Source organism: Bos taurus, chromosome 8 (genome assembly GCF_002263795.3).
Source record: "Bos taurus isolate L1 Dominette 01449 registration number 42190680 breed Hereford chromosome 8, ARS-UCD2.0, whole genome shotgun sequence".
In the NCBI taxonomy this organism is placed as follows: domain Eukaryota; kingdom Metazoa; phylum Chordata; class Mammalia; order Artiodactyla; family Bovidae; genus Bos; species Bos taurus.
The window spans coordinates 49,158,902-49,230,990 of NC_037335.1; the positions used below are offsets into that span (position 1 = coordinate 49,158,902).

At 38.5% G+C, this 72,089-nt stretch overlaps 1 long non-coding RNA gene across 1 annotated transcript; it reads left to right on the top strand.

Annotated features, from left to right (window-relative positions):
- Positions 1–7,303: 7,303 nt before the first annotated feature.
- LOC785403 (uncharacterized) lies at positions 7,304–55,211 on the top strand. The gene is made up of 9 exons (XR_009495579.1): positions 7,304–7,813; positions 10,865–11,082; positions 35,358–35,445; positions 39,379–40,265; positions 42,686–42,809; positions 47,673–47,793; positions 51,281–51,367; positions 53,791–53,882; positions 54,802–55,211. It is a non-coding gene; the product is annotated as an uncharacterized lncRNA (long non-coding RNA).
- Positions 55,212–72,089: the final 16,878 nt, after the last annotated feature.

A 72,089-nucleotide genomic window follows, 5' to 3' on the forward strand; every position in this document is an offset into this window, starting at 1 on the left:
TGTCTAGTTCTGGGTGACTAATCACACCATCATAGTAGTCTGGTTCATTAAGATCTTTTTTATACAATTCTTTCATGCATTCTTTCCATCTCTTCTTGATCTCTTCAGCATCTGCTAGGTCTCTAACATTTTTATCCTTTATTGTGCCCATCTTTGGGTGGAATGCTCCCTTGATGTTTCCAATTTTCCTGAAGAGATCTTTAGTCTTTCCCCCTTTGCTGTTTTCTTATATTATTAAGCACTGTTCATTGATGAAGTCCTTCTTGTCTCTTCTAGCTATTTTTTGGAACTCTGTGTTTAATTGGATGTACTTTTCCCTCTCTCCCTTGTTTTTCATTTCTCTTCATTCTTCTGCTATTTGTAAAGTCTCCTCAGATAACCATAGGGCGGGAGAAAACGGGAAGGTGTTGGCGTAAGTTATCCAAACACTGGGAGCAGGATCTGCAGAGCTGAGACCCAGCCTGCTGGGGGAAGAATTCAGCTTGTCGTGTGCTCTTAAGGGGCTGTTCCTGCTACTACCCTGGGAAAAAGACTATTGGTAGGGAAATGATGAAGGAAGAGTAAGGACATAGCATGAGCTTGTCTTTCCTCCATTATGCCTGCCCTTCTCCCTCTAGTGCTTCCTACTGCTCATCTAGAAAGACACAATGAAGTCAAGGGGAAATGCTGATTGCAGTCTCAGCTCTGAGTACAGAGTGAAGTCTGGAGGTGAAAGGAAATAGCTTAATGGACTGGCATAATTTACTCCTGGACTACTCTGCATTATACCCATATGTCTATTCATTTTTCAACTGCCAAAAATCAAACACTGTTCTTTTGCCTAGAAAGACCATCCTTTGCTCTCCTCTCTTTCTGGGAAAAGGGAGACACAAAGTCCTAACAGCAGTAATCATTTCTGGAGTCGGTATCCATTGCTGGGTGATGTTACTACCTTCTAAAATTCTGTTACAGTCTCACCTGGAGACTCATCTGTACTCTAAATTGTAATAGATCTACCACCCAATAAATTTTAAGTAAAATAATAAGAAAAGGTGAAAAGATAAAAATGAATGAATACACAATAATACAAATTAAATACATATAATAAGCAAGGAAGAAAGCATGTCTACTTTCTATAGTCCTTATTTGTAAAACTAATCATTAGATGGTCAATATTTGTAGCTTTCTTTTTTGTGTGTTCCATTAAAACTCAGCTAACTATGTTTCTTTGCTAGGGGACTCATCTCAATTTCTGTTTCTGAAGGATCTGAATCCTCAATAACCTGCCTTTTTATGGTTTCCATAGTTTTCTATTAACTTTTATTATTGGATGTGAAAGTATTAATAGGTGCTCAGAGGATCCAGTCAGTGTGCTCTCCATCCTCATGCCTGTTTAGAAGCAACTCAAGTCTTCTTTGAGAACCGACACTAACTTCCCCAGCCTGTGCAGCCACCTCCTTTTTTTGAGTGTTAGTTCAATCCCATTAGGAGCCTGAAGTGACCAGGAAAATAGTTTTAATTTCCAGTTTAGTGAAACTTTTGGTGTGCATTGAAGTCTAAATTGTGTGAGGGCCACCTGCCTTAGGATCTATCCATGTGTAAACAGCTCAAGCTGTTTTCCTCTGTCATAAGAAAATTCCTTGGATCAGAGAAGAATGGACACCAAAGTAGGATGGGTTTCAAAGAGGGACATTGAAATACAAGGGAAGGCTGCAGCTACCCTGAGCTCTTAAAAACATATCCACTTGATGATTAATTACTTGCCCAAACTCTTGGTTTGGTGGACCATGTAATACCCCATTCATGATGGGTACTACAGGTTGGATGGTCATTTTCGTGTCTTGTGAGTGAAAAAATGTTGCCTGCCATATCAGTGAACAAAGATCATTGCAGCCATCAAGCCATCAGCTGCTACAGCCAACCTCAATGGTGCACCCTAAGGACGCCACTTTAAGGACTCTCAGGACTGAAAAGCACAGGATGCTGCCCTCAGATAGCTGAAGTTCACATCAAGGGAATGATTTCAATGAACCCAGACTTTTGCACCTTCCCATACATAGAAAAGCACCAAATTCATTAACTTGATATGTCTACTTTTCTGATTAATTACAGGTAGGCTTTGGAAGTTCTGACTACCTGGTCTTTGTTGCAAAAACTCCTGTATATCCTGGCTCTCCCCCTATCTCTTCAGAGCAATCTGAGAGGCTGCATCCTGGGATGAAGTCCTGAGTTTGTCTGCCAAATAAAGCTTAACTCTCAGTTTTAAGGTTGTGCTTTTTGTTTTTTTTTTCCTCAGTCAACAGTCCCATGGTCAGGAGTTCAGTCTCTTAAGGATCAAAAGCACTCCAGGAACTGTTTCTCAAAAGAAGAAAAAAATGTATCGAAGAGAGCATCCATTTGCTCCCATATCCTACAGGTCTGCACTGTGGTCCTCCTCTTGGGGTTTTCCAGAGGCTCCCTGCAGCAGCCTTGTTTACCGCAATGCTTAGGATCTTAGAATATGCCACTGTGAGGCTGCAAGTGGCCAGGCAGGACCACTGGACTTGCTGCAGAAACTTCTTTTGCTTTTTTTAAAATTAATCATTTCTATTACTCTTCTTTTTTCTCTCTATATCTTTTTTTCTTGGTCATAGCTCATTCTTAATTTATTTCTAAACTCTTAAAAACCTTCCCACATTACGCAGGTAAATTTCATAGTTCATCAATGCAAAATTTTATTTCTCCTTTGTTTTCCCTTCCCCCTCCTTTACAGTCAATCCAGTCAATCCTAAAGAACAAATCAGTCAATCCTAAAGGAAATCAACCCTGACTATTCATTGGAAGGACTTAGTGCTGAAGTGGAAGCTCCAGTACTTTGGCCACCAGATGCGAAGAGCTGATCCATTGGAAAAGACCCTAATGCTGGGAAAGATTGAAGGCAGGAAGAGAAGGGGGTGACAGTGTATGAAATGGTTGGATAGTATCATAGATTCAATGGACATGAGTTTGAGCAAATTCCAGGAGATAGTAAAGGACAGGGAAGCCTGGTGTGCTGCAACCCATGGGGTCACAGAATTGGACACGACTGAACTACTTCATGGGAAATAGATGGGGAAACAGTGGAAACAGTGTCAGACTTTATTTTTGGGGGCTCCAAAATCACTGCAGATGGTGACTGAAGCCATGAAATTAAAAGACGCGTACTCCTTGGAAGAAAAGTTATGACCAACCTAGATAGTATATTGAAAAGCAGAGACATTACTTTGCCAACAAAAGTCCGTATAGTCAAGGCTATGGTTCTTCCTGTGGTCGTGTATGGATGCTAGAGTTGAACTGTGAAGAAAGCTGAAGAATTGATGCTTTTGAACTGTGGTGTTGGAGAAGACTCTTGAGAGTCCCTTGGACTGCAAGGAGATCCAACCAGTCAATTCTGAAGGAGATCAGCCCTGGGATTTCTTTGGAAGGACTGATGCTAAAGCTGAAACTCCAGTACTTTGGCCACCTCATGCGAAGAGTTGACTCATCGGAAAAGACTCTGATGCTGGAAGGGATTGGGGGCAGGAGGGAAAAGGGACGACAGAGGATGAGATGGCTGGATGGCATCACCGACTCAATGGACGTGAGTTTGAGTGAACTCCAGGAGATGGTGATGGACAAGGAGGCCTGGAGTGCTGCGATTCATGGAGTCTCAAAGAGTTGGACACGACTGAGCGACTGAACTGAACTGACTGACTGAGCTACTAAACAACAACTACTTTACAAGATCTGAAATTTTACTTAGTCCACAGCATTCTTTTCATCATCTGTAATCACTCATATAAAAATGTAAGAGCAATAAAAATCATTAATCTAGCAAATTTATAATAAGTCTATAGCATTCACTTATTTTAGCTGGTTCATATTCCCATGCATACTTTTTTATTTGAGAGTCAACGCATAAAGATTTCGCTAATTGTACAGCATTTTAATTATCACTGTAAGTGTCCCAGGAGCCCTAAGAAGTCTAAAAGTGGCTGCCAGGTCTTGTGCAACTTCCAAGACTGTGTATGGTCTTCATGAAAACAAACAGAATAGTTCAGGGTCACTGTAGCCAGAGGAATGTGAATGTTCTTATTGCTCCCTGATTTCAGTTCTGTTGCATGGGACAGTAGTGATTCCCTCTGGGACATCATGATCTTTTATCTTGCCTGGCCAACACAAAAGGCCAGTGTACTCAGTTATGGAACTCCTGGCCCTGGCCTGTGAATCCCCAGCTGGTAGATTCAGGTGACAAAATCAAGTGAATCTCCTCGATTCAGGTGATAGAATCAAGTCAGAGCTCAAACAGGGTCTGTTCCAACAGGCCATGGGTGAGGTCCCAACCTTTGTCCTCAGTTACTATACATTTCTACTCCTGGACTTGAAGTCTGCTGTATCATAACAGTTTTTAAAGAGAATTGCTGAATAAGATGATTTACTGCCTGCCAATCTGATCGGCCTGCCAGCCACCCTGTACCTCTGCCACCTGCCCCACCATTGGGGTACACACTGCCCACTCAGGATGCAGCCGAGTGTGTGAGCTCAGCATTGATATGTGGAAGGGGAGCCTTCTCTTGCTTTGCTTCCCCTCACACATGATTAGTTTTAGGGGTGACTGAGTTAGGGGGGTTAGTAATTGGGAGAGGACACTGCCCGGTTTATGCTAGTACTACCAAGGAGATCCAACCAGTCCATTCTGAAGATCAGCCCTGGGATTTCTTTGGAAGGAATGATGTTAAAGCTGAAACTCCAGTACTTTGGCCACCTCATGCGAAGAGTTGACTCATTGGAAAAGCCCCTGATGCTGGGAGGGATTGAGGGCAGGAGGAAAAGGGGAAGACAGAGGATGAGATGGCTGGATGGCATCACTGACTCAGTGGATGTGAGTCTGAGTGAACTCCAGGAGTTGGTGATGGACAGGGAGGCCTGGCGTGCTGTGATTCATGGGGTCACAGAGAGTCAGACATGACTGAGCGTCTGAACTGAACTGAACTGAACTGAATCAAGGGGGTGCAGTGAGCCTTGTTCTGGGAGTGCTGACATAAGCTTCCGAGTGAAACAAATCATGATGTGACAGGCCACTGCTGGGATGACACCCACATAAATGAGCAAATAGTCTCTGTAGTGCCCCCATTGGTAGAATCTAACAGGAAACTTGCTGGAAAGGAGGCAGATTATTTGCAAAGTTGAAACCTAGGTATCACAGAGTGGAGCATAGAAGGATGGGTTTGGAGATGATATACATTATGTTAATATTCAGCTCAGCACAGAACTGATCGTTAATTTTGTCTACTGCACAACATGTATAAAAGCAACTTAAATTGGCTTACTTTCCATATTATAAAAGCAGTACATACTCATTGAGTAAAACTTGGTAAAATAATATGTCTCTTATAATCCTACAATTTAAAAAATTGGTATATCTTTTGCCCTTATTACACACACATAAACACACACACAGAGAAGGCAATGGCACCCCACTCCAGTACTCTTGCCTGGAAAATCCCATGGACGGAGGAGCCTGGTAGGCTGCAGTCCATGGGGTCGCTAGAGTCGGACACGACTGAGCGACTTCCCTTTCACTTTTCACTTTCATGCATTGGAGAAGGAAATCGCAACCCACTCCAGTGTTCTCGCCTGGAGAATCCCAGGGACAGGGGAGCCCGGTGGGCTGCCGTCTATGGGGTCGCACAGAGTCAGACACGACGGAAGCAACTTAGCAGCAGCAAACACACACAATTTTTAATGAAGTATAGTTGATCTACAATATTGTGTTATTGGGAGTACAGCAAAGTTATTTGCTTATACATATATATTATTTTTTCGATTCTTCTCAAGATATTAAACATAGTTACCTGTATTATATATAAGTCTTTGTCGTTAATCTATTTTACATATCCGTTGATTCCATACTCATAATTTATCTCTCCCTCACACCTTCCCCTTTGGTAACCATAAGTTTGTTTTCTATGTCCACATACACATTTTATTTTTGCAGAAACTAGAATCATATTCTGCATGAAAGTTTTGAAACCTACTCTTATGCTTAATAATCTAATATACTGTTAGCATCTTTACTTATTGTTAAATAACCCATAATCACAATGTTGTTGTCCACATAGGATATTAGCATATCTCCATAGACAGAAAGTGAAGTCGTTCAGTCGTGTCTGACTCTTTGCGAGCCCATGGACTATAGCCTACCAGGCTCCTCCGTCGATGGGATTTTCCAGGCAAGAGTACTGGAGTGGGCTGCCATTCTCTTTTCCAGGGGATCTTCCCGACCCAGGGATCGAATCCGGTCTCCCACATTGTAGGCAGAGGCGTTTACCATCTGAGCCACCAGGGAAGTCCATAGTGCATAGATATGCTAATATATCATAAATCATCATTCCCTCATTTTTGGATGTGTTAAATAATTTGTATTAAATTATGCTGTGATGAGTATCTGTGTTTCAGAGTCATTACAAACATTTGTTGATATGCTAAATTTTGAAGAAATGTCCATTCTGTTCTTATTACATTGTTTGAATCTTAATGATAATTACTGTGTATATAAGTCCCTTTGAAAATAGTTTGTCACATACAGAAAGGTAATTTCTTGAATGGCAGTTCATATGTAAATTCCTTCTTTTTCCTTCCTTCCTCCTCCCTCCATCCCTCTTTCTTTCTTTTTCTTTTTTCTTTTCCTCTCCATCCCTGGCTCGTCCTCCTCCCACTTCTTTCTCCCTCTTTGTTTCTTCCTCACCTTCTTCATGCTCTCTTTTGCCAATTATGTTTGATGATAGACTGAGGCATTATTTGAATTACTGCACATTCCTTTCTAGAGCAGACAGTATGACTAAAAATGTATAAGGATAGATTTCTTTTTTGGGGACTGTGGATAGTGATGGGAACAGCTGGGATGGAAATTGAAGGAAATGGCAGGGACATTTAAATAGATATAAATGGAGTTGTTTAGCACAAAACTTAGAATTTCTTCTGGTAGGCGAATACATTAGAAGAGAGTATATTTTTTCCTTATAAATATAAAATGCTAAATCTTAAAACCATCTGCGCTCTTTCTGAAAGTTTAAAATTTGAATTTAGGTAAGTCAAAGTGAAAATGTTCATGTGTTGCCAAGCAACATGGCTAAATCTAAGATCTCACAATCAAGTGCCATAAAAAATGTTGACTACAGTAAGTGTGTCCCCAAAGCCAGTGAGTCAGCATGAGCTATTTCAGGAGGAGTTTGCAGGGAGCCCAGAAAAAGACCCCAATGAGGGTAAAATCGTCTTCAAGCCATTTTGCCTTTCTTTTGCAATGCAAATCCTTGTACCTCAACTCACTGTTTCCCAAATCAGATACAGGCAAGGAGATCAAATGTATCCTGTTCCATCCCATGAAGTTGCTCTCAGTGAAGTGAGAGGATCACCTCAATATGCAGACACTAGGAGCCTATACCCTTACTCAGAGGGCAGAAGCCCATGGCTAGAGTCGATGAACTGGAAAGTCGAAGTTCCATCTAGATCTCCACATCAGAATGAAGATCAAGAAGAGGATGAGAATGCATGCCTGTGTTATTATTCCTGGAAATGTTCCATCTAAATTCAGATAGCTCTTTTTTTTTTAACCCACTCATTGATTCTACCTGTGGTTTTTTGTTTGTTGGTTTCTCCCAAAATCCTTTTTTTTTTTTTTTTAATGTGTCTGGCCACATGGAACTTCTGGGAATTCTAAGAAAATGATTTAAAATTGTTAGATGTCTTCCCCATCTCTGAAGATCTACATTTTCTTAAAAGTTGAAGAAATTTAAGCCTTGATTTCCTATGGGGTAAAGAAGGAAGATTGGTGGAAGTAAGTGACCCAGAAGATAGTTTTCTTCTCTGACATAAGACTCAGGCAAGAATGAGAAGCTTAGCATGCATGGGTAATGATATAATAATATTCACATCTACATATCGAGTTATAATCTTTTTTTTTCCAGAATGCATGTACCTTTTCTAGCTGTTTTTGAGTGAAGGTGACAGAATCTGTTGGCCTGAAAATTTGCAATATGATTTTGACCCAGAAGTGAAGTTCTGTTACCTAGCAAAATTTTTAGTGAAAGTGGAAAATACTTTGGGGTTTTAGTCTTGCAGAAGTTAGCTTCTCTAATTTTAATTATTCTTGTTAAAGTATCTGCAATTTTTTTCTAAAGATATCTGTAATTGTTTATGTCAATAAGTTAAGTTATTTGGTCTAAATGTTATTACAAGTCTGTGCATTGTTTACATAGATTAGGTAAATTTTATTAACATGTTATTACTTGTTATTGTTACATCAAATATATAAATGGTGCAATACGTCAGTGATTCATTAGTGTGTCATTTGAGACATCATTTGATACATTTTTGAATTTGATAGAAATATTTCACTAAAGGCTCTGCAACTTTATTATTTATGATACTAAGATGCTAAAATGACTAATGTCATTTTAATGCTAAACTAATTATTAAACTTGAAATTACAAAGGTTACGATTTCTAGATCATACAGGAGTTACATTTCCTATTTTTACCTGTGAATCCTGTCAAATAATTACTTGCCTTTTTTTGTGGCAGAATTTTTTAAGATTTAAAAGTAATACCCAGCTGAGTCTAGAAAATATGGAAACATGGGAAACACTTAAGAAGAGGAAAAATTCTTTCTGCATTTTTAGCATTCAAAAATGTAAATAGTTTATTTCCTTCCAGTTTTTAGCTCTTTCTGCCATGATAAAATGTTCTTTGTTTCTGGTAACAGTTTTTATATTCTATTTTATACTCTATGATTACTATATGTTTCCATGCAGGAGATATATATATATATATATATATATAGCATATTTCTATGCTATACAGAAATTCAAATATATATATATATATACACAATATGTCTTGTATATAAAAACTATAAATATTTATTTCTTTGGATAAGAAACTAATCTTTTCTTAAATTTAAAGACAAAGTGATTCAGGTCCTTGTGTGATTCCAGTGCCTTATTAATACATCTGCTTGTGATGATTCAGTAAGTCTTAAACAATGAAGTACGTATTCTCATAGTTATTAAATATTTTTGTCTCGTGGATGGAAAAAAAGGATCTAAAATAGCTCTTAGTGAGGCATGTACTTATGTGATGCAACGAAAGGTTGCCATTGTAGTTATTACTTTTAAACTCTCATTTAATTTTCTTTGGAAAATATTATTTTTGTTTCATGATACAGTTGTAGTTAAGAATATAGGCAAAGTTTCAAGTTTTGCATTTGAAATTTGCAGTTAATCATCCCTTCTTTTCTTCTGAAATATCAAATTAATACCCTGTAGGAAATAAAACCTATGAATTCTTTACCAGCTGAGCCATGAGGAAAGCCCAGAAAATAAAACAAAAGTATATGGTTTAAAAAATAACATGTCTGAGGAGGAATCATCATAATTTTTGATAAGTAGTCATTCCTGGTTTGGGAAGTTTATTTTCGCAACCATGCTTTAAAAATATTAATGCTTCTTAATTCACAATTGGTATGTCATGTTATCCAATTCCCTTTAACAAGGGTAGGGAAACCAGAGCAACCAGGGTTGCCAGTGAGTGAGAGGAGATGCCAGAAAAGCATAGACGTAGCCCATGGCTGGAAATCAGAAATCCTAGTTTATCAGCCATGCCTGCCACAAAATATTCAGTGTAAATGTCATTACATTTTTAAACTCAATAATGCTTTGTTTTCTTAAACGGCGTAAAGGTTTCCAAAGTAAAAACACAAACCAAAACATACGTGTTTTGGACTAAAGATAAATTATGACTTGAATCTATCAAACCAATGAAATACCTTACTTGAAATTAAAAGTGGTTAAAAAATATTAGAGCATGTTTTTTAGGTTTATCAGTTCTTTGAGAATAAAATATACTGTACTGTTTAATTATAGAGAACTGCTTTGCTAACTAAGATTTTACTAGACAGTAAAGGATGTCACAACACAATTGTTAACTTAGATTTTCTTTAAAGAAGTGTAACTCGAAAGGCAGAACACAGCATGGCAGCTTTATAGATCATGTAAATAAAGCCAACATTGGAGTTCTGGTTTTTCTTGGCAAAATACAACTTTCTACCTCAAAGATAAGAGTGTTGGCAAAAGCTTAATCTTAGAAAAAAGATTTCCTTAAACTTCAGACATCTCTTAACAAAGCAATTTGGATAGTAAATTGTACATTAATCTGATACCCTAAAACTGGATTTCCATTTTGAAAATATATATGACTTGAAAAACGAAGATCTTGAGCTCAATAGTTTAAAGGAAAAAAAAGAGAACATTGCAGATTTGTATTGTATTATACTGTGTTATATTGTATTATGTTATACTGTCTTATTCTATTCTATTTTACTCTGTTCTATTCTATCCTAACCCCCCTGAGGAACAAGGCGTCTCATGGGCTATCAGGATATTAACTTGATTAGACTCACACTGAGAACTCTACTTGTGCTGGGCAGCAGCTCAGGTCTCACTTCTCCTGTCAGTCCACTGCATACATGCACAGTCCAGGGATCACCCAGAGACTTGGGCAACGTTTATATATAGAATTCAGGGTTCTCCTTCTCCTGCTCTGACTGCTTTTATGGCATTTCCCTCTCATGGTACCCATGACACCTTATAACATCAAGTTAGGTTTCAATTCTAACTTTTTCAGAGGATTCTTTCAATACTTCAGTGAAAAAAATACACTGGGTTTCCCAAAAGTTTGACTCACCAGTTTTCTTTGTGACAAAAAGCAGGCTGATGTAAGTCAGTCTAAGAGGGAACCTGTGACTGTCCAATCAATGGAATATAACAGAAGTGATGCTATGTGACATTTAAGGCTAGATCACAAAAGGTTTCCACTTGGCTCTCTCTCAGGATGCTTGCCTTCAGAGCCCAGAAGCCCTATTGTGAAGAAGCCCAGACCACATGGAGAGGCCATACATAAGTGCTCCAGTCCAGAACCTTGGCTTAAGTCTCAGTTTGCAGCCATCATTGACCTCTGCATGAACAAGATCTCAGATGATTCCAGTCCCCAGCCTTTGAGTTTTCCAGACTTTATGGATTCGTTTTCCCTCAGGACCCACATTTCCAAGGTAATCACACATATGCCAATATCTACATCTGTAGATTATTAAATGATAAATAGTGTGATATATCTGTAGATTATTGAATGATAAATAATGCGATACATCTGTAGATTATTGAATGATAAATAATGTGATAATATGAATTTATGATATATGTGTGGTTCATAAAATTTTCAAACTTATTTCAAATTCAACACCACCTCCCCCAGCCAAGAAGTTATATGTCCAACCAATGACTTAGTGTTTTGCTTCTGTTCAGCCTTGATAACTGCTTTCACATAGCCTCAGATATCATCAAAGCTCTTCTCCCAGAAATAAGTACTGAACGGAGACTTCCAGAAACTTTCATAATTTGTATCTCACTGATCTCAAAAGGATTTGGGTGTATCAGGTGTTTTCTACTCTGATCAGCCAATGCAAGCTTATGCAACTCTTATTTCACTGAACAAACTAATTTTAATATGAAACCTCAAACTCTACATTCTAGATGCAGACTGTTCCTTATCACATTCCCCTGGCTGCACCTTACACTTGGCTTCTTTTCATAAATCCTTTTTACATGTCATACCAAGATTCAGTGGCTACAGCCAATAATCAGTGCTAGTGAATTGGTTGTTTTCTAAAATTCAGTTGTCTTCTTAGTTGACATCATATGGAGAGTCTTTGCAAAATTACACAAGAGATTTTTAAAAAATGATGTATTGGGGGAGATTACTGAGGACTGTTGTGCTTTCAAATTCTTATCTGTGATTATAATAGTGAACACAGGCCAAAGGATTCCACACATTTTTCATTAAGTGAGGAATTTTATTTATCTAACTTCATAACTTAATGTGACTCTTCAACTAGGACACAGTGAAAAGTGATAAACAAAAGTATTTACTCTTCAACTTCTACTCCATGCTAGCCAAGGTCAGCCTTCTGGGCAGATTACCAGGCACAGAACAGGGCACAGAGATCCTTGCTGTGTGTGGACACCCTTTGTGTATATTCACTCCTCTCTCAGAGGACTCACTCTGAGAGAAAGATTAGCAGTTTCCAAAAGCTGGGAGCTCCCTGGCACTCTAAAAGTCCTTGTGCTGCTAGGAGCTGGCCTGCCACACTCATAGCTAGGCTATGTCATTCTCCTACTAAACAGAAATAATTTCAGAGAATGCCCAAACCAGGCAAGGCCACACTGACTTTGTTGGATCAAGACAGAGATAAGAACTTCCTGTAGTCATATGTTGTCAGACAAAAACAAGGACATTACCCAAATGGTAGAAAAGACCAGATATTACCCTAATCTAGCTAATGTGAGTAACTACTGCCTTTTGATCAGTTACAGGCTTAGCTGTATGCATTCCTCTTTACCTCCTAGAAAATAATTATTAAGTTGCCCAAAGAATTTAAGGAATTATCCTCAATTTCTGATAGCAGCAATTATTTCAGAGCAAAACTCTGCTTCCTTGAACTCTCCCTAAAATCACCAAATATAGTGTCCAAATCTTCTAAGTTCCTTCTCACACCCTTTCACTGAGATGCCCCTAAGGATTCTCATCGTGCATGTTCTCTCTCATTATAGCAAGTGAATAAAAGCAACTTTGTCATACTACAAATGTGCTCAGGGAGAGTTTTGGCTGCAGAGATTTGACAAATCTGTGGCATGAGCATTTGGGGGCCAAAGAAAAGCTAGAAGAACACTTACCAAAGAAGACAGATCTATGCAAAGGACAGAAAGGTGAAAACAACAGCAATAAAAATTCTTCTAAGCACGAAGAAAAATGGGAAATTGATATGGAAAGAGAGAGAGAAGAACATTGCTAGACACAATTTATGAAGAAAGAACTTGAGAAAATAGACATGGGTCACTGTGGGATGTAGGAGACCCACTGTGGAATGAAGATGAGAGTAGGAATAATTCATCCATGTCTTCATTTACTTGGTCAGCCAACAAGAATTTCCTGAGTGCCAACTATGTGCTTAGCCCCAGGGCCAGGAGATGCAATGAGAGAAAGATACTATCCTTATCTTTCTGGATCTCACACTTGGATGGTAGAGAGTAGAGGTTATCTGAGGTTTAGATAGCAGACATTACTTGGATAATTGCAGAGATAAGAATTGCCCATAACAAGTCTCTGGAGGAAGGATCTAGGTGGCTCTGAGAGACTGTAAAAAGATGGGGAGGCCATAGACGGCTTTGGGTCAAAATCTGAGGAAAAGTAAGAGCTAACCAGGCGAAGAGATGGAAGAACAAACCAGGCAGAGAGAAGGACATTTGTGAGGGCCATGTGGTGGACTAAGTGTAAAAGCATGAAGCAAGTACTGGAATAGCAATGGCAGGAGGATATTCTGCAAGAGAGTCGAGAGATGAATAGGGGTGCCATACGCAGAATATTTTAGGACAGGGATTTGCAAAGTAGAGCATGTCAGTCAAACCCTGTTGTTTGTTTATAATGTGAAGTCTTACTGGAACACAGAGTTCTGTTTCTTTGCATATTGTTTGTGGCTGCTTTTTTATTTTAATAACAGTGTTGGAAAGTTGCAACAGAGACTGTGTGGCTTGGAAAACCTAAAATATTTATTATCTAGTCCCTTAGAGGAATAAATTTGTTAACCCCTATTATAGGTTATCCCTGGAGAAGGGAAAGCCTACCCACTCCAGTATTCTGGACTGGAGAATTCCATGGACTGTATAGTCCATGGGGTTGCAAAGAGTTGAACACGACTGAGCAACTTTCACATTATAGGTTATGCTGAGAGTTCTTTTGTCTTTACTGAAAGCAAAATAGAATGCCATCAACAGCATGGAAAACAATGCCTCAGGCTCTAACTTGGTGAGCTCATGAACAGAGTCCAGGGGATAAGTGGGTAGACCAATTATAAGGCAATGGCAGTAGTTCAGGTGTTCAGTTAGAGACGAAGTTGTTTAAGAGTAAGGAAGAAGAGGTAGTGTGTGTATGCGCTCAGTCGTGTCTGACTCTTTGAGACCCCATGGACCATAGCCTGCCAGGCTCCTCTGTCCATGGAATTTTCCAAGCAAGAATACTGGAGTGGGTTGCCATGTCCTTCTCCAAGTAGAGATGGAGAGAAATGTGATGAATTGGATATGTGAAACATATGAAATGGAGAAGAGAAACCAGGGAAGACTTCTGGCTTGTATAACTAGAGAGAAGATGGCATTTGCTGAGCTATAGGATGCTTAAAAAAAGACCAGCATTTTGTTAATTTATTTTTACATAAAGAAGAAGATTATGAGCTCAGTTTAGCTGTGTCAATTTTGAGGTCAGTTTGAGATGCCCAAGAGAAGATACACTTGGATATACAGTTCTGGACCTCAGAGAATACAGATTGCCTACAAATCTGCCTCAAGGTTTATAAACAATTTGGAACTAACCCAAGGTGATAAGTGGGGGTCAAAGTCCAGAGCAGATTCTGAAAATAGTGGAATTGAATATATTGTAGGACTTCCTCTGCCTGGGATTCTATTTCCTAAATCTAGAGAGTTCAGACTTGCCCTATAGAAAGGTACTAAATGGATACAAAAGAAGTGGAGGAGGAAAGTTTGTGTTACTTGAGAACAGAACATTCCAAGAGGAAAACAACAATAGAGAAGAGATGGGGTCATTCATGGACAAGGCCTCAAAATATCAACTATCGCAGCCAATAGGGAAATGTGGCACAGATGAAATTCAGATTCTCAGTGAACTCGTCACTCTAATAAGCTGCTACTTCATCCAAAAGAGAAATGGCCACGTAGAGAGAAGAACTAGGAGTGTTTGTTCTAACATGCAGTTCTAAGTCAGAGAGTTGAGACTGAGTACCATTTCCTTTATGCAATGTTGAAGAGGGGAGAGGGCTATGGCTACATGTTTCCTTTTAGTAAAAGATTCCAAAATCATATAAAGGCAAGAAACACATAAAAGACTCAAAATTTATGTTATGTTCTAATTTTAGGGAAGGAGAAACCATGGAGCTAAATTTAAATAAAAGAAACTCATGAACATAATAAGCAAAGCTGATAGAGGATTAGTGAACCTCAGGAGACACTAGCCAGAAGTCTATGGAGGGCTACCTGGAAGTAACTCTCCAGGGCTTGGCCATTCTCAAAGGCCAAGCATTAGCGGAGGGTGAAAAACATCTGACTCTGAACTTTGAGCAATAATAAAGCCTAGATGTCTTTACTGCTTCAAGATATTCACTGTGGTGCATAGTAGACTTAATGTAGCTGATGTTCTAGGAAGTAACCCGTAAGAATTTTTTAATCACTCCTGCAAAACAAGTCCATTCTTTGTTAGTTGTAACTCAGTATGGAGTCGCCATTAAGACTGAATTTTGAGCTCTTATTATTACGCTGGCTAATCACTGACTATGTTTCCAGTGAGAAAATAAAGGAAGTCTTTGTTTTTTGGGTTTTTTTAAAATCAAATTCAATGGCCTTTCATAAAAGTGACATTTTCTTCTTATAATAATGTGGTGTTTCTTTTTATACTTTTAATTTTTGCCTTTTAAGTGCTCATAAACTCAGAAGTTATGCATGTTTGTTGCAGAATCTCTAATTTTATGGAAATAAATGCAGTGCAAAATGAAAGCCTCCCGGAAAGGCATTTACCTGCTCTCTTCTCTCTTTCTCCCTAGAGTAAGTGTCAAGGTTAACAATTTTGACTGTATACACTTACAGAACTTTACTGATGCATATACTGATACATATATAGTTTTATCTATATAAATAGAAATCATACTATATAATATTATTTTGCTATAATTTCTACTGTTGTTATTATTTATCATGCTTCTTTCACTCAATCAGAGCCTCAAGCCAGTACAAATAGATCTACTTGAATAATTTTAACAACTGCAAGGTAACATTTGGACTATGCATGTATGTAAGGTATTTTGTAGTATTCAGAACCGAAAGCAACATTTTTATAATGATCCTTAGCATAATATTGTTGGATTTGTAAAAGAACTATTTCTTTCCTCTGTTTAAACTATAGGTCAGATTTAATGTAAAATCATACTATATAATATTATCATAGATATAATTTCTTTGTTATTATTTATCATATTTCTTTCAGTCAATCTGAGCCTCAAGCCGGTACAAAAGAGAGACAATAGAGCTTCATGGGAAAAGTCTTGGACCTGAATGAGCCCTTGAACTAGTTCAGCTCATTATCTGATTTTCCTGTGATTCAAAGTCCTTATTTATAATGGGATTTGGGTCCAGATTATTTCTAATATTCCTGCTAACTCTAGAACTGCATATATGTAGAGTGCTGAAATATCCAGTTTTAAGATGTTTTAAGAGCTTTTCCTATTTGGCAAGTACTAAGTACCTATTTACACTCCCTACTTTAGGTAAACTGAGGAACAAAAATATATGCTACTTGTTGTCCACATTGGATAGCAATTGAAAGATAATTTCTCATTTGCCCTTGAATTGTTCCCAACAATAATTATTTTCCAGAAGTGTTGAAGAGTTCAATAACAATAAGGAATTAAGAATCTGAATGGAAATTAAACTATTAATGCCTAGAGAAATGGAATCTTAATTAAATTTTTTAAGGTGAAGAAGTTTCCTTTCACCTGTGGAAAATGCATGCAGGAGAAAAAGCAAAAACAGAAAAATTTATGGGACCACGTGTGGGGAAGAGCAGAATGTTGGGGTGGAAACTGTAGAAGAATGAAAAGTGTGGAGTCATTCTGGTTCCTGAAAAAGAACTGCTGCTCCCCCTTGTGGCAAGTGTAGAACGCTAACACCCTGATGAAGCAAAGCATTTCACCCTAGAACAAAATGATGTAAGCTCTATATGGATTACAGTGACATACTGCTTTTAAGGGGAAAATAAAAGGCATATTCAAATGGAAAATTCAAGTGATGATTCTGTCTCAGATATAGGCTTAGTGTCACCAAGAGAAAAGAGCAGATGATGCAAGAGTGTGCCACTTGGAGCCAAGAGACTGCCTGTGGTCAATTCATGTAGCTGGTTGGTCAACACTTAACAAACATGGATTTGTATGCCAACCACTTTATAAAGTACTAAGAAGAATATAAAGTAATATGAGACAATTATCTTTCAAAAATATGCCATCCACCTGGGAATATAAAATATAACCACAAAGAGACAGGTGGTGGATTACGAGGTGGTGGATTCTATGTCACACTGGGTGACCTAGAGCAGGAAGAAGGAAGGAGAGAGTAAGGGCGCTTCAGAAAGGCTTAAGATAGTAATACGCCAATTAAATAGCAAATTATAAGGCCAGGAAATTAACCAAGGCCAGGAAATTAACCAAGTTTTGTGTTTATACACTAAAGGCAAAAAAGAATACCTGGGCCCAGACTTGGACTCTATTCCACTTGTTTTATGGATGAATATCTGTTAAATGTGTTTCAATAGAGAAGAGACATTATGTGACATGTTTCAGGAAAGTTAATCTGGGAAACTCTATGTAATGTGTCCTTGAATTGCATATGAATTTAAATGTTGAAAGACTTACTATTATTTTTTCAAAAGTCATACCTCTCTAATCCATTATTGTTGTTGTTGTTTAGTAGCTAAGTCGTGTCTGACTCTTCGCAACCCCATAGACTATAGCCCGCCAGTCTCCTCTGTCCATGGGATTTCTGAGGCAAGAATACTGGAGTGGGTTGCCACTTCCTTCTCCAGGGAATTTTCCTAACTCAGAGATCGAATTTGAAATTCTTGCACTGACAGGTGGATTCTTTACCACTGAGCCAACAGGGAAGCCCAATCCATTATTGCCTATCCCCATATAATTTATTTTTTCATATAATTTATTACTATGTGACATTATATGATTATACATGTGTTTGTTTGCTGTATCCCTCACTGGTTACAAATCCATGAAAGCAAGGACTCTGTGTCACTTTTGTTCACTGCTGTATCCCTAATTTCTAAAACAGCAGTGGACACTGGCTAAATATTTGTTGGCATTAGAGATAAACAAACCTAGACAGCATATTAAAAAGTAGAGAAATTACTTTGCCAACAAAGATCTGTATAGTAACAGCTATGGTTTTTCCAGTAGTCATGTATGGATGTGAGAGTTGGACCATAAAGAAGGCTGAACACTGTGGTGTTGGAGAAGACTCTTGCAAGTCCCTTGGACTGCAAGGGATCTCAAACCAGTCAATCCTAAAGGAAATCAGTCCTGAATATTTATTGGAAGGACTGAGGCTGAAGCTCTAATACTTTGGCCCCTGATGCAAAGAGCTGACTCATTAGGAAAGACCCTGATGTTGGGAAAGGTTGAAGGCAGGGGGAGAAGGGGACAACAGAGGATAAGATGGTTGGATGGCATCACCAACCAAGCTGCAGGAGATGGTGATGGGCAGGGAAGCCTGGAGTGCTGCAATCCATGGGGTTGCAAAGAGTCAGACATGGCTGAGTCACTGAACAACAACAAAATAGATACATTTATATTGAAAGGCAAAAGGTTTGAGACAAGGAGAGCAATTAAGTGTTTATCAAAAAGTAAAACTCAACCTTGAATAGAGGAAGGAAAAGAGAGGAAAAGAGACATTCACTATTGTAAAGAACGAATAAACTAGACTTGATAACTCACTGAATGAGGCTGGGGAGGGCAGAAGAGGAATCTACAATTGCTGAGGTTTCCAGGTTATGTGCATGGGAAGATAATGGTAACTGTAAAAGAAAATTAGGGTCAAAGGTTAGAAAGTATGTGTTGGCTAGATAACAGAATAAGCTCGTGACATAGTCCAAACTGTTGAGGGGCAGTTAGTGATTTCTGATTAGAACTCAGGAAGCAGGCTTACAGATTTTGCCTTATGGTAGAGAGGATAGCTGAAACATGAACTTAGATAAAATTTCTGTGGGATGAACACTAGAGATAGTGAGGAAGAGAAGAGAGAACTGAACTCAAAGTTATATAAGTTGTCTTCAGAGTTGACCTTCAGCACTGTGACCCATTCATAATTTGTGCCTTCACCCTACATATGTCTGGTAGTCGTGGTGATGGTTTAGTTGGTAAGTCGTGTCTGACTTTTGTGACACCATGGACGCCTCTGTCCATGGGATTTCCCAGGCAAGAATACTAGAGTCAGTTACCATTTCCTTCTCTAGGGGATCTTCCCAACCTAAACACTGAACCCATGTCTCCTGCATTGCAGGCAGATTCTTTATCACTGAAACACCAGGGAAGCCCTATGTCTGTTGAGCTTAACTAAAAAACTCATGATAGGGGGATTCTGGGGGAACTCACAGTCTGGTAAGGGAGACAAACCAGAAGAAAAGATTTATACTCAAGACTCATTGAAATGAATTAGCTACCCCAGGTCCAGCCAAACATAGACCTGGTGTTGCCAAGTCTTATCATCTTTCAAGACAAGCTGAGTTTTTATGTGAGATATTTCTAATACCTAAATATAGGACATTAATTAAAATGTGTGGGCCAAACAAAACATTTTTGCTGGCTGTATTTAAAAAAATTACTTTATTGAAGTATACTTGATTTACAATGTTGTGTTAATTTCTGCTGTAGAACAAAGTGATTCAGTTATACATATATATATATTATTCTTTTCCATTATAGTTTATCACAGCAAACTGAATTTAGTTCCCTGGGCTGTACAGTAAGAGCTTGTTAATCTATACTATATATATACTTTTAATTTTAAAAGAAAAAACAAAACTTTTAATTTCATATTGGAGTATTTGTTGTTAGTGGTTGGTCACTAAGTTGTGTCTGACTCTTGCTACCCCCAGGAACTATAGCTTGCCAGGCTCCTCTGTCTGTGGGACTTCCCAGGTTAAGAATATTAGAGCAGGTTGCCATTTCCTTCTCCAGGGGATCTTCCCAACCCAGGGATCAAACCCATGGGCCGGGGTCCAGCCCTGGTGGATCCAGGGAATTCGAAGGGGAGATGGCATCGGCGATCAGGAAACAACAGCTTATTTAAATGTTAATTAAAGATATAAAGAGTGGTTAAATAAGGATAGCTCAGTGAGAAAATTTAGTGGAGAAAAGAGGCTGAATAATTCAGCCAGAAGGTGAAAGAAAGAACGACATGGGGAGACCAAGCTTCGGTGAACAAGGCCCGAACTTTATTTTCCAAAGTAGTTTTTATACCTTAAGTTATGCATAGAGGATAATGGGGGAAGGGGTAGAGTCATGCAGTAAGCCAGGCTTTCTTTCTGCAAACTTATCATATGCAAAAGTTTAGGTGATTTGCATCATCTTCTGGCCCGGAGGCCTGTTAACATTTTAAGACCCTTTCTTCAGAAAACTTATTTTTCTCTAAAGGTGATTAGTCAGGCGCCACCCTCCAAAAGCATTAGATAAAGGTGCATTCCTACAGGGCAAAGGTGTGGTGGGCTATAACAAGAAAAAGAATTAACTCAAGGGTCCAAGGCTACAAACATTAAAGCTACTACTTACACCAATTATATTCATCAATACACTGCTAGGGACACAGCAGGTAAGGGATATGGAGACTTAGCAGCAAACATTGGCCCAACAAGTGAAAAACCCTTCACCAATACAATTTCTAATCAATCTTTTAACTGCTCAAAGGAATCTGTATTTAGACAGTTTAGAACACCTCCTGCCTCTCACGGTTGGGAGGCTCTGAGCAATCACATGTGGCCGAAAAAACCTATTCAGGCAGGCTAGAGGACTTCCAAAGGAGTTTGTAGGTTGAAACACTGTCACACCCAGGAATTATTAACTGGAGCTGTAAGTTAACTCTTCTTTCAGAGAGAGGTAGTGGGGGACAGCCCCTGTAAAGTCAGAGGTGTAGGTGAGAGCACAAAGCAGAGAGTAGGCAGACTCTGGTTTGGGGGTAGATGCTCGAGAATTTCCAGGGGGACTCCTGAGGCTCAATCCCGCCTTTGCGTGTGCCGAGCCTCCTTCCTCATGACCTTTGCCACGGGCGGAGCTCCTGCTCCCGGCACCCACGTCTCCTGCTTTGACAGGCAGATTCTTTACCACTGAACCACCAGGCAAACCCCTATATGGAAGTATAGTGGATTAGCAATGCTGTGATAGTTTCAGGTGGATAGCAAAGGAACTCAGCCATACATATACATGTATCCATTCTCCCCCAAACTCCCCTCCCATCCAGGTTGTCACATAACATTAAGCAGAGTTCCCTTGTTGTTTATCCATTCTATATGCATTTACATCTGCTAATTCCAAAATCCCAAACTGGTTGGATTTAATTTGCAGCCAGTCCTATTGTAATCTCAATAAAGAAGTGTCCTCTTTCCCCCTTACCCCTTAAATTGTGCAATCTCAGGGAAAAATGCTTTAGTCCCATAAGAATCAAATTAAACAGTTTGGTATGGAGGAGTGTTTTAGAAAGGTCATTGTGTACTGGTAGACAGGATCTCCTTTGTACATAGGTTGTACATCATGAGAAACCCTGGGCTGGAAGAAGCACAAGCTGGAATCAAGATTGCCGGGAGAAATATCAATAACCTCAGATATGCAGATGACACCACCCTTATGGCAGAAAGTGAAGAATTAAAGAGCCCCTTGATGAAAGTGAAAGAGGAGAGTGAAAAGCTTGGCTTAAAGCTCAACATTCAGAAAATGAAGATCATGGCATCTAGTCCCATCACTTCATGGGAAGTAGATGGGGAAACAGTGGAAACAGTGTCAGACTATTTTGGGGGGCTCCAAAATCACTGCAGATGGTGATTGCAGCCATGAAATTAAAAGACGCTTATTCCTTGGAAGGAAAGTTATGACCAACCTAGACAGCATATTCAAAAGCAGAGACATTACTTTGCCAGCAAAGGTCTATCTAGTCAAGGCTATGGTTTTTCCTGTGGTCATGTATGGATGTGAGTGTTGGACTGTGAAGAAAGCTGAGCACCGAAGAATTGATGCTTTTGAACTGTGGTGTTGGAGAAGACTCTTGAGAGTCCCTTGGACTGCAAGGAGATCCAACCAGTCCATTCTAAAGGAGATCCATCCTGGGTGTTCATTGGAAGGACTGATGCTAAAGCTGAAACTCCAGTACTTTGGCCACCTCATGGGAAGAGTTGACTCATTGGAAAAGACTCTGATGCTGGGAGGGATTGGGGGCAGGAGGAGAAGGGGACAACAGAGGATGAGATGGCTGGATGGCATCACCAACTCGATGGACATGTAAATTCCGGGAGTTGGTGATGGACAGGGAGGCCTGGTGTGCTGTGATTCATGGGGTCGCAAGGAGTCGGACACAACTGAGCGACTGAACTTTGTACTCATTCAATTATTTATTTAATAAACATGTCCATACAATGGGGTAGGAACTCAAAATACAAGGGTAAGCAAATTAGACAAACTGACATTTTGTTTAGGTAAATTTCATCAGGTAAGAAGAGACTAAAGATTATTACCAACAGGAAGAAGAGAACTCTTACAGCTACAATAAATATCTATCTGATGTGCTGGCTGAAACTGCTTTAATTTTACAAGAAAGCTAGAGTAGAAGAGAAGGAATTATTTCTAGATGACAAGTTTATCTCTGTGAATTTTTGAGGAAGGGTGAGGAGTGGCTGTGAAAGGTCCCTAGAAATGTCTAGTGTAGGCAGGAGAAAAGAAAATTAATAAACAAATGTCCCATTTGTTACCCATAGGCAGAAATGGAAAAGAATGAGTTTGATTTGAATTTGATTAAAGCAGTGACTTTCAAGCCTTCTTTGATTGTGTCACAGTAAATAAACTATTTCTCCTTTCCACACATTATACAAAAGACACACACATGCATGCATACTAAAACAAAAGTTTCACATATTAATATTTATATTTACTATATGACACCTTGAGATGTTTTCTATTGTTATTTCCAGAACCAAATACACCATGTTTATTTAAAGAGACTTTTCAGTTTAACTGGAAATCTGGTTAATCATGATTTTGAAAGTCTACAAACTGAAATTTTAAAATAAAGGCTATCCAGGAAATTTTTATTTGTAGAACTTAAGTTTGCTCTTAAAGATATTCATGATTAAAACATTAGTGATAATTGAGAATTAATTGAGTATTGCTTAAAAGTACAACATAGTAATGACATTAGAAAAAATACCCCAAGATGTTGAAGTTTCAGAAATATGGAAGTTTATTTATTAATATTGACTCATGCTACTATTTTGTCCATTGACTTTGCTAATTTGATGGATATTGAAATTAAAAGAGCAGAATATTACACAGAAATCACTATATGTGTATAAAGTTTCTAGAAGTTGAAATTCTGGATGGGGTGTAGTTTAATTATAATGCTTATATTATGTTCTTCAGAAAATGACTAGTATAAAATGAAGTGCTATAGAATTACACTGAAACTTTTCTATCAGGTAACACATTTTAGGGCAAGAAAAGAAGACAGATGCCAAATAAGAAAGAAAAGTACATGCATGTGTGTGCTAAGTTGCTTCAATTGTATCCAACTCTTTGAAACCATATGGACTGTAGCCCGCCACCCTCCCCTGTCCATGGGCTTTTCCGGGCAAGAATACTGGAGTGTGCTGCCATTTCCTCTTCCAGGGGATCTTATCAATCCAAGGATCAAACCCTAGTCTTCTGAGACTCCGGCATTGCAGGCAGATTCTTAACCACTGAGTCACTGGGGAAGCCCTAAGTAAATAAAGTAAGGAAACAGAGAAGTGATAAACCAAGACACACCAATACAATAAAGTTTTACATTAATCCAAATTTTTGGACTACATTTCCCAAGTAATACATAATAAACATGTATTAATACAGGAATTGTATCAGATCAATTCCATGATACCATTTGATTTTCCTGCCTTCACATTTTATAATGTGGCAGATGCAAAAGGAAATCTTTGTGATATTCACAGAAGTCATTATCCTTTTTTGAGAGATTATATGAGAAATTCTGTAATTATTCATGATGTAATGAATGGAGGTTGATAATGTAGTTTTTGGATTCTCAATCAGATTCAAATCCTGGCCTCAAATTTAATTAGCTGTGTAACTATAATTGTGCTACAACGACCATTGGACCCTTCAGGCAAAAATGCATAATTTGAACATAATCATAAAGAAACATGAGACAAACTTACATTTAACAATATTCTAGCAAAGACCTATGCTGTACTCTTTTAAAGTGTTAAAGTCATGAAAGACAAAGGAAAACTGTGGAGTGATTCTATACTGAAGGAGCCTGTAACAACATGGCAACTACAGGCAATATGTTTTCTTCTGCTATAAAGAACATTATCAGGCAATTTGAATTTTATACTATTAGTGTACCAATGCTAATTTCCTGGTTTGAGTCATACTGTAGTTATTATAAGCAGAGACAAAGAGAATGATAAAGGTAATGTGATAAACGTTATCATTTCGGGAGATTGTTTGAAGAGGATATGGGAATTTTTTAAACTATTCTTGAAAAAAATACCATTGAACCACAGTTAAATGCGCACAATTATACCAAACTCAAAAAGCTCTTATTAAGAAAGGCAATGCCAAAGAATGCTCAAACTACTGCACAATTGCACTCATCTCACACGCTAGTAAAGTAATGCTCAAAATTCTCCAAGCCAGGCTTCAGCAATATGTGAACCGTGAACTTCCTGATGTTCAAGCTGGTTTTAGAAAAGGCAGAGGAACCAGAGATCAAATTGCCAACATCCGCGGGATCATCGAAAAATTAAGAGAGTTGCAGAAAAACATCTATTTCTGCTTTATTGACTATGCCAAAGCCTTTGACTGTGTGGATCACAATAAACTGTGGAAAATTCTGAAAGAGATGGGAATACCAGACCACCTGATCTGCCTCTTGAGAAATTTGTATGCAGGTCAGGAAGCAACAGTTAAAACTGGACATGGAACAACAGACTGGTTCCAAATAGGAAAAGGAGTACATCAAGGCTGTATATTGTCACCCTGCTTATTTAACTTCTATGCAGAGTACATCATGAGAAACGCTGGACTGGAAGAAACACAAGCTGGAATCAAGATTGCTGGCAGAAATATCAATAACCTCAGATATGCAGATGACACCACCCTTATGGCAGAAAGTGAAGAGGAACTCAAAAGCCTCTTGATGAAAGTGAAAGTGGAGAGTGAAAAAGTTGGCTTAAAGCTCAACATTCAGAAAACAAAGATCATGGCATCCAGTCCCATCACTTCATGGGAAATAGATGGGGAAACAGTGGAAACAGTGTCAGACTTTATTTTTCTGGGCTCCAAAATCACTGCAGATGGTGACTGCAGCCATGAAATTAAAAGACACTTACTCCTCGGAAGGAAAGTTATGACCAACCTAGATAGCATATTCAAAAGCAGAGACATTACTTTGCCAACAAAGATTTGTCTAGTCAAGGCTATGGTTTTTCCTGTGGTCATGTGTGGATGTGAGTGTTGGACTGTGAAGAAGGCTGAGCACCGAAGAATTGATGCTTTTGAACTGTGGTGTTCGAGAAGACTCTTGAGAGTCCCTTGGACTGCAAGGAGATCCAACCAATCCATTCTGAAGGAGATCAGACCTGGGATTTCTTTGGAAGGAATGATGCTAAAGCTGAAACTCCAGTACTTCGGCCACCTCATGGGAAGAGTTGACTCATTGGAAAAGACTCTGATGTTGGGAGGGATTGGGGGCAGGAGGAGAAGGGGACAACAGAGGATGAGATGGCTGGATGGCATCACCAACTCGATGGACATGAGTTTGAGTAAACTCCAGGAGTTGGTGATGGACAGGGAGGCCTGGCGTGCTGCGATTTATGGGGTCGCAAAGAGTCGGACACAACTGAGTGACTGATCTGATCTGATCTGAAGGATTAAATAAGACAATTTGTATAAAACTCCAAATAATCCTCAAAAAATGATAGGAGTTAGATGTTTTTGCTACAACACCATGTATCTGTTCCAGAAATACCTTGATTTCTGCAAAAACGTACCCCGAAAGGACTTATTGGAAAAACAGGGTTTAGAGTGGATAACTCAAAAATTATTCCTATTTGTAACCAGAGCACAAACATAAATAATTAAAATCCTAATAAAATTTCAACAGTTGAATATCCATTGACAGTTCTACCCTTTGCAACTTTAGTCTCAGGTGAGGACTTCTCCCCAGGCAAGTGGATTGAAGAGGGTCTTGATTTTTTAAAGAAATCAGTTTCATCAGAATTTTTTTTAATGGTCTAAGATATAGATTTCTTAATCACTTTTTGGTTTTTAAACCACAAAGAAAATATTTTTGGAGATTCTTTATCTGCACTCTTAGTTTTACCAAATAGCTAAATATGTAGGAATCATAGCCACAAAACCAGCCACTGAGAAGACTCTTTCAGGATTTAAGGTCCCCCAGTTCTGCTTAAGTCTTCAAATATTTATAATGATTCTCTTTAACTGAGAGATAGTTCGCCACTGCTTAAACATTAATATGCTGGGAGAAATCACAAATTAAATAACTGGACTTCCTTTTTGAGTCCCTGGTGGCTCTGACAGTAAAGAATTTGCCAGCAATGTGGGAGACCTGGGTTCAATCCTTGCGTCAGGAAGATCCCCTGGAGAGGGAAATGACAACCCACTTTAGTATACTTGCCTGGAGAATCCCATGGACAGATTGCATAGCGTTGCATAGCGTCAGGCACAACTGAACGACTAACACTTTCACTTTTTCTTCTTCTTTAAAATAACACTATTTTCCTAACAGATATGAGCACATTTCTTTACTAGAAACTTGCATTATAAGAATAGACTTATTATTTCTTAAATAGAAAGAATAAGAGGGAATGAATTTTATAAAAAGCATAAGTATTATTTGATTCAGAAATAGTATTATTCAAAAATTGAATGTGTTGCTGAGTCCCTAAGTTTTGCCCAGCTCATTTGCAACCCCATAGACTGTAGCCCTCCAGGCTTCTCTGTCCACGGGATTCTCTAGGCAAGAATATTGGAGTAGTTTGCCATTTCCTTCTCGATATCTTCTTGACCCAGGGATTGAATCAGGGTCTCTTGCAGCTCCTGCATTGACAGGTGGATTCTTTACCACTGAGCCACCTGGGAAGCCCCAAGAAACAGATTCTTTCTAATAATAGTTATAGAAAAGTGAATAAAATAATAAAGGGCCATTTTCCTGGAGTGGCTGAGTCCTTAGAATTGATGAACTGGTTATCTTCTTGCATGTACTTCCAGCCAAATCCAAACCTATTAATACAATCATAATAATTATTCCTGGAGGTCAAGCTCTCTTTAGAATTATTTTTTTTCAAGAAGGAGTGGCTTTTACATTTAAGAAAATGTCAAATATTCAAACAGTACAATTTTAAAATAAAACTAAAAAAAACTCCAAGCTTATTCAGCTCAAAAATTTTTAGTAGTGATATATGAATAAAGGATTAAACATTAATCACATTGATTAATTAAAATTAATTAAAGTTTTTTAAAAATTTAAAATGCTTGGAGGAAATGCTTGGGAAAAAAGTTTGATCACATGTTCTTTTTTTTTTAAAGTTATACCATGACATTAGCTGAATGAGGAACACATAATAAGTTGGAACAGTATTATAATACTATATTGAGAATTATAGTTTGTTCACTTGAGAATTTCTCATTTTTTTTTGAATTATGGTATATATATGTGTGTGTATGTGTGCTCAGTCACTCAGTCATGTCCAACTCTTTGTGACCCCATGGACTGTGGCCACCAGGTTCCACTGTTATGGAATTTTCCAGGCAAGAATACTGGAGCCAGTTGCTATTTCATTCTCCAGAAGGTCTTCACAAGCCAGAGACAGAAACTGTGCCTCTTGAGTCTCCTTTATTGGTAGGTGGATTCTTTACCACTATACCACCTGGAAAGCCCCTGGTAAATATATATATATATATATTTACAATATAATATATTATATAATGTATTATACAATATAATATATTATATAATGTATTATACAATACAATATATTATATAATGCTAAGTCACTTCAGTCATGTCTGTCTCTTTGCGACCTATGGACTGTAGCCCACTAGTCTCCTCTCTCTATGGAAATCTCCAGGCAAGAATACTGGAGTGGGTTGCCATGCCCTCCTCCAGGGGATCTTATCCACCTAGTGATCGAACTGACATCTCTTAGATCTCCTGCATTGACAGGCGGGTTCTTTACCACTGAGCCACCAGTGAAGCTCAATATATATATATTTATATATATATATATATATATATATTTATCAGTTCAGTTCAGTTCAGTTCAGTTGCTCAGTCATGTCCGACTCTTTGCAACCCCATGGACTGCAGCATGCCAGGCTTCCCTGTCAATCACCAACACCAGGAGCTTGCTCAAATTCATGTCTATCGAGTCAGTGATGCCATACAACCATCTCAACATCTATTGTCCCCCTCTCCTCCCACCTTCAATCTTTCCCAGTATCAGGGTCTTTTCAAAAGAGTCAGTTCTTTGCATCAGGTGGCCAAGTATTGGAGTTTCAGCTTCAACATCAGTCCTTCCAATGAATATTCAGGACTGATTTCCTTTAGGATTGACTGGTTGGATCTCCTTGCAGTCCAAGGGACTCTCAAGAGCCTTTTCCATCACCACAGTTCAAAAGCATCAATTCTTCAGCACTCAGCTTTCTTTATAGTCCAACTCTCACATCCATAAATGACTACTAGAAAAACCATAGCTTTGACTAGATGGACCTTTGCTGGCAAAGTAATGTCTCTGCTTTTTAATATGCTGTCTACGTTGGTCATAGCTTTTCTTCCAAGGAGCAAGTGTCTTTTAATTTCATGGCTGCAGACACCATCTGCAGTGATTTTGGAGCCCCCTCAAAATAAAGTCTCTCACTGTTTCCAGTATTTCCCCATCTATTCCCCATGAAGTGATGGGACCAGATGCCATGATCTTAGTTTTCTGAATGTTGAGCTTTAAGCCAGCTTTTTCACTCTCCTCTTTTACTTTCATCAAGAGGCTCTTTAGTTCTTCTTCACTTTCTGCCATAAGGGTGGTGTCATCTGCATATCTGAGGTTATCGATATTTCTGCCAGCAATCTTGATTCCAGCTTGTGCTTTATACAGCCTAGCGTTTCTCATGATGTACTCCACATATAAGTTAAATAAGCAGGGTGAAAATATACAGCCTTGATGTACTCCTTTTCCTATTTGGAACCAGTCTATTGTTCCATGTCCAGTTCTAACTGTTCCTTCTTTACCTGCATACAGATTTCTGAGGAGGCAGGTAACGTGGTTTGGTATTCCCATCTCTTAAGAATTTTCCACAGTTTATTGTGATCCACACAGTCAAAGGCTTTGGCATAGTCAATAAAGCAGAAGTAGATGTTTTTCTGGAACTCTTGTGCTTTTTTTGATGATCCAATGATGTAGGCAATTTGATCTCTGGTTCCTCTGTCTTTTCTCAATCCAGCTTGAACATCTAGAAGTTCCTGGTTCACATACCATTGAAGTCTGGCTTGGAGGATTTTGAGCATTACTTTACTAGCGTGTGAGATGAGTGCAATTGTGCAGTAGTTTGAACATTCTTTGGCATTGCCTTTGTTTGGGATTGGAATGAAAACTGACCTTTTCCAGTCCTGTGGCCACTGCTGAGTTTTCCAAATTTGCTGGCATATTGAGTGCAGCACTTTCTCAGCATCATCTTTTAGCATTTGAAATAGTTCAACTGGGATTCCATCATCTCCACTAGCCTTGTTCATAGTGATGCTTCCTAAGGCTCACTTGACTTCACATTCCTGGATGTCTGGCTTTAGGTGAGTGGTTATCCATCGTGGTTATCTGGCTCATGAGATCTTCTTTGTATAGTTCTTCCATGTACATGTAATAAAACTTTATCCATTTATAAGCATACAGTTCAGTGGTATTAAGTACATTTACATGGTTATCCAATTGTTACCACAGTCTTGTCCAGAACTCTTTCATTTTCTGCAGCCGGAACTCTGTACCCACTAAGCAATGCCTCCTCCATTCCTTCCTTACCCCAGCCCCTGTCAAACACCAATCATACTTTTAGACTCTGTGAATTTGATTATTCTAAGTGCCTCATATGAATGGAATCACACAATACTTATCCTCTTGTGGCTGGTTTTTTTTTCCCACTTTGCATAATATCTTCAAGGTTTATCCATATTGTAACATGTGTTAGAATTTTTTTTGTGTTTAAGGCTGAATAATGTTTCATTGCATGTACATACCATACTTTGTTTGTTCATTTTTCCATCAGTGGACAACTGAGTACTTCCAAATTTTAGTAATAGTGAATAATGCTGCATTAAACATGAGTGTACAGATATCTATTTGAATTCCCAGTTTTGGTTATTTTTAGTATATACCCAGATGTGAATTTCTGGATCATGATAAAGGAAAAATTATTCTGATACATATTAAGCCAGTGAGGGAGACTTTATTCAGAACTATGGTGATAGTTGTCAAGACCATCACCACAAGGGAGAGAGATTGGGCTCAACTCTGAATACAGTGAAGAAAGCTAGGGATTTGTAACCAATGAGCAGATTGAGGGGATCAGTGGCTGGAAAATAAATATGAGAGAACATCACAAGTCAGGGCATTCATGCTAAACTGACCTAATAGTATTTTTGCTAAAGGCTGGCTGACCAGAGAATCAGCTATTGTGGATGCAGAAGAGGAATTTGAACAAGGGTGACAGATTTCCTCTAAAGTGACCTAGCATGATTCTTGCTACAATTGGACTGCAGACCCCAGGATAATGCCTAGTCAAAAAGAGGACTCAGAGAAGCCTAGTTAAATTTGTTCAAAAATAGAATCTTTTCCAATAATGTGATAATTAAATGTTAATTTTAGAAGAGGGGCACCATACTGTTTTCCACTAGCACTATTTTGTTCCCATCAGAAATGCATAAAGGTTCCAGTTTTCCACAACCTTGATCACACTTGTTATTTCTTGAGGCTTTTTGTTTCACTTCATTTTGTTTCTATAATAGCCATGCTAATCGGTAGGAAGCAGTATCTCATTGTGATCTGACTTTCAATTCCCTGATTATTAGTGTTGTTGAGCATTTTCATGTGTGTGTGTGTTTTTTTTTTTTTTGACCATTGCATATCTTCTTCTTTTTTTTTTTTTACTTTACAATATTGTATTGGTTTTGCTGTACATCAACATGAGTCCACCACAGGTGTACACGTGTTCCCCATCCTGAACCCCCCTCTCTCCTCCCTCCCCGTACCATCCCTCTGGGTCATCCCAGTGCACCAGCCCTGAGCATCCTATATCCTGCATCGAACCTGGACTGGCAATTAGTTTCTTATATGATATTATACATGTTTCAATGCCTTTCTCCCAAATCATCCCACCCTCTCCCTCTCCCACAGAGTCCAAAAGACTGTTCTATACATCTGTGTCTCTTTTGCTGTCTCTCATACAGGGTTATCGTTACCATCTTTCTAAATTCCATATATATGCATTAGTATACTGTATTGGTGTTTTTCTTTCTGGCTTACTTCACTCTGTATAATAGGCTCCAGTTTCATCCACCTCATTAGAACTGATTCAAATGTATTCTTTTTAATGGCTGAGTAGTACTCCATTGTGTATATGTACCACAGCTTTTTTATCCATTCGTCTGCTGATGGACATCTAGGTTGCTTCCATGTCCTAACTATTATAAACAGTGCTGCGATGAACATTGGGGTACACGTGTCTCTTTCAATTCTGGTTTCCTCAGTGTGTATGCCCAGCAGTGGGATTGCTGGATCATAAGGCAGTTCTATTTCCAGTTTTTTTAAGGAATCTCCACACTGTTCTCCATAGTGACTGTACTAGTTTGCATTCCCACCAACAGTGTAAGAAGATTCCCTTTTCTCCACACCCTCTCCAGCATTTATTGCTTGTAGACTTTTGGATCGCAGCCATTCTGACTGGTGTGAAATGGTACCTCATTGTGGTTTTGATTTGCATTTCTCTGATAATGAGTGATGTTGAGCATCTTTTCATGTGTTTGTTAGCCATCTGTATGTTTTTGGAGAAATGTCTATTTAGTTCTTTGGCCCATTTTTTGATTGGGTCGTTTTTTAAGAAATGTCTATTCAAGTCCTTTGTCCATGTTTTTCTCTTCGATTGTCATTGTTGAATTCTAAGAGTTCTTTATATTGTCTAGATGTTAATCCTTTTTCAGATATATGATTTGCAAATATTTTCTCTCATTTTATATATTGCCTTTTCACTATGTTAATGGTGCCCTTTAATGCACAAAAGTTTTAATTTTGATTGAGTACAAATGATCTATTTTGTTGTTGTTTTCCCCACAATGTTTTAGTATCGTGTCCAAAAAATTATTGCAAAATCCAATGTCATGGACGTTTTCCTCAAGTTTTCTTCTGATACATTCATAGTTTTATTATAAAACTAATTTTTACTCTGATATATTTATCATTTTGAGTTAATTTTGTATATGGCATAATGAAAGGGTCCAACTCCATTCTTTTGGATCTGGAAATCCAGTTTTCACACCATTTGCCAAAAAGACTGTCCTTTCATCATTAATGATCTTGGGACTCATAGAAAAATATTTGACCATATATGTAAATATTTTTCTGGGCTTCCCCAGTGGCTCAGATGGTAAAGAATCTGCCTGCAATGCAGGAGCCCCAGGTTCAATTCCTGAGTGGGGAAGATCCCCTGGAGAAGAGAATGGCAACCCATTCCAGTATTCTTGCCTAGAAAATTCTGTGGACAGAGGAGCCTGGTGGGCTACAGTCCATGGGGTCACAATGAGTCGGACACGACTGAGCAACTAACAGATTTCATTTTCATATATGTAAGGATTTATTTCTGGGTTCTTTACTCAATTCCATTTATCAATGTGTCTGTGTTTATGGCAGTACCAAACTCTTTTGATTATTATTGCTTTATAGTAAGTTTTGAAATCAGAAAATATGAGACCTCCAACTTTGCTCTTATTTTTCAATATTGTTTTTGGTGTTTAGAGTCTGTTGAGATTCCATGTGTGAAACTTATCAGAATGAAAAACATTAAACAGTATTTGAAAGAAAATACTTGTGATTTATAAAAATTGAGACTGTATAAGGCTTTAGCACAATGCAGAATATGCCATAGACCAAGTGTGGTCTATTTCACCAACAGGATAGCAGGCCAATGAAATCATTCACTCCTGAGTTCCTGATTCCAGACTTAGACAGAGGACATCTGCATGACTAATATCCAATCACATCTTTCTAAGAGGGCTCCTGATTGAGCCCTAAATTTAATAACAAGTGCCTTAATAAATGTCACACAGAGGAGAGACTGGGAGAACACTGAGACAGAGATTGGAGTGACACATCTACAACCCAGGAACACCTGAAGCCACCAGAACCTGAAAGAGACAAAGCAAAATTACCCCTATAGCCCTTAAGAAAGAGAAGGGTCCTAATAACACCTTGATTTCAGACTTCTGACCTCCAGATTGTAAGTTAATATACTTCTGTTGTTGTAAGCCACCAAGTTTGTGATGATTTGTTACAACATTCCTTGGAAATTAGTATTCCATCCCCGACCATTTGGTACATGGGTAGAAGCCACACCTGACAACCTAATACACCTCCTGTATTATGAAGGCACATCAGTAAGGATTGCTCTTGTAAGCAGCAGCAGTTTCAAAGTTTAAACCCATGAGTTCTCCAGTAGAAGGCAGTGTCATCAGAGGCTAAGAGCACAGCTGTTGTTGTTTAGTCACTCAGTCATGTCTGAATGTGACCCCATGAACAGCAGCACACCAGGCTTCCCTGTCCTTCACTATCTCCTGGAGTTTGCTCAAATCCATGTCCATTGTTAGCCTATTTTCTAATTTCTCTTTGGCTCAAAACTTATCTGCCAAACAGAGAAAAAAATAGCAGTTCTTTTAGAAGTTGGGTATAAGAAATAATTGATATAATATGTAAAGTATTTTCAATGCTTATTCCTTGTAAGCGCACAATAAACATTAGCTGCCACAATTATTATTATGGAAAGGATTTTCCTCTTAATCAATGGGAATGCAGGGCAATTCTCACTATCGTCCGCTAACAAAGCTTTCAAATGACACATTGCCAAGCAATTATTACCAATTGTCTGTAACGTGAGTACTGGAAGGAGGAATTTATATAACTATGTAATGTCTATACATTAATCCAATGTGGGGTTAATTGTACTAAGAAGGTAATACTTAAAGAAAAACTTTAGTACTAAAAAAAAGTGGGTTTTTTTGGTAACTAAGTATGACATGACTAAATGCTGGTTAGGAAAAGTTCTGCCCCTGTGTCAGAAAGTCCCTATGGTTTGTAAGTCCTTGTCAGATTTTTTTTTTTTTTTTTTTGATCGTATTATTTTGAGAATTTCAATATTTAGAGATACATGATGTTTTGTGAATAGGATACCATAGCTCAGGGCCTGAAGGTTACTCTTTGAGGTTTATCCCTCTCTCTGTGGGCTTGCTTTCTTCATCATGTGAGAAAGTACTTGCTATCAATGATCCTTCTTGGACACTCTCATTAAAAGCTGACTTGAAATCGTAAATAATTATGGGACCAAAAATGCCAAAGCTTTAAAGAAAAGTCTATTATGTAATAACTTATAGACATCTTGGCAGGAAAATGTCAACGAGCCACACACCATTTCCCTAATAACACGTAGAAAAACTAGACTGTACATGCTTGAGAGGTAGAAAAATTAATGTTTATCCTGGTCAAACAAAAACTTGATGCGGATAATTTTTTCTTAAATCAAAGCTATGAATGTCATACTCAGAAGTTAACTGTTCTAGTTGTGGAAAAACGAATCTGTCCACTTGATGAAGACTCCGGGGATGCTACCAACATGCCCGCAAAAGGGAACCTGAGTTTCCTAGCTTTTTCGTCTTGTCCACCTTCTTGCTCCTGCGCTTGGTGCGCAGAGCGCTGAGAGCATGCCCCAGGTTTCCTGAAATTCACGGTAAAGCAGTACCTCTGCACCATTGTCTTTTTTCTTCCTGCTCTTTGCTTCCTTGCTACATACCTTTCCACCGCAATTCTGCTTATCAGTGGCAATTAAAAAACAGTTAAGTTTTTCCATCCTCCTTTCCAAAATAAGTTTCCATCCGACACCCTTTTTGAGACGCCTTGCTCCAGGTTGTCCCTCTCCCTCCACTCTGCTGGAATTTCCCAATTTCCAGGATCTAATTCTGGCTGCAGAGACCTCTCCAGTCTTCTGTCTGACTCTCAAATGCCCTAATCCAGCTCCAGACTCCTCCCCACACGGGTCCAGGGTCCACCCCTCACTTTCTAGAACCAGAATGTTCTCTCCCAGCCGTTCCCCAGGCCTTCTGCTTCTGTAACCACACTGTTCCTGTTTCCTAGGATAACCTCAGCTTTCTTCAAAACCTTGTCTGTCGTTCGATCCTTCCGCCAGATTCCTCATGTTTGACTGCAAGATTTCTGGACACAGGTGGGCCTTCCAAGCTTCATTGTAACTTAACTAAATGGATTTGTTGATCTCACAGCCAGTTGTTTTCTCCCCAGAAAGGACAGCAACTTGGAATGCCACTTAGTCGTATTGAGGAACTTTTTAACATGCCTCCGCCCCTAGAGATTTGGATTTAATTAATCCGTTTGGGATCACACCCTGTAATGGTTTCACAGCTTCTGGAGGAGGCCTGATGTGTGTGTGTGTGTGTGTGTGTTTAGTTTTGAGAATCAGTGCAAAAGCCTTCAACTTCCTCGTGCTCTTTTCACCTAGTTCTCTTAAAGGGTTAGAGTTCACCTTAATTCCATGCAAATGGGAAGCAAAAGGGTTAGAGTTCACCTTGAATTTTTGACGATGCAGCAGCCCACCCTTAGTGAGATGAACACCCTCTGTTCTCAGCCCCACTTCACCCCAAAACAACAGGAACAGAATGTGCCTTCAGAGCTTTCCAAGAAAGTTGCTGGGAAAGTTGGCAATGTGCCTGGGTCTGGTAAACTGCCAAGGAGAATTTCTTAAAGACTAGAAGGGCCCAAGTTGAAAAAGAATCCAAGACAGTCACACAGTTACTGACATTTGTTGATGAACCGTTGACTGCTCTGGGAACTCTGGCAATTAACCCTGGACATCACACTCAGGCTTCTGTCCAGCGTTTCCTTCTAACTTTGATTACTGAAGGCTGCAGCTGGCCTTCAAGGTCCTCTAGTCTGAAGGGACCATTTTACAGATGAGAAAACTGAGACCAAAATAGACTATAATTTAACGGAGTTCCCACAGCTAAATAGCGAGCGAGGGAGGCAGGGCAACCCAGTCATCTCTGTGGGAGTCAAATCACACTTAATTCTAACCACACCCATTCTCATCTACTTAGTCCGCTTTGAAAACACCGATAAAAGGACTGTTGTCAATATACAAATTAGTATTGGTGAATGCCTAAGAGAAATGGACTTTTTTGACTTTTGTGAAAAAGCAAGTGCTCCAAGTAATTGGTGATTTGATATTAAGCTTAAAAAACATGGGAAATAGGGACTTCCCTGGTGGTCCAGTGGCTAAGACTCTACAAGGTCCTCAGTTGGGGAACTAGATCCCATATGCCGCAGCTAAGAGTTTGGACTCTTCAACTGAAAACAATAATAGAAAAAAAGATCACCAGGCCACAGTTAAAGGTTTCCCATCACAATTAAGACCTGGCACAGCCAAATAAATAAGTAAATGTATTTTTTAATGGGAAATAAATGAAGAAAATGATTTTTTTTATCTTGTGAAGCCTTTCTGTAACAGGATGATACATTACCTCACAGAGGTATGAGTTTTGAAAGACAGTGTGGATTAGTGCTTAGTTCTGGATCTGGCACCTAGTAAGGGGATAAATGGTCACAGAAGCAGGAGAATTTTCACAAAATCAGCACGCTGCAAAGCCGCAGCATGGTGACATTCTCACTGTTTTCTTCCTGAACTGAGAGAAAAAGAAAGGTTTGCAAATTGCAGCTGTTGCATTGATTAGGGACTCAAGTTTTTCTTGTTAGTTTAACTGCACATTTTTTTTTCCCCATGAAAAGAAGTTGATCTTTAACTTTCAACCCCAAAGTTTATTCCTTAGGAAACAATGCCAACCAAGTGAGTGTAATCAGCCACATTTTATCTGTGAACTTGGGAAGGTGAAACAATCAAATAAGATAGGTAACAAGGTTTTTCTTGCATATTCAGCGTGGGAGAGTTAAGATACACATTTCTTTGGTCCTTGGTGCCTTTTTTTTAAGTGGAATGTAAGTGTAGTGCTTTTTACCACGCTATCATTTTCTTCTGAACTGGAAAACAAATTCATTGCTGCTAGCAAGGATGCCTCTCAGTGTGTATATGTATCTATGTATTACATATATATATACATGAAATCGAGTGCTGGTGTACTCAAAAACCCGAAAAGAACTGAATATTTTCACTGGCCAATGAGTATACTGCCCACCAATGTTATTTGTCTCAAGAACTAATTTGCCAAGTGTGAAATTCAGTTATATTCTTTCAAGGGAGAGAAAGTTTTGTATTCTCTCTGTAGTTACTATAAAACACAATAGCTGGACTTCCCTTGTGGCAGAGTGGATAGAACTCTGCCTGCCAATGCAGAGGACATGGGTTCAATTTGAACCCTTGTCTGGGAAGATTGCGTATGCCGTGAAGGAACAAAGCCCATGACCACAAGTCCTGAAGCACTCACAGCCTAGAGCCACCCACTGCAACCAGCGAGCCTGTGTGCTGCAGCTACCATAGCCCAGGTGTCTAGAGTCGGTGCTCTGCAACAAGAGAAGCCTCCACAATGAGAAGCCTGAGCACTGCAAGGAAGAGTAGCCCCCATTCGCAGCAGCTAGAGAAAGCTGGGTCCTGCAGTGAGGGCCCAGTGCAGGCAGATAAATAGATAAAATCTTAAAAATGCAATAACTAACAAAAATATTCTTCATGTCTATTAAACTATTTTGCAGGGAAGAGAGGTATGACCCTCTTGGTAACAGAAACCAGTTTTAGCTAGTTTAAACGGAAAAGAATTCAGTCTGAGGACAAAATCTCATGAAGATGCTAAAACAGTGAATACAAAGTCATGAGACCACTCTCTATCTTTTATTTCTTTTCCTTTTTACTTCATTTATTTTTCTCACGGTTTCTTAGGTCCTCCTGGCAGGTAAAATGTCCCCAGGTTTTACTTTCCGATTTATGTCTTATAGACCTAGCTGCCCAATGAGAAGATGAACCTTCATAGTCCCAGTTCCATATTCCTAAGGTTCATCTTGGACTGAAGGCTTATCCTTGGATCAACCATCTGTGACTGTACGGACAGGTTTCAAACCAGCAGAATTGCTTCAGAAAGTCACTTTTAGAAGCAGGCTGAGGAGTTTAAGAATAGACTAGGCAGACAGCCAATTAGATTTCTACTAAATGGCTTGTAATTCACCAAGTACTTTTAAAAATAATAATAATTTTATTTGTTTATTTATTTTTGGCCATGCTGGGTCTTTGTTGCTGCATGGGCTTTTCTCTAGCTGCAGGGAGTGAGGGCTACCCTTCCTTGCAGTGCTCTGGCTGCTCACTGTGGTAGCTTCTTTTGTTGCGGAGCATGGACTCTAGGCACCCAGGCTTCAGGAGTTTTGGCATATAGGCTGAGCGTGGCTCCCAGCCTCTAGAGCCCAGGCTCAATAGTTGTAGCATTAGTGTTTAGTTGCTTTGCTGCACGTGGGATCTTCCCAGATCAGAGATCAAACCCATGTCTCCTGCATTGGCCAATAGACTCTTACTCCTGAGCCAGTTGGGAAGCCCTAACCAAGTACTTTTTAATGATGATTGCATTTCATCCTCACACAATGACAGATGACACTATACACAGTTTTTTATAGCACTTATTACTTTGTAATCTCATTTTTGTTCTTCTAGTTTCCTCATTAATCTGTGAACTTTTGTTTTGTATTTTTCAGTGCCTGACATTGGGGTGTTTAATAAATATTTGTTGAGAAAATGTATGACTCATTTTTGTTAAGTAGAACACAGGTGAGACAACTGGGATGCACTTAGATTAAGTGACAGGATGAAGATTCCCCCAGCTAATGAGTATGAAATCAGGTTCTGTAGCCTCAGTCCATTTGCCACCCACCAGGCTACTTCCTACAGTGAGTTATCCTCTTCTTCTGTCTATGATGTCAACAACTGACATGAAAGGATTTAGTCTGATGGTTAGATCACGCAAATAATAGAATTGAGATAGACATACAGTGAATTTTACAAGAATTTAATTTTACCCTGTTGGTGCATTGTTTAATAATAGTTTTCATCTAAATATAAAGAGTCTGTACTTTTCTCCTAAATGTTTACATGGAGAAAGACTACTTAGTCTGTGCTTAGAATAGCAAAAATGATGGTTAAATTTTTCTATTTTAGGTGTTTTATACCTGAAAATGATATTCGGCATGGCAGTCACTTCTGGAGAGGTGACCACTTCTCGCATAATTTTGGTGATGGTTTTTGTTTTTGTAAGAGAACTAGGAAACAAAGGAAGGAAGGAGGTGTTTCCTCCTGGCCCATGGTCCCTCCCCATCGTGGAAAATCTTCTTCAGCTTGGAGACCATCTTTACCTTACATTCATGGAAATGAGGAAGAAATATGGAGATGTCTTTCTCATCAAACTTGGCATGGTGCCTGTCCTCGTGGTGAATGGGATGGAAATGGTGAAAGAAGTGCTACTCAGAAATGGAGAGCATTTTGCAGCCTGACCTAACGTTTAACATTTTCTTTCCTGGCACAATGAAAGAGTCTTACGTTTTCAATTATGGGGAGAATTGGACACTTCATAAGAAAATTGCTTCCAATGCTTTACGAACATTTCCTAAAGCAGAAACAAAATCCTCCACCCGGTCTTGCTTACTTGAGAAACATGTCATCGAGGAAGTCTCTGAGCTGGTAAAAGTTTTACAGAATTGACTTCCAGGAGTGGCAGCTTTGAACCTAGAGGTGCTATTACCTGTGCTATGGCCAATGTTGTCTGTACCCTTTGCTTTGGCAAGAGATATGACCACAGTGATGAGGAGTTTCTTAGAATTGTTAAAACAGATCATGACTTACTCAAAGCCTCCAGTGCTGCAAATCCTGCTGATTTCATACCATATTTCTGATACCTTCCATTGCGAATTATAAATGCTCCCCAGGAGTTTTATCATGCCCGGAATCAGGCATTTATTCTCTACTATTTATTACTATTCTCTCTATTTATTCTCTATCAGGCATGTTTATTGCTCTACATATACGAGATCATCTTACAACATGATAAGGTAAGGGTTTAAATGCATGACGGGACAAGGGATTTGGTGAGGAGAAAAATAAGTGGTGAATGCATTGAGAACTCAGACAGTTGTATGTACTACCCTGGTTCTTTTACTGTTCAGTTCAGTTCAGGTCAGTCACTCAGTCGTGTCCAACCCTTTGTGACCCCGTGAATCGCAGCACGCCAGGCCTCCCTGTCCATCACCAACTCCCGGAGTTCACTCAGACTCTCGTCTATCGAGTCAGTGATGCCATCCAGCCATCTCATCCTCTGTTGTCCCCTTCTCCTCCTACCCCCAATCCCTCCCAGCATCAGAGTCTTTTCCAATGAGCCAACTCTTCGCATGAGGTGGCCAAAATACTGGAGTTTCAGCTTTAGCATCATTCCTTCCAAGGAACACCCAGGACTGATCTCCTTTAGAATGGACTGGTTGGATGTCCTTGCAGTCCAAGGGACTCTCAAGAGTCTTCTCCAACACCACAGTTTAAAAGCATCAATTCCTCGGTGCTCAGCTTTCTTCACAGTCCAACTCTCACATCCATACATAACCACTGGAAAAACCATAGCCTTGACTAGACGGACGTTTGTTGGCAAAGTAATGTCTCTGCTCTTCAATATGCTATCTAGGTTGGTCATAACTTTTCTTCCAAGGAGTAAGCATCTTTTAATTTCATGACTGCAGTCACCATCTGCAGTGATTTTGGAGCCCCCCCAAAAAAGTCTGACACTGTTTCCACTGTTTCCCCATCTAATTCCCATGAAGTGGTGGGACCGGATGCCATGATCTTCGTTTTCTGAATGTTGAGCTTTAAGCCAACTTTTTCACTCTTCACTTTCACTTTCATCAAGAGGCTTTTTAGGTCTTCACTTTGTGCCATAAGGGTGGTGTCATCTGCATATCTGAGGTTATTGATGTTTCTCCCGGCAATCTTGATTCCAGTTTGTGCTTCTTCCAGCCCAGCGTTTCTCATGATGTACTCTGCATAGAAGTTAAATAAGCAGGGTGACAATATACAGCCTTGACGTACTCCTTTTCTTATTTGGAACCAGTCTGTTGTTCCCTGTCCAGTTCTAACTGTTGCTTCCTGACCTGCATACAGGTTTCTTAAGAGGCAGGTCAGGTGGTTTGGTATTCCCATCTCTTTCAGAATTTTCCACAGTTTATTGTGATCCACACAGTCAAAGGTTTTGACATAGTCAATAAAGCAGAAATCGATGTTTTTCTGAAACTCTCTTGCTTTTTCGATGTGATGTAGTTTTTCCATAATGAACCTCACCCAAACCATTAATATATGTGAAGTCCAGTCAGAGAGATTATAGGGCAGTATTACTTAGTTCTCATGTGGGGACCCAAAAAAGAACTTGGAACTTTTTGAAATCTCAGAATTTCCTTACTGTGGAGATAAGGCTCATACTTGAAATATGAATCTGTCCTTGGCTGATGAATGATGATCAACATGTAAGTGGGTTTCCTGAAGAAATGACCCAATAATTTTGTTTCTCTAATTTTATCTCTGAAACTATGAGGTCTTAAAAGTATCAGCATAGCTTTTTCAGAAAGTTCTTTGAATAATTATAAGGAATGTCCTATAGGAAGCTTCCAGTTTAGTCTCATATTCTTCTTGAGTTTCTTTCCGATGGAGAAATGAACTTTGAGATCATAACACATGTAGAAACGTTTTCCAGATGACAGAAGCAAACCTTTTTGTGAGGCCATTGAAATGTTTTGGCCCAATTTGATGGTCCACAAAAAAGAAAATTTCTCTCTCGAATTATGTAAACACTAGAAAAAATCCTAGTTGTTAGGGAACTATTTCCTGAGAGTAAAGCATTGGGGGGAAACATGAAAAAGTAGATAATTGAACAAATGAAGAGAGTGTGGACTTAAGTCCCATCTGATTAAAAGGAATGGGCAGAAAACAATCTGTATCAAGGTACCAGCCTGGAATTCTAGATCAGATACTGTAAATAAAACAGTTTGTGAAATTCATAAAATTTTTTTCCTACTCCCTAACCTATCCCAATACCACCTCCTTCTGCCTGGTAATTATAGTAAAATTCTTACAATAGGTTTGAAAACCTTTATATTTATTGCTTAGCATTTTCTCTATAAGTTAACCTCTAATTTTTCTAAGTGTGCTTCTAGACATAGGCATACTCTTTATTGATTGAAAAAAAAAACTTTTAAGAAGAAAATTGAGTTTGGTAACTTGGTTTTCTTCACTACACTCTTTTATGATTGATCATTACCACTGACAAGCAAAATTAGTTGCAAGATTTAAAATGATCTACTTATATTCTTTACATTCCTAAGTTAATTGGGTTCATTTCAAGTTACATGGTAATATGGCTCTTCCTGCATGAGAGTCGTATGTGCTGTAAAATGTAAGAAGCGATGAATAATCATGTTAAGGTTTGTGTCCTCAGGACCATATCCAAGATATCACTGATGCTCTGATTAATGCATGCCACAACAAATATGCTGTCGCCAAAATAACCATCTTAAATGATGATGAAATTATAAGCACTGTGAGTGACCTCGTTGGAGCTGGTATGTATGACTATTTATCAGTATTTAAGGTGAATGACAGTTAATCACAATTTTCTGTTTTCTGCTATAAAGTATTTCCCTCTTTTGATATTGGCCATTTACTACTCTTACATTAACTACATCCCACTCCCAGTCCCTTTCCCAACCCATTGACATTTATTCTTAATCTGTTTAAGTACTGTTTTTTTGTCTTATGTATTCTTATAAAATGGGCTTGATATTTTCATGTACTAGTGTATCTTCTTATATTTATCATGAACTTTAATATATGTAAATTACATTGTTATTTGCATCTCCTTTCTAACCTTTTTCATGAAACCCTATATTTTTAAGATCCAATCATGGTTGTTAGGTGTATTTCTAATTCGCTGCTTCTAACAACTGCATAGTATGCCATGGTCTGTACCCTCCCCACATTTTACAAGTCAGTGTCTCAGTAATGCAGATATTGAATATCTTGCCAATGCTAAGATGACCATCTTTGTGTATCAATTTTGTCTCCTTTTTCATAGTACTCTTATGTTATGAACAGAATTTCTGGGTCACATAATAAAAGGATTCTTGAGTTTTTCATACAGATTGTCAATATCCTTTTCAGGAAGATAATTTATATCGCTATCACACCACTATCATTCTTAACACTTCAGTTTTTTTTTTTCTTCTTCTTCTTAAACCATTTTTACCTATTGATGAAAGCAATTTTCAGGTATTGAGGTCTGGGGAAGTTATCATGGTGGGCACATGATTTGGCTTCAGCTTTGTGCTCAAATTTGGACAGGGCTTCCCAGGTGACTCAACAGTAAACAAACCACCTTTGAATGCAGGAGACCTAAGAGACGCAGGTTCCATCCCTGGGTTGGGAAGATCCCTTGGGAGGAGGCATAGCGACCCATTCAAGTATTTTTGCCTGGGGAATCCCATGACAAAGGAGCCTGGTGGGCTACATAAAGTCAATAGAGTTGCAAAGATTTAAACATGACTGAAAAGACTTATTCACTTTGAAGATAGGGATAATATATCATCCTCTTCCTATGGTACCAATTCTAGCACTCCTTCGAAGATGAAATTTCCTTCTCAGACACCATGTCATGCTGACTCACTGAAACCTTGAAGGATGTACCCCTCTCATGTTTGATGCTTGTTCTTTGTTCTGACAAAATATAAAACTGTGGTTCAGGAATCTGTAATGGAGCTGGACGGTCATTGTGGACATAGTTTCAGACACCTTTCTGCATCACTGAGAACTTGAATTTTCTGTGATATATCAAACTCAAGGACAACACCAGCCATTTTCAAAACAATATCTGCTAGTAGCTGCCAGCTACAAACTTATGGTTTGAAGGTTTCTCCTTGTAACTAAGCAACTATTTCGGACCTTAGGCAATCCTTGCTTAACAACCACACTTACTTCTTGCCAACTCCAGCCATAATTCTTGACAGACACCTTATGTAACTTTGCAGTTTTTTCCTATACAAACTTTCCCCATTTTAATTCTGGGGAAACACAATTCAAGTGCTTCTTGAATCTGTCTCCTGGGCTACAGTCCTCAGTTTAGCTCAAATGAAACTCTGTTCTAGGGACTTCCCTGGTAGTCCGGTTGTCTGGTTGAAGAACTAAGATCCCACATGCCTTGTGATATAATATTGTAACAAATTCAGTAAAGGCTTTAATATGGTCCACATCAAAAAATCTTTTTTTAAAAAAGCTCTCTTCTATCCCTATTATAGATTGTTTATTATTTGTGCTGACACTATCAAATTTCTTATAGTTCTTGTAAGATACTAGACTGTAGAAAGCAAATTCCCTTAGTATAACAGCAACAACAGCAAAATTCTAAAGATGTTTTAACAGTTTCATTTTAGGTGGAATATTCTTCAGATTTGTATTCTCCTTTCTTCTTTATGCTGTAGTTATTGGCAATTTAATTCACTTTTTTCCTAGGATCTACATATTTGTGTTCCTGAATTTCCTTTGCAAACAGAGGCATTTGTTTGTTTCTATTATTTTTCCTCATGCCAAAATAAATAATAGGTTGCTTAAGCCTTGATATAAAAAAAAAATTTCATGATGATCAAAATCTGAATCCTGATATTTATCCAAATAGTCCTAGGTCTTGGATATAATGTTCATGGCTCTACAGTGTGCAAAATCAGTGTCTTTTATGCAGCATTCATGACTTGTTTTGTTTTCTTTTAATAGCAAATGGAGACAATATATTCTGAATAGAATTCCATGTTCTCGTACCATGCTGTACGATACTATAGACACCATTGTTGGCAAATCCATTTGGGCAATTTATTTTCAGGATAATTCCTTGCACTATGAAGTCATGTTAGAAATTTTATGGCATAAGAACTGTTGAAATCTACTGGCTCACTGCAAGAGATTGCCCTGTTCAAAAGATGTAAAACCAGGTCTTGAGAAAAGATGTTTGGGAAGGAGTTCTCTTTGCTCTGATGCTAAATTTGGGCATATTTCTTGCACATGTTGTGATGCAAGGTTGTTTAGAGAACAAACAAATTCTGAAGTCCCAGTGCAGTGAAACCACAAATTTGAATTAGAGACTCACTTTGTCTCTTGTGTGGTCCTGGTAAAATATTTAACCATCTCTGTGCTGCATGTTTCTCATCTCTAGAGTGAGACTAATTACAGCCCCCATTTCCAATGACAGGACAATCAAGTGATCACTATTTGGAATTATCACTGTTATTGTTGTCATCATCATCATGAAAACCTTAAATGTTATATTAATTTAACCATTCATTTTTGCTACTAGATTTTGTAAGATTTAGTAGAAAATGCAAATAACATTTTTAATGTTGGCAATAGTGTTAGTCACTCAGTCATGTCCAACTTTTTGCGACCCCATGAACTGTAGCCTGCCAGGCCCCTCTGTCCATGGAATTTTCCAGGCGAGAATACTGGAGGAGATAGCCATTTCTTTTCTCCAGGGGATCTTCCCAACCCAGGAATCGAACCCTGGTCTTGTACACTGCAGACTAAGTCTTTGCAATCTGAAACGTTAGGTCATCACTGAATTGAATTTACAATTAGAACAGTCTAGAAAAACTGTTTAATGTGATATTTCTGACTGTAGGTTTTCAAGAAAACTGATCGCATTCTTTGATGTGAAGTCATCCTTGAGAAAAGATGAAGTTTTATATAGACCTTTTAGCTTTAATTTTCATAATAAATGAAAAGCATCTTACCAATGTATAGATGATATCAAAAGTGAAGACACTGTGTTTAAAGAATGAATTTTTAAAATAAAATAACTACACTAAAAGTTAGTATTTCAAAAAATTGAATGTACTCAACCTTCCATTATGCACTTATACAAACTTATGGCCTTGAAGCCGGGTAAGTCCTAGTTTACATCCCACCTGTCTCTTCTGAGCTGAGTCACCTTAAGCAAGGTCCATAAGGTCCTCGAGGCACAGTTCTGTCCTCAGTGAAATGAGCATAGAGCAGAATAAGCATTCAATAGCTATTTATGATTTAAGACATTATTAGTATATCTAGATCATAGCCATTATAACAATGGTTTATTTTGTAGTGAGCTATTTCCAATGTTTTAATTGGCCTTATAGTAATATCTGTACATTAAAAGTTTTAATTTTATCTTTTACTGTGGTTGCAAGCCCCTTAGATGAAATTTACTATCCTAAATATTGTTATGTGTACAATTCAGTAGCGTCATGTACATTCACATTGTTGTGCAACAGATTTGTAGAACTTTTTCATCTTTTAAAACTAAAATTCTATGCCCATTAAACCCCAATTTACCCTCCCCTCTCCTGCCAACCCTAGGCAACTACTTTTCTAATCTGTTTTTATGATTTTGATGACAGTACCTCATATGAAGAATCACACAGTATTTTCCTTTTGTGACTAAGTTGTTTCATTTAGCATAATGTCCTTGAGGTTCATCCGTATCATAGCAAGTGGCACCATCTCCTTCTTTTTAAGGCTGCAAAATGTTCTATTGCATGTATATACCACACTTTATTTATCCATTTGTCTATCAATCGATGTGTGGATTGTTTCCATCTCTTGACTATTGTGAATAATGCTACCATGAACATAGTTTTACAGATCTTTTTAAGTCCATATTTTCAACTGTGTTGAGTGTATTTTGAGAAGTGAGGTTGATCAGTCACATCGTAATTCTTTTTTAAGTATTTTGAGAGCTCTTCATATTGTTTTCCATAGCGATTTCATCATTTTACATTTCTACCATCAATACATTAGAGTTCCATTTTTTCTATATTCTCACCAACATATGCTGTTTTCTGTTTTATTGATAGTGGCTATTTTAATGGGCAAGATATTAAGCCTATATTTTGAAATAAACCTTAATGTATAATAATTGTATTTGCAAATACAACTTATAATTACATTTATAAATACAAATTACAAATACAATTGTATTTGTAAATAATAATTATAGCAAAATCAGATCTTCAATTTACTTTGTATTTGAATACTAAGAATCCAAGGAAAATAATCTACATATGACTGCTCGTTAACAATTATTAATAATTGGCAACTACTAATAATTGTTAATGAGCAGTCATATGTAGATTATTTTCCTTAGATTCTTAGTATTCAAATACAAAGTAAATTGAAGATCTGATTTTGCTAATACCTTTTTCTAAGATACACTTTCTCTTTATTTTCAGGGTTTGAAATAATATCAACATGTATATATTGGAGCTTTCTTTATTTGATATACTATCCGGAAATTCAAGTCAAAATTCAAGAAGAAATTAGTAACATGCTTTCAGATGAAAAATATAATTTTTATGAGTATATTTTCATTTTAAATTAAAATTTTAAAAATCTTTTTTTTTTCCCCTCAGATGGAAACACTGGGATGAAATCACCCAGGTTTGAAAACAGGAAAATTTTACCCTACACAGAAGCTTTTATAAATGAAATATTCAGGCATACCTCCTTTCTCCCTTTTACTATTCCTCATTGGTAAGGATATGCTTCTCCTTTGGGACAACAACTGGTCCCAAAGCGGTGTGGGAGGAGTGTGGAATCTAAAGCATTAGAATGAATGAAGGAAGTTCTTCAAAATCTATATTATGTTAATATTATTTTAATATTTTATTTTATTTTGAAACTCTTTAATGAAATTTAAACTAGAGCAAGGGAAATTATGTGAATGTTTCCCATAACTAAATTATGATGCCATTAACTTTCATCATATATTTACTAATTAAGGGGAGGGAAGAATATTGAAATTTGGAGCAATGGATAATCTAACCATAATTTGTATTTGGCTATTAAGTATTATACAGGCTCACTTAACTTACCCCCATGAGCAGCCTTAGCCACCTGCTAATGTGATATGGCTTCATTTTCAATAGCTAAGAATTTTGCTAGACAATAGATGGAGGAATCTAGTGTTGCCACAAATAGACTGAACAGAGTATACATTTATAGGTATTTGAAAGTTTACTAAACTTTATGCCAGACTCTCCAGCTCCCAAAGGCATGCCAGTATAGGCTAAGTAGATAGGCTTTATTAAATATGTATGTAAACAACTCAAGTTCTAGTAGTTCAAACTGTTTCCATTCCATATAGTTAAGATAAAAAAAATTAAACTCTCAGTGTTTTTTCTCTTCCCATCTTTAAATAGTGAAAGTATGGGAATGTCTCTCACCGCGTGTGGTAATTGGCACAGCAGAATGCAGTGGCCTCAGCCCAGGGACCTCAAAGGGGAAGACCACTAGCTGAGCAGTCAAACCCAGACAGTTAGCCGCTCAGTCCCCTGAATTTTGCCTCTCCAGTTTGCTCTCCATATTTCACGTGATGCTACCTATTCACAGTGATCTCTTTCCTTCAGATCCCCTTTCTGGTTGAAGCAGATTTCATCTTTAACTTAAGTTAATAAAAAAGTGAAGTGTTAGCTACTGAGCCATGTCCGACTCTTTGCGACCCTATGGACTATAGCCCACCAGGCTCCTCTGTTCATGGAATTCTTCAGGCAAGAATATGGGTGTGGGTTGCCATTTCCTTCTCCAGGAGATCTTCCTGACTAAGGGATCAAATCCAAGTCTCCTGCATTACAGGCAGATTCTTTACCATCTGAGCCATCAGGGAAGCCCCTCAAAAAGGTCCTACACTTAAAGATGCAGCTTTTCTGTCTCAAAGGCTTCTGTAGGGTGACTTTGGGTACTACATAAAAGAATACAATCTACAAGCTTTACTAAGGAATAAGGAACAGACAACAAATTTACCGGAGGCATTTGGGGTGAAATGAAAGTGATCATATACTTTGGGATTCTGAAAACACATCTGAGGACCTCACGAATAAGGAGAAACATATTTTAGAAAATAGGTATTCATTATATTATTAAAAGTGAAAAAATGAAGTAATATATAAACCAAAAAGATCAGATGCATTGGCCAATGAGAGTAGTGTGATATGACCCAAGAATTTTAGCACAAACATATTAATAAAAGGCATTTTATATATATCATTTGGGACTAATCCATTCTATACTTGGATATTTACAATTTTCCAACTAAAAGGACAAGAGATCAAAAAGCAGAAAATAAGTTAAAATGAAATAGATTGAAGCAAAACAATCTTAGGTAAAGGGGATGAAATTTTTGCTATTACTTGTACCATATGTACACACACATGAAGGTTAAACAGTACCTTAATAAATATTTATTGGATATACACTCTTTTAAAAGTTGTATAGAAAGGCAGTTTTATATGGGAAGTTTTGGAAACATATATACAGAAAGAGAAACTCTACAATGAATGCATTAATATATTAAGTCCTCCTTTAGAATATATAATCATTCATATTTTCATATTAGTGAAATCAAATTTTACATGCTAGGTTTCCAAAGAGTAGGAACATGTGCTTTTTTATATGGATTAGAATTTGAGCAGCTGAATCCACAGAGGGAGTGACAGGAATGTACTGAGAAAGGCAAGTGGCTACATAGGAACAGGTAATCCTTCCAACAAATAGGTCCATCCCTTTTTTTGGTCTTATCCTTTGTTGGGTTTTGAGGACACCCAATGAGTAATATCCATATTATTTGCCAAAGTTCAATACCAACTACAAGATGAAAGGTCAAAGAGACTTTCAAATATTAACTTTCTAAATTAACAGAACTAGTTTGCACAGTTTGGCTGAGATCTAAACTAAGGAGGCTTAGTCATAGTTTTCACTTGGATTAGACATACTTCTCCACTCATACTCTGGTGAAGTTGGACGACTGCAGTCTTCCTGGGAAGTATGAAACTGGCTCCTCAGCTTAGTCCATTAATAACTATAGATGAGATATACCTTCTCTACAGGTTGGGTAATCAGAAGAGAGAACCCAGATGTGGCTAAGACAATTGTGTCCAGTGACCGTTCTCAAACTTATCACATTGAAATGTCACTGAGAGTGAGGGCCATTTTGGAAGTTAGGAAGTACCATATGGAAATATAACATGACAATCTGAGCCATGCATAATCACAGAAGTATAAAGGAGAAAGGTGTACAGTATGCATAAAGAAGTCTGAGTATGGAACTAGAAAAATAAAATACTTGTTCTAGAAGCAACTTAGATCCTCCAGGTGCAAGTTAGATCCTCCAGGTACAACTAGTATCATTTCACAGCTAGGAAATGAAATCATAGAGTAGATATGAGATTTGCCCAACATCTCACTTAGAAAAATATCTAGAATTCAGATTTCCTAGTTCCAATTGCATTCCAATTCCTAGATACTTCTATCAAGTACTAACTGATGTATATTATTTTAATCTATTAGTAAAAGACAAAAACATGCTGTATACACAGAAAATTCTTTATAATTTCCTTAAAAGTTTCTGGTTGTAATTGCATGTCTACTTATGACCAACTCTGTCATAGAAATACTGTGATGATTTTCTGGAAATTTTAGCTCATAGCAATGCCCTCAGTGTATTAAATGCTCAATATGTCTAACAAATACAAAATAAAGAATATATTAGTAATTTGACAATAGGTAGAAGATACATCAATTAAGGAATGAATGGAGATTTATAGAGATGTCATGTCGTTATTACAGTAAAAAATAACTTTAATGGCTCAGTGGTAAAGAATCCACCTGCAATACTGGAGACACAGGAGACACAAATTCAGTCCCTAGGTTGGGAAGATCCCCTGCGGAAGGAAACGGCAACCCACTCCAGTAATCCTGCCTGGGAAATACCATGGACAGAGGAGCCTGGTGGGCTACAGTCCAAAGGGTCACAAAGAGTCAGACACAATTGAGCGACTAAGCACAGAGCTCAGAAAAAATATATCAATTTATGAATGAATAGAGATTTACAAAGATGTCATATCATTATTACAGTAAAAAATAGCATTAATAAAAATAGTCCATGCAGTGCGGGAGGCAGCTTAGTGATGGGTTATTTGAGTTTGCAGGATGTGTTATAATGCTGTATTTCTCTTTCTTATAGTACTACAGCAGACACTACTCTGAATGGCTATTTCATACCCAGGAAAACATGCACCTTTATTAATATGTATCAAGTAAATCATGATGAGTAAGTCACCATTTGCTTTTGAACTGTGGTGTTGGAGAAGACTCTTGAGAGTCCCTTGGACTGCAAGGAGATCCAACCAGTCCATCCTAAAGGAGATCAGTCCTGGTTGTTCATTAGAAGAACGATGTTGAAGCTGAAACTCCATTACTTTGGCTATCTCATGCGAAGAGCTGACTCATTGGAAAAGACCCTGATGCTGGGAAAGATTGCAGACAGGAGGAGAAGGGGATGAGGACAGAGGATGAGATGGTTGGATAGCATCACTGACTCAAGGGACATGGGTTTGGGTGGACTCTGGGAGTTGGTGATGGACAGGGATGCCTGGTGTGCTGTGGTTCATGGGGTCACAAAGAGTCGGACATGACTGAGCGACTGAACTGAATTGAACTGAAGTCACCATTTATTTCTTGAGATACAATTTGCTTAGTTCTTTGTTTGCTCTTTATTAATTTGGGAAAAGTTTTCATTCTTCTTAACCAAACTTCATCCCCTCTGTTTCCCTTGAAAGAAGTTGGAAAGAAATTCAGTTTTCTTTCCTCACAGATAATGGGAAGGATGAAATCTTAATACAAATTCATTCAGAGTAAATTGAATTTCAAAAGTGGGCTCACAGGGAGAGATGTGAGCCAAGGGCTTCATGGGCTCACCCTCTACATGGGTAAGAACAGCCCATATTTGAAAAGCAGCCTGAAATTCCCCATTGGAGTATAAGCCACTAAGCAGGGGTTTGTTTTTTCTCTTTCTCTGTCTCTCTCTTTGTTTATTTGCTTTTTCCTCAACCTAAGCACCTAGGTCAGTGCCTGGCACATAGTAGGCACTCTAAATATTTGTGAAGAAAATGCAGCTAGAGGCTTGCCTGTATCAATTACAGAAGGGCAGGCTGAGCTGAAAGTACCTCAGGCAGTGAAAAATGAGACTGATGGGTGGTGATGGCCGTGATGGGAATAAGGAAGAGTACAACTAATATTTAGAGACCCCTGCTGTGTTCTGGGGGCTTCCCTAGTGGCTCAGTGGTAACGAATCCCCCTGCCAACCTGGGAGACAGGGGTTTGATCCCCGGGTCTGGAAGATCCCCTGGAGAAAGAAATGGCAGCCATCCCACTCCAGTATTCTTGCCTGAGAACCTCATGGACAGAGGAGCCTGACAGGCTACAGTCCATGGGGTTGCAGGGAATCAGACATGACTTAGCAGCTAAAACAACAACTGTGTACTGGGTACAAAAAGCTCAGACATATCTACTCTGACCTCAAGAGTAATCCTACATAGTGGTGCTATCATAATCCCAGTTTTACTGATGAGGAAACTTTCAGCCCAATCGAGCAAATTACTTAAGATCACATTTTCAGCAGGTAACAGAAGCAGGATTCACATCCAGTGCTAATCCTATTTAATATGCAAATCTGGTTTGATGGAAATTATATGCTCCATGTAGCGAGGGCTTGATGTTTCCAGCAAACTGATAAAGACTGCATTCTTTTCTCTTTTTTTGGTTTCCTTGGCTATACCACATGGCTTGCCAGATCTTAGTTCCCCTACTGAGGGTCCAACCTGGGCCCCAGCAGCAAAAGCACCTAGTCCTAACCATTGGACCAACAGGGAATTCCCAAGACTGCATTCTTATACACTCAGCTAGCCATATGTACAGTACTCTGTATAGCTTCTCCCTCTTTATCCAAGACCTCATCTGACTGATGGCTTAGATGCTAGGCTTTTAGGGAGGGAAATTATTATCCTGTGCTCCTAACAGCACCTTCACGATCTCTGTAACCAGCAAAATGGTGGGATACACTGTATAGTCTGTCCCACTGGAAAGCTTATTGTCAGAGAGATTGATACATCCCTTCTCCACCTAGTGATTACGCTGGATAAACCTAAACATTTTTAAACCTACTGTAAAAAGAAATACAGTCAGTGTAAACTGAATGGTATTTATTTTCTGTTAGTACAACCCTAAGTATCTCAAGTGTTCTAGTATCCTAAGAACTTGTGATTATATTGACTATTGAGTAATGAGCAAACAAGCTCAGTTAACACAGGTGCTAATAAAGAAATACTCTTTGTAAGAAGGCACTTGTTTAAGTTAAATGAGTATGTAATTCAAGACTTGATATTATGGGGAAATTATTCAAAAGGTCACAAGTTCAAGCACGCACTGAACAATGGAAAATATGAAAAGTGATTGTATGTTGAAGCAGTGGGGAGAGGTCATCTGTTGTATCTATCCAACCCAGTAAACTATTGGTGAGCAGGACACTGTCGCAGTGTTATCAGCTCTTTTAGTTATAAACAAAAACTTGGAAATGGAGATTTTCTTGTGGAATCTTCTGATTTTTAAATGTTAGCAGCAATGAATTACTTTTAAAATATTATGAGAGCAAAACGAAGTTTGTTGGAGGACTGAATATCATTTGTAATCCTCCAGGTCTATGACCTCCGGTGCAGAGAAAACAAATTTTTCTCCTAGGAAGAGGGTGACATCTATAGACAAAGAGACCCAGTTCTTCATGAAGTCAGGTGAGTCTCTGATGTATGGCTAAGGATGGAGGTAACACACTCTCAGTTGTGGATGAGCCTGATGCAGTGCTTGTAACAAAAGGTGGAAGGAGGAGAGAGAACCAAATGTGGGCAACCCCCTCAATCAGAGTTGCTTTCAGGAGACCTGGCTCCTCTCTGTGATGATGGGTGAAGGTTATTTCCTAAACACAGTGAAAGAACACCAGGGTGAGGGGTGTGGCCTCAATAGTCTAATCCTTCCTGTCCCTCTTGCTTAAAGCCAAGGAGATTAAAATATTTATTACCTTTTACTTAACCACAATTTTGTAATATTCTATTGAGACTTTTGTGGAATTATTCATTTAAAATAATAAAAAATTAAAATACGTTTCATGTATTTTATTCACTATTTAATGAACCAGAAACCATTTTTGTGAAAAACAGGTATAATTGTACTAAGTTTTATAACTAAATCTGTCAACATATTAAAGGGAATAATGACATATATATCCACAATAATTATCTAATTACATACCTCCATAACTATATACATATACATTTGCATACTCAGTCATGTCTAACTCTTTTCAACCCCTGGACTGTAGCCTGCCAGGTTCTCTGTCCATGGAATTTTCCAGGTAAGAATATTGGAGTGGGCTGCCATTTTCTTTTCCAGGGGGATCTTCCTGACCCAAGGGTTGAATCCACATCTCCTGCACTGGCCGGCAGATTCTTTACTGCTGCACCAGCTGGGAAGCAGCATACCCACGCGTGCACACACACACACACACAGATATGCATATGTAACTTTATATACGTTGTTCTGAACTTGCATGAAAGACTTTATCCAAAGCAAAATTATTATGGAGAAGTTGGCAACAAAAGCAAAAGTGATAAAACAAATTCTTAAAAAATGTTTATTTTTGTCTATTTTATACAGAACTATTTGGGATAATCCCAATTTACTTAGACCTGAGAGATTTCTGAATGAAAACAGGGAACTGAATAAAAATCTTATTGAGAAAATCTTCATTTTTGGAATGGGAATCCAGAAGTGTCTCAGAGAAGAGGTTGCACAAAATGAAGTATTCGTTTTCATCACCACAGTTCTGCAGCAGCTCACACTGAAGAAATGCCCCGTGGTCAAGCTTGACCTGACACCCACGTATGGATTAGTCATGAAGCCAAAACCATACCAACTTCCAGCAGAGCCCCGTTCCATGGGTAGTTCCTGTTCTTAGATTCTCAGACCAGATGGAAGTTTTGTTGTTTAATTTAGAAAAATGTGGGGCTTCAAATTCACTTAGCAAGCAGTTTATTAATAAAATTCATCCCTCTAAGCTCAGTTCAGTTCGTTGTATGTCATCCTAGTGTTGTGGTTTTTTAAGTGTATGGTGTAGCTTGCCTCCTCATATGAGGGCTCTTATCTTATGAGGATATTTTAAGATAATGAAGTGTAATGCGATGCAAGGGTTTTAAACCCATGTCTCATGAGCTGGTGTCCCAAGTGTCACTGTGAGCAATGGAGAAGGGAATGAATGAGCACTGGTAGATGGAGCAAGCAGGCAAGGGGCTTCTGTCTTCCTTCCCTCTGTGCCAGCTTCAATAGACAAATATACTGATATTAGTTTTCAACATCGGGGTCAGAGTAAGAACAAAGTTCTGATGTTGAATATATTTCTTTCCGCTGGACTTGGAACTAGGTACTCAAGAGGTCCAGAGAAGGGAGTTAAAGTTGCCCAGAGCAGTAGAGAACATTTCATGGGATAATAGATGAGCTGTGCTAGATTTGGAGGGACGGGGGAAAGCATGTAAAGAGGGGATGTCTTCAAAATCCATTTTTATATTGGCTCTCTGTTTTCTGGATTATGAATTTAACTTCAGGGCAAATTGGTATTTTTGCAATGTTATCACTTCCTTTTGATAACCTACTAAATATACATGTGTATTAGTTTGCAAGGGCTGCTGCCAAAATAAAATATTAATACCACAGTCTGAATGGCTTTAACAACAGACATTTGTTTTCTCACAGTTCTGGAGGCTGGAGGTCTAAGAACAAGGCGCTGGCAGGATTGGTTCCTCCTGAAGGCTGTTTCTTGAGTCTGTAGATGGGCTGTCCTCATGTTGCTTTGGTCTATGCCCACACATCCCTGTGTCACTGCTTTTCCTTGTTAAGGACAACAGTTATCTTCGATTAAAGCCTCATCCTAATAGCCTCATTTTAGCTTAATTATACCCTTAAAGATCTTAACTCCAAATGCAGTTACATTCTGAGGTACTAGGGGTTGAGACTTCAACATAAGAATTTAGGGAGGAGATACAGTTCAGACCTTAATAAAATGTTAGGAGGAAAAAAAGATAGCAACTAAAACTTTTTCAGTATAGTACCCAGCACTGTGTGCTTCTTTAATTGAATTTGTTAATGAGCTAAGGCATATAAGGGACATAAAATAGACAGTGAAAAGCTACTTTAGACTGAAGGTTTAAGGGGAATTGCATTATAAAGGGCTTGAAATACAAGCAGGAAATGAGAGCATTATCCGGGATCTACTTGAAATGCAGAGAGCACTTAGGGATAACAACCTAAGGCCATCTAGATAATGGCCATCTTGACCAGGATGTCGCAATGGAAATGGAGAAAGTAAACAACTCACAGACCTGGAGGATTAAAATTAGGACTTCATCTTTCTTTTCCAAGTACACATAAATTCAGCATTATTCTTCGAATAAACAAATTGGATGGCCTGTCCTTGTTTGTAAAAGCTTTTTAAATTGTTTGTATTATCCACGTGACAGTGTGTCAAATTGAAACTATTCTTACATTTTTTTCTGTAAGAAACTATCAAATCTTCTGTGTATGCAATAATAGTGGGGATGACAGGAACACAATAGGAATCTTGCTATCTGTTTATCTGGTATTTTCTTTAAGGAATTGTGTTTATCGAGCCTCTTGTTTTGTTGTTTTTTTCAACAGTTAGCAAATGATTCATTTATTTTAACACATTGTATTGTAAAATGCTAATTTCCACTTTGACTCTGCTCCTAAGGCATAATTAGTGTACTATTGCACTTTTGGAAAATTTGTGTTTGCAGTTTATGCAATTTTAGACACATGGATAGGACTAAAATGGGGGAAAGAAAGTTTAAAAGCAAAATGGAAATAGCTTTTCTTTGTCATTTAATATGTAACAATGAGCTATTTTTAACTATATATGTTTATCTGGGAAAAGTCATTTATTTTATAAAAATATAATTAGAAGCAACACTGTACCACAATCTTATATTGAAATAAATTAATTGAATAACTTAAATTTATGCTTTCAAATTTTGGTGCTGGAGAAGGCTCTTGAGAGTCTCTTGGACTTCAAGGAGATCAAACCAGAAATCCTAAAGAAAATCAACCCTGATATTCATTGGAAGGACTGACACTGAAGCTGAAGCTCCAATACTTTGGCTACTTGATGCAAAGAACAGACTCATTGAAAAAGATCCTGATGCTGGGAAATCTGAAGGCAAAAGGAGAAGTGGGTGGCAGAGGATGAGATGGTTAGATAGCATCACTGACTCAATGGACGTGAATTTGAGCAAATTCTGGGAGATAGTGAAGGACAGAGGAGCCTGGAATGCTTCAGTCCATGGGATTGTAAAGTATTGGAAATGACATAGCGACTGAACAGCAACAAAATTAACATAAACCTCTTTAATCATCTGGAAACCTACATGCAGAATTCATTATGAGAGCCAGCAATTGATAACACATGGATATCAGTGGCAATCCAAGATGAGTAAGATCTTTAAAGTCATTATATATGAAGTAAAAAAGAGTAAAGAAATTAGATATCCTGCTACATGCATGTGCATGCTCAGTTACTCACTTGTGCACAACTCTTTGCAACCCCATGGACTGTAGCCTGCCAAGCTCCTCTGGCCATGGAATTTTCCCAGGCAAGAATACCAGAGCGGGTTGCCATCTCCTCCTGGGGACCTTCCCAACCTGGGGATTGAACCTGTGTCTCCTGTATTGGCAGGCAAATTTTTTGCCACTGCACGCAAGTACATATGGATACTTAGAACTCTGTGCCTTTCTTGTATTAATAGCTACAGCACCTTGGGGCTTTTGGTAACACCATGAATATGATCAGGTCAGACTAGAAACCATCCACTGCATGATGTGAGTGAAAGAGAATGTGTGTGGTCCCAAGTGTTTTTCAAGAAAGAAAACTTGCACCAAAATTTATAAAAACATTTATATATTCCTACATTTAAGTTCTCTAATTTCTCCCCAGTTCAGTTCAGTTCAGTCGCTCAGTTGTGTCCAACTCTTTGTGACCCCATGAATCGCAGCATGCCAGGCCTCCCTGTCCATCACCAACTCCTGAAGTTTACACAAACTCATGTCCATCGAGTTGGTGATGCCATCCAGCCATCTCATCCTCTGTCGTCCCCTTCTCCTCCTGCCCCCAATCCCTCCCAGCATCAGAGTCTTTTCCAATGAGCCAACTCTTCGCATGAGGTAGCCAAAGTACTGGAGTTTCAGCTTTAGCATCAGTCCTTCCAATGAACACCCAGGACTGATCTCCTTTAGAATGGACTGGTTGGATGTCCTTGCAGTCCAAGGGACTCTCAAGAGTCTTCTCCAACACCACAGTTCAAAAGCATCAAGTCTTCGGTGCTCAGCCTTCTTCACAGTCCAACTCTCACATCCATACATGACCACTGGAAAAATCATAGCCTTGACTAGATGGACCTTTGCTGACAAAGTAATGCCTCTGCTTTTGAATATGCTGTCTAGGTTGGTCATAACTTTCCTTCTAAGGAGTAAGCGTCTTTTAATTTCATGGCTACAATCACCATCTACAGTGATTTTGGAGCCCAGAAAAATAAAATCTGACACTGTTTCCACTGTTTCCCCATCTATTTCCCATGAAGTGATGGGACCAGATGCCATTATCTTCGTTTTCTGAATGTGGACCTTTAGGCCAACTTTTTCACTCTCCTCTTTCACTTTGATCAAGAGGCTCTTTAGTTTCTCTTCACTTTGTGCCATAAGGGTGGTGTCATCTGCATATCTGAGGTTATTGATATTTCTCCCGGCAATCTTGATTCCAGCTTGTGCTTCTTCCAGCCCAGGGTTTCTCATGATGTACTCTGCATAGAAGTTAAATAAGCAGGGTGACAATATACAGCTTTGACATACTCCTTTTCCTATTTGGAATCAGTCTGTTCCATGTCCAGTTCTAACTGTTGCTTCCTGACCTGCATATAAGTTTCTCAAGAGGCAGGTCAGGTGGTCTGGTATGCCCATCTCCTTTCAGAATTTTCCACAGTTTATTGTGATCCACACAGTCAAAGGCTTTGGCATAGTCAATAAAGCAGAAGTAGATGTTTTTCTGGAACTCTCTTGCTTTTTCTATAATCCAATGGATGTTGGCAATTTGATCTCTGGTTCCTCTGCCTTTTCTAAAACCAGCTTGCACATCTGGAAGTTCACGGTTCACATATTGCTGAAGCCTGGCTTGGAGAATTTTGAGCATTACTTTACTAGTGTGTGAGATGAGTGCAAGTGTGTGGTAGTTTGAGCATTCTTTGGCATTGCCTTTCTTTAGGATTGGAATGAAAACTGACCTTTTCCAGTCCTGTGGCCACTGCTGAGTTTTCCAAGGCTTTCTTATCTCTCCTTGCTATTCTTTGGAACTCTGCATTCAGATGTTTATATCTGTCCTTTTCTCGTTTGCTTTTCACTTCTCTTCCTTTCACAGCTATTTGTAAGGCCTCTTCAGGCAGCCATTTTGCTTTTTTGCATTTCTTTTCCATGGGGATGATCTTGATCCCTGTCTCCTATACAATGTCATGAACCTCTGTCCATAGATCATCAGGCATTCTGTCTATCAGATCTAGTCCCTTAAATCTATTTCTCACTTCCACTGTATAATCATAAGTGATTTGATTCAGGTCATACCTGAATGGTCTAGTGGTTTTCCCTACTTTCTTCAGTTTAAGTCTAAATTTGGCAATAAGGAGTTCATGATCTGAGCCACAGTCAGCTCGCAGTCTTGTTTTTGCTGACTGAATAGAGCTTCTCCATATTTGGCTGCAAAGAATATATTCAGTCTGATTTCAGTGTTGACCATCTGGTGATGTCCATGTGTAGAGTCTTCTCTTGTGTTGTTGGAAGAGGGTGTTTGCTATGACCAGTGCATTCTCTTGGCAAAACTCTATTAGCCTTTGCCCTGCTTCATTCCATACTCCAAGGCCAAATTTGCCTGTTACTCCAGGTGTCTTGGAGAAGGCAATGGCAACCCACTCCAGACTCTTGCCTGGAAAATCCCATGGACAGCGGAGCCTGGTAGGCTGCAGTCCATGGGGTCGCTAAGAGTCGGACACAACTGAACGACTTCACTTTCACTTTTCACTTTCATGCATTGGAGAAGGAAATGGCAACCCACTCCAGTGTTCTTGCCTGGAGAATCCCAGGGACGGGGGAGCCTGGTGGGTTGCCGTCTATGGGGTTGCACAGAGCCGGACATGACTGAAGTGACTTAGCAGTAGCAGCAGCAGCAGCAGCCAGGTCTTGACTTCCTACTTTTGCATTCCAGTCCCCTATAATGAAAAGGACATCTTTTTTGGGTGCTAGTTCTAGAAGGTCTTGTAGGTCTTCATAGAACTGTTCAACTTCAGCTTCTTCAGCGTTACTGGTTGGGGCTTAGGCTTGGATCACCGTGATATTGAATGGTTTGCCTTGGAAACAAACATAAATCATTCTGTCGTTTTTGAGATTGCATCCAAGTACTGCATTTCGTACTCTTTGGTTGACCATGATAGCTACTCCTTCTTCTAAGGGATTCCTGCCCACAGTAGTAGATATAATGGTCATCTGAGTTAAATTCACCTGTTCCAGTCCATTTTATTTCACTGATTCCTAGAATGTTGATGTTCACTCTTGCCAGCTCCTGTTTGACCACTTCCAATTTGCCTTGATATCAACCTACATGACAGGGTAAGAAATCAGAACCATTTTGACAGGCAGCAGGGGTCTTTGAGGAATTTACTATTTAAATAATTATTAATTAGACTCTAAAATCTATAGATACTTCCAGGTCTCTATATATGTGGATACACAATTTGATGTTTCAGATTCACACAGGACATCCCCATAAATTCCAAGCTTCATACTCTAAACAAGCAAAAATGCATGGTACAGTATACACCTTAAATCAGAAATAGCTAAAGGGTATTGCTTTACAGCTTAACACGCTATAAAAATAAAAGCCCTGTGAGAGCATCATTGACTTCCACTTCAGATAAGGATAAAAAGCAGGGTATAGACAACTGATTCTTTATGATACATATGTTTAATAGTGGGAAAGTCAAAACAAAAATCATGAAGTTTATAGGTCTTTTTCTATCCTTCAGGTTATTTACAGAGAATAGTTTGCCTTAATCCAAACATTATATCAAGCCCCATCAACCATAAACTGCACACATACACACAATACTGTTGCCTTTATCTCTACCCCTGTGAGTGAAAGCATGTTGCATGAATGAATTTTCCACCTAAGTGTGATAATCAAGTTCTAAAATGCTCATTTTACTTAAAGTCTTTCTGATGTTTTAAAATGCATTTAAATAAATAAATATAATCTTTTCCAGACTTGATATTGACACTTCTAAGGGTCCTGCACTGGTCTATATTCATTTGATACACTCTTGATCAATCCTCCATCCCTGCCTCAATACCAATTTTATTCATTGTCTTATCAGTGATCTTCCCAACTCTGTGCAAGCTCTACAAATGCAGGACCCAAAGTCTGCTTGGCTTCCATCATAGCCCTAGTGTCCAGCACTGTTTGAGGCACATAGAAGACAATCGATAAATGGTTGTTCAGTGAATATAGGACTGAATTAATGATTAAATAATGAATCTAGTAGAGGAGCCAGAAATGTTTTAACAAAGGAAGTATCTGAACTTTTCTAGTATGCATAGTACTTCTTGCATTTCTGCTTCTGATTTGATTTTGGTCTTGTTGCCTACATCTCCTCAGTCTGAAAATCTGTTCAGTTCTCTTACTCTTTTTTAAGCTATAATATCCAGATTTCATCAAATATACCCTTAGTTCTTTTTTTTTAAACTCACATTTTTATAGCATCAGACCCCAGCTGGATATTATTAGCCACCCCGCCCTTCTCTCTGCAAGACCACTGTCAAAGTGTATCCAAGCACTTAAGAAACTTTCAAAAGTAACATCTCAAATGTGCTCCAAAAAGTCAGTATTTCTCCCACTCTGACCTCTTTATCTTGCCAACACGCATAAATAAAAATAGGCAGCTGACCATGTCACTAACTTCACCATGAAACTGTGTACAAGGCCATGTGTCCTTGTCTTTTAAAGTAAAATGCTGATTCAAGAGTTAATGATTGGGAAATATGAAGATGTAGAAATAAAGAATAGCTGTTGGGCTAGGGAACTCATAACAACTTAGACTATGATTCTGCCACATAGCAGAATCGCTGAACTCCTAGTTCCCCGAAAGATAGAGATAAAGGCTTGACACACATTCCTTCGTTGTTTTTACAGGAAGCAGACCCCTCCACCAGATGAAAACTGCTGACCGTGAGAATATAGACCCTAGACTGGTTGAAGCCAGAAAGTTGATGATGCTCGAAACCTCATCTTGGTGCCAACAAATCCAAGAACTGTCCGTGAGCTTTTCACACCCTGCTCCTTGAACACTAAAAAATGATGTCCTGTCCTCTACTGCTTCAACCTAAAACTAGATTGTCCCTAGGACCTCATCTTGAACCAATTCCTTACTCTCTTTTCTCCCTGTGGTCAAGAGCAATTTTCTGACTGTCTATCTACTTCCTACCCCTAACCACAATTCCTATAGGATCTGTAACTTGTGTTTTCTCTCTCTCTCTCTCTCTTTTTTTTTTTAACTTAACCTAGCTAGATATTTGGAGAAGGCAATGGCACCCCACTCCAGTACTCTTGCCTGGAAACTCCCATGGACGGAGGAGCCTGGTAGGCTGCAGTCCATGGGGTCGCTCAGAGTCGGACACGACTGAAGCAACTTAGCAGCAGCAGCAGCAGCAGCTAGATATTTATCATTTTTATTGATCTTTTCAATAAAAATGATTTTGGTGCCATTTATTTTCTCTCTAGTAAAGTCTTTTATTTGATTTCATTGGTTTCTGCTCTAATTTTTATTTCTTTTCTTCTGCTTACTTTGGATTTACCTTCAGTTCAGTTCATTCACTCAGTTGTGTCTGACTCTTTGCGACCCCAAGGATTGCAGCACACCAGGCTTCCCTGTCCATCGTCAACTCTTGGAGCTTACTCAAACTCATGTCCATCAAGTCGGTGATGCCATACAACCGTCTCATCTTCTGTCATCCCCTTCTCCAGCCTTCAATCTTTCCCAGCATCAAGGTCATTTCAAATGAGTCAGTTCTTTGCATCAGGTGACCAAAGTATTGGAGCTTCAGCTTCTGCCTCAGCACTTCCAATGAATATTCAGGACTGATTTCTTTTAGGATTGACTGGTTTGATCTCCTTACAGTCTAAGAGACTCTCAAGCATCTTCTCAACACCACAGTTAGAAAGCATCAGTTCTTTGGTGCTCAGCTGTCTTTATAGTCCACTCTCACATCCATACATGACTACTGGAAAAACCATAGCTTTGACTAGATAGAACTTTGTTAGCAAAGTAATGTCTCTGCTTTTTAATATGCTGTCTAGGTTGGTCATAGCTTTTCTTCCAAGAAGCAAGTGTCTTTAATTTCATGGCTACAGTCACCATCTGCAGTGATTTTGGAGCCCAGAAAAATAAAGTCTCGCACTGTTTCCAGTGTTTCCCCATCTATTTGCCCTGAAGTGATGTGAACAGATGTCATGATCTTAGTTTTCTGAATGTTGAGTTTAAGCAACTTTTTCACTCTCCTCTTTCACTTTCATCAAGAGTCTCTTTAGTTCCTTGCTTTCTGCCATAAGGATGTTTTCTGCCATAAGGGTGGTGTCATCTGCATATCTGAGGTTATTGATATTTCTCCTGGCAATCTTGATTCCAGCTCATGCTTTATCCACCCTGGCATTTTGCATGATATACTCTGCATATAACTTAAACAAGCAGGGTGAAAATATACAGCCTTGACATACTCCTTTCCCTATTTGGAACTAGTCCATTGTTCCATGTCCAGTTCTAACTGTTGTTTCCTGACCTGCATACAGATTTCTAAGGAGGCAGGTCAGGTGGTCTGGTATTTCCATGTCTTTAAGAATTTTCCATACTTTGTTGTGATCCACACAGTCAAAGGCTTTGGTATAGTCAATAAAGCAGAAGTAGATGTTTTTCTGGAACTCTCATGCTTTTCGATCATCCAATGGATGTTGGAAATTTGATCTCTGGTTCCTCTGCCTTTTCTAAAACCAGCTTGAACATCTGGAAGTTCATTGTTCATGTATTGTTGAAGCCTGGCTTGGAGGGTTTTGAGCATTATTTTGCCAATGTGTGAGATGAGTGCAATTGTGCAGTAGTTTGAGCATTCGTTGGCATTACCTTTCTTTGGGATTGGAATGAAAACTGACCTTTTCCAGTCCTGTGGCCTCCGCTGAATTTTCCAAATTTGCTGATATTTGAGTGCAGCACTTTCACAGCATCATCTTTTAGGATTTGAAATAGCTCAACTGAAATTCCATCACCTCCACTAAATTGTTCATAGTGATGCTTCCTAAGGCCCACTTGACTTCACATTCCAGGATGTCTGGCTCTAGGTGAGTGATCAGACCATCGTGGTTATCTGGGTCATGAAGATCTTTTTTGATATAGTTCTTCTGTGTATTCTTGCCACCTCTTCTTAATATCTTCTGCTTCTGTTAGGTCCATACCATTTCTGTCCTTTATTGTGCCCCATCATTGCACGAAATGTTCCCTTGGTGTCTCTAATTTTCTTGAAGAGATCTCTGGTCTTTCCCATTCTATTGTTTTTCTCTGTTTCTTTGCATTAATCACTGAGGAAGGCTTTCTTATCTCTCCTTGCTATTTTTTGGAACTCTGCCTTCAAATGGGTATATCTTTCCTTTTCTCCTTTGCTTTTCGCGTCTCTTCTTTTCTCAGCTATTTGTAAGGCCTCTCAGACAACCAGTTTTCCTTTTTGCCTTTCTTTTTCTTGGAGATGGTCTTGATCACTGCTTCCTGTACAGTGTCATGAACCTCCGTCCATGGTTCTTCAGGCACTGTTATCAGATCTAATCCCTTGAATCTCTTTGTCATTTCCACTATATAATTGTAAGGGATTTGATTTAGGTCATACCTGAATGGTCTAGTGGTTTTCCCTACTTTCTTCAATTTAAGTCTGAATTTGGCAATAAGGAGTTCATGATCTGAGCCACAGTCAGCTCCCAGTCTTGTTTATGCTGACTGTATAGAGCTTCTCCATCTTTGACTGCAAAGAATATAATCAATCTGATATCAGTGTTGACCATCTGGTGATGTCCATGTGTAGAGTCTTTCTTGTGTTGTTGGAAGAGGATGTTTGCTATGACCAGTGCATTCTCTTGGCAAAACTCTGTTACTCTTTGACCTGCTTCATTTTGTACTCCAAGGCCAAATTTGCCTGTTACTCCAGGTAGCTCTTGACTTCCTATTTTTTAATCCAGTCCCCTATAATGAAAGGACATCTTTTTTGGGTGTTAGTTCTAGAAGGTCTTGCAGGTCTTCATAGAACCATTCAGCTTCAGCTTCTTCAGCATTACAGGTTGGGGCATAGGCTTGGATCACCGTGATATTGAATGATTTGCCTTGGAAACGAACAGAGATCATTGTGTCGTTTTTGAGACTGGACTCAAGTACTACATTTCAGACTCTTTCATTAACTATGAGGACTAATCCATTTCTTCTAAGGGATTCTTGCCTACAGAAGTAGATATAATGGTCATCTGATTTAAATTCACCCGTTCCAGTCCATTTTAGTTCACTGTTTTCTAAAATATCTATGTTCACTCTTGCCATCACTGTTGACCACTTCCAATTTACCTTGATTCATGGACCTAACATTCCAGGTTCCTATGCAATATTGTTTTTACCTCATCAGACTTTACTTCCATCACCAGTTACATCCACAACTGGGTGTTGTTTTTGCTTTGGCTCCATGTTGTCATTCTTTCTGGAGTTATTACTCCACTGTTCTCCAGTAGCATATTGGGTGCTTAATGACCTGGGGAGTTCATCTTTCAATGTCCTATCTTTTTGCCTTTTCATACTGTTCATGGGATTCTCAAGGCAAGAATACTGAAGTGGTATTTACCTTAGAAAACTAGAAAAATAGGAGCAAAGTAAAGACTGCAAGGGAGCATGAAAAGCTGAGGGGCTCTGGAATGCTAGTGGTGTGCAGTTTGTAAAAGTTCACCAAGTTTTAAAATTCAGCACCTTGGGAAGTGAGTTTAACAGTGCTGGAGGGCAAAACTTCACCTGTCATCTTAGCAGTACTTGCTTAGCTTAGTGTCTGGAATGTTTTCAAAAGCCTTCAACACATACTCAGAAGAGTCACTCCCATTCAAATATTTATTGGCAAGGCACTTCATTGAGCCTCTATGGGCCAGGGAATAGCATCATGTGAAAGGAGTGTCCAAAGTTAAAATTGCTGCAGGCAGTGAAGTGATTTACAAGATGATATCTCTTTGGTTAGCAACATTCTTACTCTACATATTTCTCAAAATTGGGAAATGAAGCCAAGTGACATGAAAACTGTTCTTTGCAGTAGAAGCAATAATTGCTTTGGGTTTTGAAATAAGAATCAAAGGCGGTGTTTTCCCCAGACTAATAGGCAAGATAGATATGAACCCAAATTAGTCTATGTATAGAAAGTCATTGCTTGTTTTTTAGTTAAGATTTGCATAAACTATTTACTCTACTTAAAGAAAGTTAAGTTACTCACTTCTTTTCCCCACAGCTTCTTTCTCTATACAACAAATGCAAATCTAATGAGGAATTTTTATTAAGATGTAACATCCATACAGAAAAGTGCACAAAATATAAGTTTAATACGGTGAATTTTTCCAAACTGAACACTGTCAGCATTCCAGAGCCCCTCAGCCTTTCGTGCCCCCTTACAGTCTCCAATCTCTATGTCCCAAAAGCAACGTTTATCCTAACTTCCGGTGCCATCATTTGCTTTGTCTGTTTTGGGCTTGAACATTAAGGGAATCAAACAACATGTGCCCTTTTGTGCTTGACTACTTTTGTAGCATATCATACTCTCAAGACTTATCCATGTTCTATTTGAAGAATAATCAAGTTGTGTGTAGTGGTATTTCATTCATCCTCATTGTTCATTGCTATAGTGTCCCATTAGATACTGCTGCTGCTTCTTCTAAGTCACTTCAGTTGTGTCCGACTCTGTGCGACCCCATAGACGGCAGCCCACAAGGGTCCCCCGTCCCAGGGATTCCCCAGGCAAGAACATTGGAGTGGGTTGCCATTTCCTTCTCCAATGCATGAAAGTGAAAAGTGAAAGTGAAGTCGCTCAGTCGTGTCCAACCCTCAGCGACCCCATGGACTGCAGCCTTCCAGGCTCCTCCATCCATGGGGTTTGCCAGGCAAGAGTACTGGAGTGGGTTGCCATTTCCTTCTCCAATGCATGAAAGTGAAAAGTGAAAGTGAAGTCGCTCAGTCGTGTCTGACTCTTAGTAACCCCATGGACTGCAGCCCACCAGGATCCTCCATCCATGGGATTTTCCCGGTGAGTACTGGAGTGGGGTGCCATTGCCTTCTCCACCCATTAGATGACTCTACCACAATTTATGAATGTATTCTGTAGATAGAAGCTACTTGGGTAACTTCTAGTTTGGGTCTTTTTGGAAAGTGCTGCTATGAACATTATTGGGCACATTTTTTGGTAAATATATGTTCACTTTTTTTTGGCCCATGTATTGGAAGGACTGATGCTGAGGCTGAAATTCCAATACTTTGGCCACCTCATGTGAAGAATTGACTCATTGGAAAAGACCCCGATGCTGGGAGGGATTGGGGGCAGGAGGAGAAGGGGACGACAGAGGATGAGATGGCTGGATGGCATCAGCGACTTGATGCACATGAGTTTGGGTGATCTCTGGGAGTTGGTGATGGACAGGGAGGCCTGGCGTGCTGCGATTCATGGGGTCGCAAAGAGTCGGACACGACTGAGTGACTGAACTGAACTGAACTGAAACGTAGGACCGGAATTGCTGAGTCAAAACATTTGTTTAACTAAGAACTTCCCACTTAATTTTTCCCCATGATTGTACCAATTTATTCTCCCACCAGCAAGGTAAAAGAGTTTTCTGGTTGTTTCACATCCTTTTCAACTGTTGATAATTCCTGTCTTATTTTCTGTATTTTTGTTTTAGCCACAGTGATGGAAAACATATCCTTATTAAAGAGACAGCTGGTCAGAAAAATCCCTGGGCCTGTTACCTTACATGAACTTCATTTTGGCAATGTTAGCTAGTTCATTCTCTCTTAATGAAATGAATCTAGGACAGACTGAGCACATTCAGCCTCTGAAGTCCTTCAAAAGTGAATGATCACCCAACCCTCTGCCACCTTCCTCTAAACACAAATGATCTGAGCTCACAGTTACCAGGGCTCTTGAGAAAGCAGTTTTTGCCAAGACTGTCTTTTTCTAGTTTTCTTAAGAAGAGATTCTACAGGATTTCACTCATTAATCAAAACTATCTCTGCCTTTAAAACGTATCTCGGTTGTTATAACATCTATGTTTTATTTATAATTTCAGAGTAGTCTAGAAGTGGTTCTTTATATGCCTATGTTGTGGCATATGCTTTTTTTATTTTTCAGAATTTTACTTTTCACTGAAACAGCTGGGAAAAAATATTATGCTCTCTCCCTCAACTCACATTTCTAGAATTCTTTTTTAGTCAGCAGTGTAAATCTGCTGACTTTTCCAAATTTTGTCTTTCTGACAAGAAAAGAAAATCTAGAAGAGAACATTTTAAGATCTTATTAATTATTTTCCATTGCCTTTGTGTTTGTTTTGCTCTGTTTCATACTATTATCCAGTTAATACTATCCTGCCTATTATTTACTTTAAAATAAAGACTTAGAATAGTTTTTCATATTTTTTGAGAAGACTCCCTTAATGAGAAAGGTATTTCTGGGCAATAAAAATTTTAACTGTGAAATCCTGTCAATAATCTGAGAAAGTTTGAAATATCTTTTTGTTGTATATAGAGTTAGGTGATCCCTTGAATTCTACATGAATTTTACACACAATGATCTTTCAGTAACTAGTCTCTAAGAAGAATAGAGACTTTTCCATACTTAATTTACAAACCTATCTTTAAATTTGTCTCTTCATTTTGTTTATGGTAACTTTTGCCATGAAAACATAAGTGATTTTAAAATAGCCACATATATCTAGTTTTTTCTTTATGGTTTTTGAGATGTCTGTCATACTTAGGAAAATCTTTTCCATCTCAGATTTATACCAATAGCCTCCTACAGTTCCTTCAAATATTTTTCTTTTAAAAAGAAAAAGATCAGTGTCCAGTTCTGTTTTCTTCTGAATATAATATATCTTTCCTTCTGATATAGTGTATCAGCACCATTTGTTAAATTAAACGCTCTTTCTCACTAAGTTAGATAAAAACCACATATATACTTATCTTTCTGTGGATGCTCCATCATATCTGACTAATATATTTATATATAAATATTATATACTTTTGATTACAGTGACTTTATAATTATCTTAGTATCTAAAGTTCTCTCACTTTTTATTAATTGTTCTTATTCAGTATTCAGAAATTTCTTGGCTTCTTTTAGAGATTTATTCTTGCAGTACACATTTCAGAATTATTTTATATAGTTCCATAGAAAAGTTCATTGAGATGGTAATTTGAAATGGATAAACATTTATGTGTTAATTTTAGAAGCACCAACATTCCTATATTAGTTATTATTCCAGTTTATGTCCTTCATTTGGACTTCAAATTTTAATTTTTATGTCTTAAACCATTCTTGCTAGATTTAGGTCTAAGAATTCTATTGTTTTATCTCTATTATAAATCTATATTTTTTCTACTTTAATGTCAAACATTATTGTTAAGACAGAGAAAAAGTTATAGAGTCTCATAAAGTGTCCAATCAGAATTAATTTTGGGACTTTTTCAGGAGCTGCTGGGAGGAGATGCTCAAAATGAAAAACATCTTGTCATGAGGAACTTGGGAATCAACTCAATAGTAAGGAAAATAGAGTCTAGAGATGGAAACATAGTAGGTTCTAAAGCTATTATTTGAATGTATGGAACAAACCATATCCGAAACCATTATCACTTGCTCTTTTCAATTTCTCAAGTCAATAATCTTCCCCCATTTCCATTTGATTTTAACAAGTTTCAGTCAGTTCAGTTCAGTCTCTCAGTCATGTCCTACTCTTTGCAACCCCATGGACTGCAGCACGCCAAGCCTCCCTGTCCATCACCAATTCCCAGAGTTTACTCAAACTCATGTCCATTGAGTTGGTGATGCCTTCCAACCATCTCATCCTCTGTCGTCCCCTTCTCCTCCCGCCTTTAATCTTCCCCAGCATCAGGGCCATTTCCAATGAGTCAGTTCTTTGTATCAGGTGGCCAAAGTATTGGAGTTTCAGCTTCAGCCTAAGTCCTTCCGATGAATATTCAGGACTGATTTCCTTTAGGATGAACTGGTTGGATCTCTTTGCAGCCCAAGGGACTCTCAAGAATCTTCTCCAACACCACAGTTCAAAAGCTGTTTAAGTGGGTCTTATTTTTCTTTCCTATCAAATAAGACAGGTATAGACATCATATTAAAAAGCAGAGACATTACTTAGCCAACAGGTTTGTCTAGTGAAAGCTATGGTTTTCCCAGTAATCATATATGGATGTGAGAGTTGAACCATAAAGAAAGCTGAGTGCTGAAGAATTGATGCTTTTGAACAACGGTGTTGGAGAAGACTCTTGAGAGTCCCTTGGACTGCAAGGAAATCCAACCAGTCCATCCTAAAGAAAATGAGTCCTGAATATTCATTGGAAGGACTGATGCTGAAGCTGAAACTCCAATACTTTGGCCACCTGATACAAAGAACTGACTCATTGGAAAAGGCCTTGATGCTGGGAAGGAATGAAGGTTGGAGGAGAAAGGGACGACAAAGGATGAGATGGATGGATGGCATCACTGACTCAATGGACATGAGTTTGAGCAAGCTCTGGGAATTGGTGAAGGACAGAGAAGCCTGGCACGCCGCAGTCCATGGGGTCACAAAGAGTCGGACACGACTGAGTGACTGAACTGAACTGATAGACATTTGAACTGGACTCTCCCAGATGATTTTGATGCTGGGAATCTTCAGAAAAATGCCAACTCACACTCTACTACTATCATGGAAAAAATAATTTAATGGAAGTAGAGGTGAACTTGAGAGTTGTTGAAATGTTATAAAAAATGTGATAAAACCAAGATTGCTTCATTAAAGAGCCCAATTTTAAGAGATACTGATACAATAAAAAGTAGGGGTGGGGATTCCAAATGCAAAACTGTAAAAAAATAAAGCAAGTCAGTTGTGTGAAAGGATGATGAAGGGCACTTATGTTCTACTTTGTGTAAAATATAAATTGATATTTTAATATTTCCTTTCTAATAGAGAGTTTAGAAATTCATTTGACAATCATTATTTTATTCAAGGTGTTTTTATTAATTTAAAACAAACATTAATTATATGTAACATAATTATATTCTTTTACTCAAAATATTGCTTGAACCTACTATGACATTCTGAAGTTTCTTATGTACCCATCTTGCTTATCTGGCAGGCTAATTTCTTCACTACTGGCTTCCTTACAACCCATTCCTCAATTCTGATTTTGTGTTTCAGTTTTAAAGTCACTCTGAGACCAATCAATAGCTTTCAAATATTCGATCATGGTTGAGATTATTTAGGGAAATCCTTTGCTTCCTGTTGAAAAATAGATGAAGCTCAAGTAGAATTTGGACTGGCCATTTATCACTCAGGGTTTCAAAACAATTTCTATATCATTTGATAACTCACGTATTCATTCTTTCATTTCACTCCACATATGTTTAATTGTCTGTGACTATAATCCAGATGCTTTTCTAGACAGAACAGAAACATCACCAGAAAATAGACAAATATCTTGCTCTCATGGAACTTAGATACCAAATAAGACAGAGCAAATAAATCTATAAGCAACATA